This window comes from Rattus norvegicus, chromosome 17, assembly GCF_021556685.1.
Source record: "Rattus norvegicus strain SHRSP/BbbUtx chromosome 17, alternate assembly SHRSP_T2T, whole genome shotgun sequence".
Taxonomy (NCBI): domain Eukaryota; kingdom Metazoa; phylum Chordata; class Mammalia; order Rodentia; family Muridae; genus Rattus; species Rattus norvegicus.
This window is the reverse complement of record NC_141550.1, coordinates 162,262-234,350: the sequence shown is the minus strand read 5'-3', so window position 1 is coordinate 234,350 and position 72,089 is coordinate 162,262. Positions and strand designations below refer to the sequence as shown.

The following is a 72,089-nucleotide window of genomic DNA, read 5'->3' as shown; positions in this document are numbered from 1 at the left end:
AAAATTAGTATCTGCCTGTGGAATAGGAGAAGGTTGAACAATTTTTGTAATTGCACATTTATATGAGAAAAATCTTACAGCTTGTCAGTTGGATAACAACTTTCTATCCTTCCATAGTAATCTCCAAGTGAAATTTGAAAAGCTATAGAGTTCAATGATGTTCATAAAATTGATTGTTAGTTAATGGTAATATATAATATATAATATAGCAAGGATCAAATTCATATAATTGTTGACTTTGGATCCTACATTGGTTTACTAATTGACCAAGAAGAATAAGGTAATTAAATAATTAGTATATTGTAGCCCTTATGGTGTGAATCAATCCATTCCAAAGCTTTATCCTCTTGTGCTACATAATACCTTTAGGAGATAGTTTAGTGGAGAAAATAAGTTTAAAATAGGTAAAGGATCCACATGATACTCAAATGCTTCTTTTAGTTTGGATTTAAACAGCTGTAGTGTTTCTCTTGCCTTTCAAGATACTATTTGAGGACTGTCTGGCCCCATGTCTCATTCTAGAGTTTTAAATAGATTCATTAGTGCATAATTAGGTATTCCTAAAGTAGCATATAGCCATTTATGTCTCCTAATAGTTTTTGAAAATTGTTAAGTGTTCTTAAATTGCCTTATCTAATGGATAATTTGGGGGTTTAGCAAATTGTTGTTCTAGTAACCAGCTGTCCAAAATATCACACAGTGTATGGTCTTTGTGAATTTTCAGGTGTAATAATAACCCTATTTCTATGTAGGATATCCTGAGTCATGTCATATATGGACTGTTGCTCTTCCTCTTTGGAGTTGACTAACAGGATATTATCCATATAGTGAGCCTGCTTCACAAACTCTAAAACCTTTCCTACATAGTATTAACACCTGAAATTAGTATTAGTATTAGTATAGTATTGTAGGAAGTTTTTCATGCCTTGGGGGATAGTACAGTCTATTGATACCAGAACTAAGGTTCTTTATGACTGAGGGAACAGAGAAGATGAAAGGTACCTTATCACCAGGATAAATATGTATAGTATAAAAGCAATCTTTTAAATTCAAAACTGTTAAAGGCCAATCTTTAGGAATAGATGTAGGCATAGGTAAACCAGCCTGTAAAGCTCTCACTGGCCACGTGGTAACATTAACATTCTACAAGTCAATCAACAATTTCCATTTACCATATTCTTTTTCATTGCAAAACCAGGAGAATTCTAGGGAGAAAAAAGAAGGTTCTAGGCCCACATTCTCCAACTGTTCTCTGACTAACTGGTGAAGAGCCTGTAAGTTTTCTTTAGAAGGAGCCATGGAAGTGTCTAAACAGGCCCATTAGATTTCCATGTAATTTTCATGGTATTTTAGGTGGTATTTTTTCAATGGCCTCATATGAAAAACCTAGTCCACGCTTATGATTCTGTCCTTGTGGGAATATAGATTTAATAATCCCTTACAACTCTTTTCCTAATCCTTTTCCCTTTTTAGTGTCTCATTCTTTTCATTACTCACTGAGCCTGTGGAGAATAGGTTGCATTAGAGGTGAGGATATAGATCTCTGTTTTAGTTTGTGGTAGGAAGTCTTTCCCTAAAGATTAATTAGATCATGAGTAACTTGAGACTGCGGCATGGCTATTAGGCTGTCTGGACCTAAACACTGTAACCTTGTAGCACTTTGTTTAATCTTATTAGGGTTATTGGTTCCTTAGGTTGAATTTACCTCCATAGCAGGGCATTTAGATGGTCACACTTCTACAGTTATAATAAAGACATCTACTTCAGAATTAATTAATCCTGTAAAAGTTTCCCCTTCATTTTCTTTTAATAAAGTGCTTACAAATGTCAAACCAGACCAATGACTTGTTCCAACGAACATTTGCAAGCAAAGCTATATGAGCAAAAGGGTGTATGTACAGTGTGACAGACCCCGACACACCACAGCTTCCACACTGACATTCTTTCTTTCTTCAGTTTCGTTTCTTTTCTTTTCTTTTTTGGGTAGGGACAAAGCACAAGGGTGGAGGACAGATATGAAGAGATGGGAATGTGAATGGGATAATGGTGAACAATGTGAAACTCACAAAGAATAAATATTTTAACTAGAAAAAGTGCTTAAAGGTACAGTTTTATCTGTACTACCAAATCCTTCCTTTGGAAGCACATTGTTTTTTCATGAAGGAATTACATAAGACAATAATAGTGGTGCAAGGGTTGGGGATTTAGCTCAGTGGTAGAGTGCTTGACTAGCAAGTGCAAGGCCCTGGGTTTGGTCCTCAGCTCCGGAAAAAAAAATAATAGTGGTGCAAGTTTTTCTCCTGCTTCAAATTGTCTATCTATAGATGCTATTATGATCATGACTGCAATTCCCCCTACATAATCATTATCAATGAATTCTGTATGGACTATGATTCCTTTCGTGGATAACCTACTGAATAAAAGTTCAACTGTTTTAGGTAGTATAGGTCCACAACATTCTGTGTGTAATTTAAAAAGACACTGAAGAGGAGAAATAGCAATGTCTTTAGGGCAAAGAATATCAGTAACAGCACTTCCTTGAGTAGCTGCTAAAAAAGAATAGAAAACAAGGAAAAGGGAGAAAATACAAGAGTTATTATTAAAACAGCTGGCTTTTGAATCAGAGAAAGAGCTGGAAGAGCTTGAAGGGGCTCGAGACCCCAAAAGTACAACAATGCCAAGCAACCAGAGCTTCCAGGGACTAAGCCACTACCTAAAGACTATACATGGACTGACCCTGGACTCTGACCCCATAGGTAGCAATGAATATCCTAGTAAGAGCACCAGTGGAAGGGGAAGCCCTGGGTCCTGCTAAGACTGAACCCCCAGTGAACTAGTCTATGGGGGGAGGGCGGCAATGGGGGGAGGGTTGGGAGGGGAACACCCATAAGGAAGGGGAGGGGGGAGGGGGATGTTTGCCCGGAAACCGGGAAAGGGAATAACACTCGAAATGTATATAAGAAATACTCAAGTTAATAAAAAAATATATATATATATTAAAAACAAAAAAAAAAAAAAAAGATTCAGAGCTGAAACAGGCCCGGGTAGGTCCAGGCATGCCTAGGCCCTGTAGGGCCTGCCCCGCCGTTAAAACTGACAGACCACAAAGATAAGGAAGAAGGAATGCAGAACCAGCCCGAAGTATCAGAACTGACTAATGGGCCATCTGGCAGGAAGGGATAAGTCCCTAGCCCCTGACATTCCGGATGCCCCAGCCTGCACATACTCTTTTGCTGTGTTTTAACTTCATTTGAATATATTTGAAATAGCCAATTGTGTAACCATACCTCTGTGCCTCATTTGAATATGTTTGAAATAGCCAATTGGGTGTAACCATGCATCCGTGCCTCATTTGAATTCACCAATCAAGTCCCTGTAACCATGCATCTGCTTCTGTATGCCTGCTTCTGCTCCCCAGAACGCTATAAAAACCCGTCCCTGGTTCTGCTGGGCGCGCCAGTCCTTCTGAGCTGACTGAGACGCCCGCAGGTACCTGTGTATCTGGACAATAAACCCTCTTGCTGATTGCAAAAAAAAAAAAAAAAAAAAAAAAACAGCTGGCTTTTGATAATGCCAGTGAAGATTGCCAAGGAATAACTAGACCTCAGAGAGAGACACGAAATGCTATGAACTTTCTGAAGCTATGTAAACGTAGAGCAAAATTTGCTGCTTTAGAAACGTATGCTATTCAAAGACAGATGTTGGCAACGTGTTTGAATTGCTGCTGACCTGGTCACTTAAAGAAACAATGATTATAATCTGAAGTTGGCACACATGATTGTTTTGGGATTTAAATCTTCTAATTTTGTGGGTCCTGAGGGGGAGCCCTTAATCCATTTCCATGTTGTTAACTGGAATTGTTATTGTTACTAGGCAATGTATTGCCATCCTTATTAACTTTAGATTGGCATTCCTTTAGGGTATAACCTAAGAGCTTCATGATTCTGAGCATCCATTTGTTGTCTGGACAGTTTCTTTAAGTGGCCAGGTCAGCTGCAATTCAAAATTTTCCCACAACACTAACTTTGCTACTTTGTAAAAGAATCTATTAATTGAATTTCCTTTTTATTAACATATATTAATCATGCAAATAACAGGTTTCATTGTGGCATTCTTTCTCTATCTCTCTCTCATTTCCTCACTCTTCCCCCCCCCCATGTTTGTGTGTGTGTGTGTGTCTGTGTGTCTGTGTGTCTGTGTGTCTGTGTGTCTGTGTGGTGTGTGTATGTGTGTGTGTGTGTGTGGTGTGTGTGTGTGTGTGTGTGTGTGTATCATGCTGTAGGGGTGAGATGGGGGTGTCTCCCTGCATAGCACACATATGGTAGTCAAAGGACAACTTTTGTTATTGAAGTTCAGGTGCTTTCCACTGGTTTTTGTTTGTTTGAGACAGGGTTGCTCATTGCCTGAAAGTTTACCAAGTGGGTTAGGCTAATTGACCTATGAGCTTCTGGGGATCTACCTGTTTCTACTATCCATCTCACCACTGATGAGATTTACAGGAATGTGCCACTGTACCTGGCTTTTATGGGGACTCTAACCGACATTCTCAAGTTTGTGAGGCAACTTTTTTTTTAACCATCTGAGCAATCTCATCTCCATTATGATTTTTTCAATTATATATACAATATTCTTCAGTCACATGACTTCAGTACCATTAGTAAATGGACTCTGTTGTTCTGGAGAGTATCTACAGATAGACAATGTGTACTGCGCATTGCATTGATACTAAAATAGCCTCATTTTATACTCCAAGAATCAAGAAATGAACCTTCGAATGTCATCATTATTATGATGTAGTAGAACTTGTACTTTTCTTTAAAGTCCTCCACTGCTTAGGCCTTTCCATCAGTTCTGTCGCTCTATTTGGCTCTCTTGGCTTTGTAGGTTCCCCAGCCTTTGTTCCCACCCATTATCTCTCATCCTTCTGAAACCCCTAAGGAATCATCTAGAATAATCATAATTATTCAAAGTATATACTTCATGCTGAACATTTGATGCTACTCAATATCTTTCCCAGGAAGAATCCTTTCTGTTGGATGGGCATTTTCTTTCTAAACAGAATTTCATATTGAAATGTAGCTATGCATGCGTAGTGTTATATTGTTTATGACAGTTCAATAATCTATTGATTTAAATGTTCTTAGAAAATAACCATGTATCAGACACATAAGTCTAAACTTGAAAGGTAAATAAGTCCAACTTGTGTTTTATCTTTTAGGGATTTAAATATATGTCTTCTTTATGCCTGATTTAGAATAGCTACCACTGAATTCATGTAGGAAGATCAATAAGAAATAAAAAATTATCAGATCAAAACACAGAAAATGAAGTAGAAACTTAAAAATGACAACTTTATTCTCTTCTTGTCTTTCTTTTTTCAAAGGCTCACTTTGCAATGCTGTTTGATCTGGAACTCACTGCCCCAGACTCAGAAAGACCTGCCTAATTCTGCCTCTTAGTGCTAGGAGTAAAGGCATGTACCACGATGTCCAGCCCATTTTTAGTTTTTTTAAACAGACTTTCTGTACTCTCATTGGTCACAGTTTATTTTACTTTTCTACCAACAGTGAATAAAGGTTTCCATTTTCTATTCATTTGATAACACCCCTCACCCTCCTACTTCTTCACCCTCAGGAGATAGATATAGATGATAGATTAGATAGATAGATAGATAGATAGATAGATAGATAGATAGATAGATAGATAGATAGAAAGATGATAGAGCTAGATAATAGGTAATAGCAGCATAGTTAAAAACCTTGATTTGAGACCTATAATATAAATTTAAAAATTTAATGAAATTTGATATCTTATCGATGTAAGCACACATTCAGGAAAAGAAAAGATATAGATTATTGTAAAAGCTAAAGATGGCTAAGCATGATAGCATATAACGAGAGTCAGCCTGGGCTACAGACTGAGTAAATGAATGAATAAAAACTTTAACTTAATAAAGGAAATTTAAGAGAGAAATCTTATGGCAAACTACCAACAGACATAATGTTCTAGTTCTTAACATCTTTACAACAACAGAGCTTATATAGGCCCTGTTTGGTCAGGTTTTACAGTTGCTTTGTCTCAGTAAGGTAGTGACACCGTGGCTTCACACAGCTTGCAGAGGACCCATTATACAAATCTTTACTTTCTTTGCTCAGTTCCTGTGGTGGTTGCATAGGAATGGCCCCCATAGGTTTATGTGTTTGAATGCTTGACCCCTACTAAGTGACACTATTAGAAGGTATAGCCTTGTTGGGGGAAGCATGGCCTTGCTGCCTCTCCCTGAGTCAAGCACATTCAAACCACCACACCTAATAAGACAATTTCCATGCGTCTTGTAAAGACTGCTGCAGGGTAAGATTAGTAAGGATTTCCTCTTAAAAGCCCAAAAATTGACATGGTACCTGAAAATAATAGTTTTTGAAAATAAAAATTAATGCAATTAAATTCATTATGAGCAAAATACCAAAATATAAATGTAATAGAATCTGTCCTCACACCTAGACAATGTGCTTTTCTTACCTCACCCTGATCACTGCTCTACTACTTTTCCTCTCAATTAGCATCCAGCAGGACAAAAATATCTTACATGTTAATAAAGATTCAATATATACCTTGAAGAAATATTTGCTGAATAAAAATATTTGATCAAGGAAGAGATTTTAGTAAGTTTAATTCTTTAAGCATCTTGACTTCAACACAATGGATGACCTTTATGAATGAGTTTTAGTCATCACTTTCCAGTTATTATTGTATAACTTCTTACACTCTACTATAAAGTTTCACTATAAATGCTGATTGTCAGTCTTGTCATAATGAGGGTAGCTTCATACTTCTTACCCAAACTTGGACATTCTTTCCTTGTAAGATACACTATCAAACTATGCTAGGACTGCAAATGCTACCAGTGATGGACTAGGACAAATCAGTTTTATTTTTAGCACTCAATTTTATGTTTTGAGATACCTGTATCATAGATGCTTTAATTATCAAGAGAGAAGTCACTTAGAAATAAAAAGTGTTGTATTCATGTTGTAGCAAATGTTCTGTTTTCACATCCCCTTTAACTTTAAAACTCGAATGATATAGACAGCCATCTTCTGTTTCTTCTTCATCATTGTTCAAGTTTCTCCTTTTTGCAGAGAAAGTTTGAATTACGTCTTAACCTAACAGTCTCACGTATAAATATCCTATCTCCAAATGAGTTCGGAGATACCCAACATTTGGGAACTCAACACAAGAATCTGGAGAGACACCCCACAATTCAAATTCACAGTGCATGGTGGAAGAATACAATCTGAGCCGAACGCAGGCTGTGGATATCACATTCGAACATTACCAGGGAACTTTTTTGAAATCCACACTTTTGGGCTTGAGGGGGAGCTCATTTGGCAGAGTGCTTGCCAAGCATGCACAAGGCCCTGTGTTTTATCCCAAGGAAAGCACAAACCAAGTCTGATGATAAACACCTGTAATTTCAGCACTCAGAAGGTGGAGGCAAGAGGAGCAGGAGTTCAAGGTCATTCTGTATATATGACATTTTTTGGCCAGCCTGGGTTACATAAAACCTTGCCTCATGAAGAAAGATAAGGAAAAAAGAGGAACAGGTAGAAAGGAAAATGTCAAAGAAAAACTTTTGGTTCTATTTTAGATGATAAAATCAGAGCCACTGATAGGCCATAACTTTCACCCTAATGTGTTCTATTTCCAGTGCTCTATTTCTCCAATATCTATGACTTGTTTTTTTTTTTTAAAGAAACCTCTAATGTGTTAAGTAGAATTGGGAGAACCCCTAAAGTTCCCATGGTTTCCTAACTTTTGGTTTTATTGTCTTGATCGTATTTCCTTTTGCTAAGAAAACTTACCCCTAACATTATATCTAGAGCTCATCTTTTTTCTTTATAATATTAAGCACCTTAATATCTAAATATCCAAAGATTGCTATTAATTTCAACCACTTAAATAGTTAATTGGAGACAGGCTCTTATTTTGTATCCTATGTCGAGTTTGAACTTGTGGTTCTGCCTAGGATTTTCAGTAAATTTCAATGCAGAAAATGTGCCTTCAATTACGAAGCATTACTCTATATACCTTACAATGTGACCAGAGATACCTAATAGTCAAAATGACCTTATATTATTTGTATAACCAGAGGCTCCTCCAAGCTCCACAACCAGTGCCAGAGGTGGCTAATAACCTAAATAACATTTAGCTATCTGTATGACCGAGACCAGGTCATATCCTCCCTTAGGCCCTTAGGCTAATACAGGTGGCTTATCTCTAGAACCCATCTTCTTGAGGGAAAAAATGGCATGTACTTTGAATTAAGTTTTGATATAATTATCCTTTCATATGCATTGTAAATTCTGGTACACCAGGAAAGATTTTTCCAAATTATACTCTGTTTAAATACTATGACAATAAACTGCCTGAGGTTGATGGATCCTGAAGTCAAGTTGAATCGAATTTTTATTCTCACCTCTTTGCCGTTTGTGTCTTTGTCTGCCATGACACCTACAGAGACCGCCTCAATGTCATATTCAATATATGTATATTTTACTTTATTTTCACATAAGTCATTTTTTAGCTAGGCAGCCCCAAAGAAGTGCAAACTAGTTTGTGCTAATTTAATTAATAAGTAGGTCAATGATGGAAGCAAACTGATGACAAATCCATCCTTGTGATCACCAGAAATAGCTTCCTTGCTGAAAGCCAGCTTCTTTACTGTTTATAATATTTCCCCATAATTCTTTCAACAGCTGTATGTAGGATAGTGATGTCACTTCTCAAATAGAGTGATATATTTCTTTCTCCCTTCCCTCTCTAGCAAAATAATCAGCTGAATCATTTTATTATCTCAGTAACTCAACACTTAGTTTCATTTCTTTTTCTCCATTTTTCTCTGCTTTACCCGTTTTATAAATGCTTCCCTGCTCTTCTGGATTCAGCAGCCTTCCTTCCTTGTTTCTAAGGCATAAACATACATTATCAAGTGGTGATCTTGTTTTTTTTTTCCAGAGACTTGCTCTTTAGCACATTCCTCTCATAACTTTGTAGCTATCTTCCTCAATTTGTTTTTCAACTTTAGTTCGCAATACTTGACAGTGTTTTTGTTAGTTCTTCTTTTACCTACTTTTCAGAAGAAAATTTTTTTGTTGTTTCCTAATACCCGAGGAACCAATAAGAAATTTTTAATTAATACTTTTGAATCTTTTCAAATTAGTGGGCTAGTAAGTTGAACGTAGGCCTTCTTGTATTGTTTGCAAGCACTGTACTCCTGAGATATAATCCCCAGCCCTGGTCATATTTTTAATTAATTCTGCCACAGTCAGAGAACACATTTTTATTTAATTTTATTTTAATTTATTGAGATTTGACTCTGGCTTACAGTATGGTTCGCACCGAGAAATGTCAACTCTATTGAAACATATGTGTATGTTGGTATTCTTGGGTGTAATACTCTCAAAATGCCAATTCGGTCAAATGTGTTCATAAATATTGAATTCCCTATAACTTTGCTGGTTTTCTGGTTCTTTGTGCAATTGAAAGAAGTATTTAAATCTCTAACTTGTAGTTACAGATTTTCTTCTGTCTCCTGTAAATCAGGTAAAGAAGAGTGATCCTTCCGGTTTCCAATGTCCTCATTAGGCCTCCAGCAGAAGGTGTGGCCCAGATTAAAGGTATGGACCACCACACCTAGATATGGAATTTGCTTTGTCCCAGGCTGGCCTTGAACTCAGAGATCTGCTCTGCTCACTCTCCTGGGATTCAAGGCATGTACTACCTTGCCTGGGCCCAAGTTTTTCATGATTACTATACCTCAAGATCTCCATGTCAAGATCCGGATCAGAAGTCTGTGTCTTCCAGCCTCGAGATCTAGATCACAGGTGTGCCCTCCATTTCTGAATTGCAATTCATTCTAGATGTAGTCAAGTTGACAACCAGGAACAGCCATCACAGTCTAAAAGAACTTTTAAGGTAGAGCAGAAACATTTAAGAATGTGAATACCCTTTATTCAACTTTAAGCACTGGCAATGTCCTTTATTGTCAGAACATGGTTCAAAAATGGAGTCATGTGAGAATTTTGAGTGCCTGTGAGAAAACTCCAAGAAACCAAGACAAGAATTTTGTGTCTCCAGTTTCTTCAAAACCATGGAATTGTTCTTGGACTATGCTTTCATGCCCCTCCCAGGCATAGCAGATAGGAGTGAACTTATTTCACATTATTTATTATAACTGATTATTGTTGTTTGTTTGTATTCTTTTACAGAAAAGCATGTTTTGGCCACATGTAGCTTGTCTGCTACATGTGGCTTATCCTTATGATTGGACATTTTACTCAAGTGATGCTCTAAATGAAGTTGACTATTGCATGAGACTATTCTGCCTCACTTATTGGCTCTATCCTCCCAGGTCTCACTACCTCTAGAACGGTAAGCACTTTATTCTGAAACTTATCCAATGTTAATACATGCATACACTTAAACTTTCTTTTGTGGGCATTGCTATAATATATATTTTCTATGCTTTAACCTTATTCTTACAGTTCTATTAAATACTTTTTAAATAGTCAAAGTTGATTCTTGTCTTTTTTTGTATAATATAACAACCTCTGATTTTTAATTGGGATATTTAGAGAATATATATATATATATAATTACGATATAATTAGACTTAACTATACAATTTTTACATTTGTTTACTGTTTGTCTACTCATTCTTGGCATATTTTCCTACACCCGTAGGTCTTCCTACACCCGCATCCCAAAATACTTTTAAGACTTTGACTGATGCAGAATTTTCTTTCTATATGCACTTTCTCTGCACTATGACCTAGGCAGTGTCTCAGTCCTGTATACTGGTGCAATGATAGCACCTATCTCATTTATTTAACTTGTGCTGTGATTATCCTTTATATCTTGAAATTTGGTACTTTGAAAACTCTCATCTCTTCAGGTTCATTTTTTAAAATTATTTCTTGTTTCTCTCTTTTTTTTATTTAAATTGGGGGTGTGTGGTCTCTTATCTAGAAGCATATGGTATTTAGTAATTTATCTGTTAATATTTAAAATAAAACCATCTGTAAACTGAAACTAGTTTTTTAATTTCTGTACTCAAACTCACTGCAAGCATGTTCATGTGAGAGCTTCTTTCTACTAAAGCTGTGCTCTGATCACTTAACCTAGTTTCCAGAGTACTTCATCATCTCTGTGAACTAATTTGTTGGATTTATACTGAATTTACATATGATTGTGCTGTGCTAGTAATAACTCAGCATTTATCTCAAGTCACTAATTTTTATTTCGACTTTAGATTTCCACTTTACTGCTACTTTGTTTTTAAAAAGATTTCCCATGTTCTTTCAAGTAATATAAAATATGGTAATTGTAAGTTCCTCTCTTTAAAAATGATTACAAAATCTGAAATGAATTAATTTATATTAATGTTCTGTGGTTTGAATTTGCAGATCAGGTTAATGTGTGCTTTTTCCAGATAATAACTTTGCTATAAAAAATTAAATGAGAGCCTCCATTTCCATATGTTAGGAAGAGTTAGGGGAAGGATTAAAGAAACTGAAGGGAATGGCAAACCCATAGGAAGACCAACAGTGTTAACTGACCTGGACCCCTGGGAGCTCCCAGAGACTAAGCCACCAATCAAAGAGCATATATGGGCTGGTCCAAGGTCCTGGACACATATGTAGCTGAGGGCTGCCTTGTTTGGCCTCATTGGGAGAGGATGTGCCTAATCCTGTAGACGCTTGATGCCCCATGGAAGGGGATACCCTTCCAGAGGCAAAAGGGAAGGGGCATGGGAGAAGAATTATGGGAGGAGGATCAGGGGGATGACATTTGGGATGTAAATAAATAAAATAATTACTTAATTTTTAAAAAGATTCTCTTGATCTTCCTGGTTGCTGCCGCCCCAGAGAGCTCGTGGGCAGCACCCCGCGAGCAAACTTGAGCCTCGGGACCACAGGTAAGACCAACTTTTCTGCTGCAAGAGACCTGCCTGGTGAACTCGGGACACACAGAGGCAGAATTTCTCTAGGCACTTCCTGTGTTTACCTGGAGTCCCACACTCGCGGATCCCAGCCCGCAGCAGCTCTCTGCTCCCAGACCCTGTGGGAGAGAGACCTCACCGCCTGGTCAGGTGGGCACTCCTGAGGCTGCAGAGCGGAAGAGACCACCAACACTGTCCACCTCTGCCCACATCCCTGGCCCAAGAGGAAACTGTATAAGGCCTCTGGGTTCCTGTGGGGGAGGGCCCAGGAGCTGCAGGACCCCTGTGCCTGAGACACCACCGGAACCTGAAGGAACAGACCAGATAAACAGTTCTCTGCACCCAAATCCCGTGGGAGGGAGAGCTAAACCTTCAGAGAGGCAGACACGCCTAGGAAACCAGAAGAGACTGCACTCTGCACACATCTCGGTCGCCAGAGGAAAACACCAAACGCCATCTGGAACCCTGGTGCACTGAAGCTCCCGGAAACGGCTGCGCAGATCTTCCTGGTTGCTGCCGCCACAGAGAGCTCGTGGGCAGCACCCCGCGAGCGAACTTGAGCCTCAGGACCATAGGTAAGACCAACTTTTCTGCTGCAAGTGACCTGCCTGGTGAACTCAAGACACAGGCCCACAGGAACAGCTGAAGACCTGTAGAGAGGAAAAACTACATGCCCGAAAGCAGAACACTCTATCCCCATAACTGGCTGAAAGAGAACAGGAAAACAGGTCTACAGCACTCCTGACACACAGGCTTATAGGACAGTCTAGCCACTGTCAGAAATAGCAGAACAAAGTAACACTAGAGATAATCTGATGGCGAGAGGCAAGCGCAGGAACCCAAGCAACAGAAACCAAGACTACATGGCATCATCGGAGCCCAATTCTCCCATCAAAACAAACATGGAATATCCAAACACACCAGAAAAGCAAGATCTAGTTTCAAAATCATATTTGATCATGATGCTGGAGGACTTCAAGAAAGACGTGAAGAACTCCCTTACAGAAACACAGGAAAACATTAATAAACAAGTAGAAGCCTACAGAGAGGAATAGCAAAAATGCCTGCAAGAATTCCAGGAAATCATAAATAAACAAGTAGAAGCCCATAGAGAGGAGACACAAAAATCCCTTCTATGAAGCCACAATTACTCTTATACCTAAACCACACAAAGACCCAACAAAGAAAGAGAACTTCAGACCAATTTCCCTTATGAATATCGACGCAAAAATACAATAAAATTCTGGCAAACCGAATCCAAGAGCACATCAAAACAATCATCCACCATGATCAAGTAGGCTCCTGTTGGCCTGCACTTCTTTGCTTCATCCATCTTGTCTAATTGGGTGGCTGTATATGTATTGGCCACATGTGGGGCAGGCTCTGAATGGGTGTTCCTTCAGTCTCTGTTTTAATCTTTGCCTCTCTATTTCCTGCCAAGGGTATTCTTGTTCCCCTTTTAAAGAATGAGTGAAGCATTCACATTTGGATCATCTGTCTTGAGTAGGCTCACACTGTTTTACCAGTTCTCTCAGTCTCAAAGCTGAAATGCACTGTTTCCGAGAAACCCCACTTCTACTCAGTAGCTGCTTTATTTATGGTGCCCTGTTCCGTTGAAACACTTTGGTAATTAGTGAAAAAAGAGGACATGAGTTTGAAGATCAGGGAGGGGCATATAGTATGATTTGGAGGAAGAAAAGGGAAGGGGGAATTATAATTAAACTATAATCTCAAGCATTGAAAAAAAAGACAATACTTCCAGATGACTTCTAGATGGACAAGGTTGTTTTATATAGCAAATGGACTCCATGATTTAAAATTTAATAATGTTTCCAAAACTGGTAATTTTATATTAAACTAATTAGTCACTTATCCTATAAAATATAAATTTTTCCAAGTTAGTTATTATTTGAGCCACTTCATATAAAATTGAATGCATATGTAAGACCCACAATTTCCACCAGTGAGTCCATACAGCTTCACATTGTTACAAATCTTATATTTTGAAATTTCTATCTTCACTTTTATTCAATAATTTGATCCAGTGCTCAGTCATAACCAGTAAATAGCCTAATTATAGTGACATTCCTCCTAGGTACACAGAATTGTAGCTGAAAAATGGAGACAGATTTAAAAATTCTTGTAAAGTGCATTCTGCCCTTTTTTGTGTTGCCCTCTCTGAGCCTGAAGCACAAGATTGTTTCCTGTGACCTTTCCTTGAAATGGAAAAAAAATCCCTCTGGATTCCACACATTAACACAAGACTTCAGGCTATGGACAACACAATTAAAAAATGTTATACTGATTATTTCTTTAAAATATTATTTAGCCGAAGGTCAGGAATAGATGAGTTCAGTCTGAGCACCAAGCTCCCCGTTGAGCATAGCAAACCATGCTGCCTCAGAATGGTATCTGGAAACTCATAAAAGCAGACTTCCATTAAAAGTGATATTGTCCTCACCATTTGCCTTCTAGAATATCTGCAAGAATCAGCATAATCCAGGCTCTGTAATCAAACTCTACGTGCACATGTACCTCCATTTATGAAGAAAAAGGTCTATTTCTATAAAATGTCTCAGACAATTTACAGCTTGAAAGTCATTACTAGAGATTTGCTTTCAGTATTGTCAAATATAATTTTGTTTGGAAATTGAATTTTATACTCACCTGCATTTGTAAATTAACAGCTCTGTTATTTTCATGTTTTTTTTTTTATTAACTTGAGTATTTCTTATATACATTTCGAGTGTTATTCCTTTTCCCGGTTTCCGGGCAAACATCCCCCTCCCCCCTCCCCTTCCTTATGGGTGTTCCCCTCCCAACCCTCCCCCCATTGCCGCCCTCCCCCCATAGACTAGTTCACTGGGGGTTCAGTCTTAGCAGGACCCAGGGCTTCCCCTTCCACTGGTGCTCTTACTAGGATATTCATTGCTACCTATGGGGTCAGAGTCCAGGGTCAGTCCATGTATAGTCTTAAGGTAGTGGCTTAGTCTCTGGAAGCTCTGGTTGCTTGGCATTGTTGTACTTTTGGGGTCTCAAGCCCCTTCAAGCTCTTCCAGTTCTTTCTCTGATTCCTTCAATAGGGGACCTATTCTCAGTTCAGTGGTTTGCTGCTGGCATTCGCCTCTGTATTTGCTGTATTCTGGCTGTGTCTCTCAGGAGCGATCTACATCCGGCTCCTGTCGGTCTGCACTTCTTTGCTTCATCCATCTTGTCTAATTGGGTGGCTGTATATGTATGGGCCACATGTGGGGCAGGCTCTGAATGGGTGTTCCTTCAGTCTCTGTTTTAATCTTTGCCTCTCCCTTCCCTGCCAAGGGTATGCTTTTTCCTCATTTAAAGAAGGAGTGAAGCATTCACATTTTGATCATCCGTCTTGAGTTTCGTTTGTTCTAGGGATCTAGGGTAATTCAAGCATTTGGGCTAATAGCCACTTATCAATGAGTGCATACCATGTATGTCTTTCTGTGATTGGGTTAGCTCACTCAGGATGATATTTTCCAGTTCCAACCATTTGCCTACGAATTTCATAAACTCGTTGTTTTTGATAGCTGAGTAATATTCCATTGTGTAGATGTACCACATTTTCTGTATCCATTCCTCTGTTGAAGGGCATCTGGGTTCTTTCCATTTTCTGGCTATTATAAATAAGGCTGCGATGAACATAGTGGAGCACGTGTCTCTTTTATATGTTGAGGCATCTTTTGGGTATATGCCCAAGAGAGGTATAGCTGGATCCTCAGGCAGTTCAATGTCCAATTTTCTGAGGAACCTCCAGACTGATTTCCAGAATGGTTTTACCAGTCTGCAACCCCACCAACAATGGAGGAGTGTTCCTTTTTCTCCACATCCTCGCCAGCATCTGCTGTCACCTGAGTTTTTGATCTTAGCCAATCGCACTGGTGTGAGGTGAAATCTCAGGGTTGTTTTGATTTGCATTTCCCTTATGACTAAAGATGTTGAACATTTCTTTAGGTGTTTCTCAGCCATTCGGCATTCCTCAGCTGTGAATTCTTTGTTTAGCTCTGAACCCCATTTTTTAATAGGGTTATTTGTTTCCCTGCGGTCTAACTTCTTGAGTTCTTTGTATATTTTGGATATAAGGCCTCTATCTGTTGTAGGATTGGTAAAGATCTTTTCCCAATCTGTTGGTTGCCGTTTTGTCCTAACCACCGTGTCCTTTGCCTTACAGAAGCTTTGCAGTTTTATGAGATCCCATTTGTCGATTCTTGATCTTAGATCATAAGCCATTGGTGTTTTGTTCAGGAAATTTTTTCCAGTGCCCATGTGTTCCAGATGCTTCCCTAGTTTTTATTCTATTAGTTTGAGTGTGTCTGGTTTGATGTGGAGGTCCTTGATCCACTTGGACTTAAGCTTTGTACAGGGTGATAAGCATGGATCGATCTGCATTCTTCTACATGTTGCCCTCCAGTTGAACCAGCACCATTTGCTGAAAATGCTATCTTTTTTCCATTGGATGGTTTTGGCTCCTTTGTCAAAAATCAAGTGACCATAGGTGTGTGGGTTCATTTCTGGGTCTTCAATTCTATTCCATTGGTCTATCTGTCTGTCTCTGTACCAATACCATGCAGTTTTTATCACTATTGCTCTGTAATACTGCTTGAGTTCAGGGATAGTGATTCCCCCTGAAGTCCTTTTATTGTTGAGGATAGCTTTAGCTATCCTGGGTTTTTTGTTATTCCAGATGAATTTGCAAATTGTTCTGTCTAACTCTTGGAAGAATTGGATTGGTATTTTGATGGGGATTGCATTGAATCTGTAGATTGCTTTTGGTAAAATGGCCATTTTTACTATATTAATCCTGCCAATCCATGAGCATGGGAGATCTTTCCATCTTCTGAGGTCTTCTTCAATTTCTTTCCTCAGTGTCTTGAAGTTCTTATTGTACAGATCTTTTACTTGCTTGGTTAAAGTCACACCGAGGTACTTTATATTATTTGGGTCTATTATGAAGGGTGTCGTTTCCCTAATTTCTTTCTCGGCTTGTTTCTCTTTTGTATAGAGGAAGGCAACTGATTTATTTGAGTTAATTTTATACCCAGCCACTTTGCTGAAGTTGTTTATCAGCTTTAGTAGTTCTCTGGTGGAACTTTTGGGATCACTTAAATATACTATCATGTCATCTGCAAATAGTGATATTTTGACCTCTTCTTTTCCGATCTGTATCCCTTTGATCTCCTTTTGTTGTCTGATTGCTCTGGCTAGAACTTCAAGAACTATATTGAATAAGTAGGGAGAGAGTGGGCAGCCTTGTCTAGTCCCTGATTTTAGTGGGATTGCTTCAAGTTTCTCTCCATTTAGTTTAATGTTAGCAACTGGTTTGCTGTATATGGCTTTTATTATGTTTAGGTATGGGCCTTGAATTCCTATTCTTTCCAGGACTTTTATCATGAAGGGGTGTTGAATTTTGTCAAATGCTTTCTCAGCATCTAATGAAATGATCATGTGGTTCTGTTCTTTCAGTTTGTTTATATAATGGATCACGTTGATGGTTTTCCGTATATTAAACCATCCCTGCATGCCTGGGATGAAGCCTACTTGATCATGGTGTATGATTGTTTTGATGTGCTCTTGAATTCGGTTTGCCAGAATTTTATTGAGTATTTTTGCGTCGACATTCATAAGGGAAATTGGTCTGAAGTTCTCTTTCTTTGTTGTGTCTTTGTGTGGTTTAGGTATAAGAGTAATTGTGGCTTCGTAGAAGGAATTCGGTAGGGCTCCATCTGTTTCAATTTTGTGGAATAGTTTGGATAATATTGGTATGAGGTCTTCTATGAAGGTTTGATAGAATTCTGTACTAAACCCGTCTGGACCTGGGCTCTTTTTGGTTGGGAGACCTTTAATGACTGCTTCTATTTCCTTAGGAGTTATGGGGTTGTTTAACTGGTTTATCTGTTCCTGATTTAACTTCGATACCTGGTATCTGTCTAGGAAATTGTCCATTTCCTGAAGATTTTCAAATTTTGTTGAATATAGGTTTTTATAGTAAGATCTGATGATTTTTTGAATTTCCTCCGAATCTGTAGTTATGTCTCCCTTTTCATTTCTGATTTTGTTAATTTGGACGCACTCTCTGTGTCCTCTCGATAGTCTGGCTAAGGGTTTATCTATCTTGTTGATTTTCTCAAAGAACCAACTTTTGGTTCTGTTGATTCTTTCTATGGTCCTTTTTGTTTCTACTTGGTTGATTTCAGCTCTGAGTTTGATTATTTCCTGCCTTCTACTCCTCCTGGGTGTATTTGCTTCTTTTTGTTCTAGAGCTTTTAGGTGTGCTGTCAAGCTGCTGACATATGCTCTTTCCTGTTTCTTTCTGCAGGCACTCAGCGCTATGAGTTTTCCTCTTAGCACAGCTTTCATTGTGTCCCATAAGTTTGAGTATGTTGTATCTTCATTTTCATTAAATTCTAAAAAGTTTTTAATTTCTTTCTTTATTTCTTCCTTGACCAGGTTATCATTGAGTAGAGCATTGTTCAATTTCCACGTATATGTGGGCATTCTTCCCTTATTGTTATTGAAGACCAGTTTTAGGCCGTGGTGGTCCGATAGCACGCATGGGATTATTTCTATCTTTCTGTACCTGTTGAGGCCCGTTTTTTGACCAATTATATGGTCAATTTTGGAGAAAGTACCATGAGGAGCTGAGAAGAAGGTATATCCTTTTGCTTTAGGATAGAATGTTCTATAAATATCCGTTAAGTCCATTTGGCTCATGACTTCTCTTAGTCTGTCGACATCACTGTTTAATTTCTGTTTCCATGATCTGTCCATTGATGAGAGTGGGGTGTTGAAATCTCCCACTATTATTGTGTGAGGGGCAATGTGTGTTTTGAGCTTTAGTAAGGTTTCTTTTACGTATGTAGGTGCCCTTGTATTTGGGGCATAGATATTTAGGATTGAGAGTTCATCTTGGTTGATTTTTCCTTTGATGAATATGAAGTGTCCTTCCTTATCTTTTTTGATGACTTTTAATTGAAAATTGATTTTATTTGATATTAGAATGGCTACTCCAGCTTGCTTCTTCTGACCATTTGCTTGGAAAGTTGTTTTCCAGCCTTTCACTCTGAGGTAGTGTCTGTCTTTGTCTCTGAGGTGTGTTTCCTGTAGGCAGCAGAATGCAGGGTCCTTGTTGCATATCCAGTTTGTTAATCTATGTCTTTTTATTGGGGAGTTGAGGCCATTGATGTTGAGAGATATTAAGGAATAGTGATTATTGCTTCCCGTTATATTCATATTTGGATGTGAGGTTGTTTGTGTGCTTTCATTCTCTTTGTTTTGTTGCCAAGACGATTAGTTTCTTGCTTCTTCTAGGGTATAGCTTGCCTCCTTATGTTGGGCTTTACCATTTATTATCCTTTGTAGTGCTGGATTTGTAGAAACATATTGTGTAAATTTGGTTTTGTCATGGAATATCTTGGTTTCTCCATCAATGTTAATTGAGAGTTTTGCAGGATACAGTAACCTGGGCTGGCATTTGTGTTCTCTTAGGGTCTGTATGACATCAGTCCAGGATCTTCTGGCCTTCATAGTTTCTGGCGAGAAGTCTGGTGTGATTCTGATAGGTCTCCCTTTATATGTTACTTGACCTTTTTCCCTTACTGCTTTTAATATTCTTTCTTTATTTTGTGCGTTTGATGTTTTGACAATTATGTGACGGGAGGTGTTTCTTTTCTGGTCCAATCTATATGGAGTTCTGTAGGCTTCTTGTATGTCTATGGGTATCTCTTTTTTTAGGTTAGGGAAGTTTTCTTCTATGATTTTGTTGAAGATATTTACTGGTCCTTTGAGCTGGGAGTCTTCACTCTCTTCTATACCTATTATCCTTAGGTTTGATCTTCTCATTGAGTCCTGGATTTCCTGTATGTTTTGGACCAGTAGCTTTTTCCGCTTTACATTATCTTTGACAGTTGAGTCAATGATTTCTATGGAATCTTCTGCTCCTGAGATTCTCTCTTCCATCTCTTGTATTCTGTTGGTGAAGCTTGTATCTACAGCTCCTTGTCTCTTCTTTTGGTTTTCTATATCCAGGGTTGTTTCCATGTGTTCTTTCTTGATTGCTTCTATTTCCATTTTTAATTCCTTCAACTGTTTGATTGTATTTTCCTGGAAATCTTTCAGGGATTTTTGCGATTCCTCTCTGTAGGCTTCTACTTGTTTATTAATGTTTTCCTGTGTTTCCCTAAGTGTGTTCATGTCTTTCTTGAAGTCCTCCAGCATCATGATCAAATATGATTTTGAAACTAGATCTTGCTTTTCTGGTGTGTTTGGATATTCCATGTTTGTTTTGGTGGGAGAATTGGGCTCCGATGATGCCATGTAGTCTTGGTTTCTGTTGCTTGGGTTCCTGCGCTTGCCTCTCGCCATCAGATTATCTCTAGTGTTACTTTGTTCTGCTATTTCTGACAGTGGCTAGACTGTCCTATAAGCCTGTGTGTCAGGAGTGCTGTAGACCTGTTTTCCTCTCTTTCAGCCAGTTATGGGGACAGAGTGTTCTGCTTTCGGGTGTGTAGTTTTTCCTCTCTACAGGTCTTCAGCTGTTCCTGTGGGCCTGTGTCTTGAGTTCACCAGGCAGCTTTCTTGCAGCAGAAAATTTGGTCTTACCTGTGGTCCCGAGGCTCAGGTTCGCTCGTGGGGTGCTGCCCAGGGGCTCTCTGCAGCGGCAGCAACCAGGAAGACCTGTGCCGCCCCTTCCGGGAGCTTCAGTGCACCAGGGTTCCAGATGGTCTTTGGCTTTTTCCTCTGGCGTCCGAGATGTGTGTGCAGGGAGCAGTCTCTTCTGGTTTCCCAGGCTTGTCTGCCTCTCTGAAGGTTTAGCTCTCCCTCCCACGGGATTTGGGTGCAGAGAACTGTTTATCCGGTCTTTTTCCTTCAGGGTCCGGCGGTGTCTCTGGCAGGGGTCCTGCCGCTCCTGGGCCCTCCCCCACAGGAGCCCAGAGGCCTTATACAGTTTCCTCTTGGGCCAGGGATGTGGGCAGGGGTGAGCAGTGTTGGTGGTCTCTTCTGCTCTGCAGCCTCAGGAGTGCCCACCTGACCAGGCGGTTGGGTCTCTCTCTCACCGGGTCTGGGAGCAGAGAGCTGCTGCGGGCCGGGATCCGCGGGTCTATTTTCATGTTTTACATCACAAAACTGCAATAAAAAATCTTTGAAACCCTTTATATATATATATATATATATATATATATATATATATATATATATATATATATATATATCAATTATAGTGCAATTCTGCAAGGACAACCATTGCATCCATTACAATCTTTCAAGTAGATAAATTCAGATATGTCAGTAAAAAATGTAAAATATTAAATTGTCATTTTAGATGCTGTTAGTGTATTTGGCTCATTTTTTCTGATTTTACATCTTAAAGAGACTAATTGATAGAAATATGCTGCCTTTATTGGATGTTGTAACCTTAATTATTCGGGACAGACAACCCTCAAAAACGGTTTACATTACAGGTAACTGATGAACCATGGACATAGTTGTTACTGGGTGTTTACCTAACGTGATCAGAGTACTGGGTTTGATCCCTGTACCACAAGACTATTGGATTGTGCAGATTTTATTTTCTTCAATGTATTATCCCATTGATTAGTTCATAGCTTAAAAGACTGGTGGGGCCAAATTAGACAGTCACAGGTTGGGGGTGGCATGATGTGACTTTGAGGGTTATATTTTGTCCCTGGTCCTTGGTCTTGTTTCTCTGCTTCTGAGTTGCTGTGAAATAAGTCACTTTCCTGAACCATGCCCCAGGCTTCATTGCACTTTGCCTCATTGCAGGCCTAAAAGCAATAGAGTGAGCTGTCCATGAACTAAGTCCTTTAAAGCTGAGTCCAAAAATATCCACTTTTCAATTTGTTTATCGTTTTAATTTTTTTAATTTAAAAGATGTGTGAGCAAGTAGGGCTTACCAAAGAATATGTGTGAAAGTTAGAGGACAGCTTTCTCTCTTCAACTATGGGACCTGGGGTCAAACTTAGGTCATCAGACTTTATGACAACAGTTTTACCCACTGAGGAATCTTGCCAGCTCAATTTGTTTTCTTATTTTTTCCATTATTTTTTATTGGATATTGTCTTTATTTACATTTCAAATGTTATCCCCCTTCTAGGTTTTACTTCCAGAAGCTCCTATCACATACCCTGTCCCCTGCCTCCATGAAAGGGCTTCCCCACCCATCAACCAATCCCTCCCATCTTCCTGCCTTGGCCTTCCCCTACAATGGGGCATGGAGACTTCACAGGACCAAGGGCCTCTCCTTCCACTGATGACTGATAAGGGCCATCTTCTGTTTCATATGTGGCTGGAGCCATCCGTTGCTCCATGCGCACTCTTTTGTTGGTGGGTTAGTCCCTGGGAGCTCTGGGGTGTGTAGTTGGTTGATATTGTTGTTCTTCCTTTGGGATTGCAAACCCCTTCAGTTCCTTCAGTCCTTTCTCTAATTCCTCCATTGGGGACCCTGTTCTCAGTCCAGTGGTTGGCTGCGAGCGTCCGCCTCTGTGTTTGTCATGCTCTGGCAGAGCCTCTCAGGTGACAGCTATATCAGACTCTTGTTAGCATGCACTTCTTGGCATCCACAATAGTATCTGGGTTTGGTGACTATATATGGGATGGATCCCCAGGTGGGACAGTCTCTGGATGGCCTTTCCTATAATAGCCAGAAGCTGGAAAGAACCCAGATGTCCTTCAACAGAGGAATGGATACAGAAAATGTGCATTTACACAATGGAGTACTACTCAACTATTAAAAACAATGACTTCATGAAATTCTTAAGCAAATGGATGGAACTAGAAAATATCATCCTGAGTGAGGTAACCCAACCACAAATAAAAAGTATACATGATATGCACTCACTGATAAGTGGATATTAGCCCAAAAGCTCAAAATACCCAAGATACAATTTACAGACCACATGAAGCTCAAGAAGGAAAGCTGAAGCATGGAATCTTCAGTCCTTAGAAGGGGAACAAAATACTCACAGGAGGAAATATGGAGGTGTGGAGTCCTTTGAATCTACTTATTTTTTGATTCGTGTTCTACAAAATCCCTGTTGAATCTGATAGAGGTGACTTCAACTCTTACTATGATCTGTATTTCTTTATTTAAGGCGAATATGCTGACTTTCTATATGCTAAGGCTGAGTTTTGAGATGGGAAGACACTTGAAGTTGTTTTGTTACGATGGCCCAATCTTCATATAGACTAATTCATATATTTATATAGCACCATCTCCAAAAATGCTTCCTGCCTGAAAGAGGTCTCTGTGGTAGTACAGCTGTTTTTAGTATATTTTGGCTCATTATTCTGAATCTCACATATGTCCATGTATATGTATCTGTGTTTATTGTAGTATTTGAAGTCCAGTTAGTATTTGAGATATGGCCATATTCAGGCCCAGTGATGCTATCCATAGTGGTATGGCAATGCTAAGTCCCGACTCACCAAAACATGTTATTGTCTTCACTGATAAGTTGCTATCAATGTTTATAGAACAATAAAAACCTCAGGATACTCATACATAAGTTATCTCAAACAAAGCTCTGGAAATTGAAGCTAGAGTCCAGCATCTTCCTCCACTGTGCTCTGTGCCCCTCATCCCTGGCCCTGTATTTTGAGACAAGATCTCTTGCTGAACCTTAAGCTTACCAAGTCTATTCCATTGGTTGTCCAATAAGCCCCCAGAATTCACCTGCCTTTACTTCCTCACCTCTGAGATGACAGGCCCACATCTCCATTCCAAGACTTTTACATTGGTGCTGGGGATCTGAACTAGTATCTTTATGCTTGTACAGCAAGCAGTTTTTCTGCCAGCATTCAGAATAAGCATTTGATAAGATTAGGCCCAGAACCTAACGCAGTTCCATTACACATTACTTGATTCACTGTGGTGAACATTATTAGATCTTCAGAATGCATTCATCTTACGACTGAAAACCCATTCCCTTTGAACCACTGCACCCCCATTTCCTCACCTCTTGACACCCAGTAATCATCATTGTTTTTATCAAATAGGGGTAAATATTTCTGTATTATATATGCTACCCATAATATTCCTCTCTGTGCCAGACTTCTTTCATTTATTCTAATACCTTCCAGATATGTCCATGCTGTCATTAACACCTAGGGATTAAACAACTATGGATTAAAGAGTTGACTCCAAACCTTGCAAAGTCTCCCATTACAATGTCCCATGGTAATACGTAGTTAAATAAACTGCAAGACCATCTAAGTAGACCTGCAAGCATAAAAGTCCATCACATGCCTCGGGCTTTATAAACAGACATGGGCTCCTATGAAGCTGCCCAGAAAGCCAGGTGGTAAACTCTCCATACGTACACACACACACACACACACACACACACACACACACACACATCCATTCATCCATCCTAAACAATAGAAAACTCACGCTGCTGGACCTGTTCATTTCTTAACTGTGGATATATATGTATATGTGTATTGTATATGCATATGTATGTGTATATGCATACACACATGTGAGTATAAACAAACCCGTAGAATCTGAATAAAACAAATGTATTCTACCAACATTGGTGTCTTCTTTGTACAACAATTTTATAAAAATGTTAACACTATTAGAAACTTCCAAAAACGTACAGGGGATCTCTAATATTTATTAAAGGCACATGCCACTTTACACAATTTCAAGAATTTTAACAAAATATTTTCAGAAAATAAATAAGAAATCCACTTGGTTGCGTGAAAACACTTTTGTATAGTCAATGAGACAAACAGGTCAAAGATAAAATATAGACAGGCTTCCTATTAAGTCAGCAACTTTTAAGGGGCTCGAGACCCCATATGAACAATAATACCAAGCAACCAGAGCTTCCAGGGACTAAGCCACTACCCAAAGACTATACATGGACTGACCCTGGACTCTGACCTCATAGGTAGCAATGAATAGCCTAGTAAGAGCACCAGTGGAAGGGGAAGCCCTGGGTCCTGCTAAGACTGAACCCCCAGTGAACTAGACTGTGGGGGGGAGGGTGGTAGTGGGGGGAGGGTTGGGAGGGGAACACCCATAAGGAAGGGGAGGGGGGAGGGGGATGTTGGCCCGGAAACCGGGAAGGGGAATAACACTCGAAATGTATATAAGAAATACTCAAGTTAATAAGGATAAAAAAAAAAGTCAGCAACTTTTGCCAACTGTAGCTTCTCTGGATAGGCAAGAGTATTGATGTAGTTGAGACACACAAGCCATCTAGGAAGGTTATAGCAAACAAGTGAGTTTTCTGGAGGTGACCCACTATTTGTGATGGGTGTGCTCTGTGATGTTATCCCAGGATTGCCTCTTGCTCTTGACATTGCCTTTCCTGCACTATTAGATGGCCTAATGATTGCTGATGCCCACCTATTGGCCAATATGAAGATGTACTTCCATGTAATAATGCTGTGTAGATGTATGAGTGACTTCAAAATACCTGATTTGATTCAAATAATTCTTAAGAAGTTTAAGAAGATGGTTTTAGTTGTTTTGCCAGAGATATAAAGTTAGAATCAAGAATAGAAATTATTTCTCAAGAAAAATGCTTCAAGTACAGTTTTTGGAACACCCACTCCTTATAAAATAGTAAGTAAAGGCTGCATAATAAGGAATACAATTAGCTTTCATAAATTGCGCCAAGAAGAAAAATAGTCTTGGGACAGATCTGTAATCAAGGAAAAACATTCATTCTATGTCAGGTCCAAGGATAAGGCCACAGGTGTGCACTATGATAAAGCAAAACTATGTAAAACCATTGCTTTGAACTTTTAATAAATGTATAGAATGAAAAACTGATTTGAACTTACTATCATCATCCTTCTTGTACTCCCTTTTGTGTAATATTTTATCTGTGAGGTAATTTTATAAAGTTTGTACAAAAAGGCTGAGAGAAAAAATAAAGTGTTGTTGTTGGGGCTCTGTTCCATCTACCAAATGTGTATGTACATATATGTATACATGTATATAAACCTGTATGCATGTATGTACAATATGTCTGTCTGTATATATGTCTGTCTATATATGTGTGCATACATACATATGTAGGTATATGTGTATGTATATAAGTATGCATGTGCACTTGTGAAATTGATGAAACTGGTGGTTGGGCCTGACTGAGTGTGTGTGTGCAAGTGCTCTCACTATGACCTTTTTCTCTATACTTTTCTTTCTCGCAGCCTCTTAAGAGTGAGAAGAGTTCACAGTTTCTCACTGGGCATTCTTGCTGGCCCCAGATAACTAGGGTTTGCTCCTGTCAGCACTAGTAGTGCTGTAAATGGAGGTGGGAGTCTGTCGGCTGCTATCAGTACCCACTCTAATCTTCGAGGCCATAACTCTCTGCCTTCCTCAGTTACCTTTTCACAGTTGAAGGCGAAGACAGCCTCAGCATGAACCAGACAAGAGGTCCAGGTGGTAATGTGCCCAGCACAGAGGCTCTGTCTCACACAGGGGTAGGCAAACAAACAGTTTTTTTTTTCCCACAGAAAATCCTAGTCACCAGAAAATTTGACTCAGACCTGGTCTTCCATTTTGTCCTTCTGGGAGTATGAACCTGCCTTCTAGCCCTGTCTTAGTTACTTTCTATTGCTGTGATAAGGCAGCATTACCAAGGTGACTTCTAGAAGACTTTATGATGGCGGTCACAATTTCAGAAGACTAGAATCCATGATCATCATAGCAGGGAACATGGCAGCTGACAAACAGGCATGGCTGTGGAGAGGTTGGTCTGATGCTAAGGTCCTGTACCCCAATTGGTTCTTCATCGATCAGTAAAGATGCCAAGGGCCAATCTTTGGGTGGAAGGAAAGAGGCAGGATTTCTGGATCCCCACAGGCAGACTAAGAGATGCAGGAAAGGGAGGGAGAATTTTTTGTCATGCTTTGGAGGGAGGAAAGGACCAGACATGTGAGATCTCAGTAAGAGCAGCCATAGGCCCCAGGAGATTAGAAACACAACTAAGTAGAGAACAGCTCTGGGTTGCTGAACAAAAAGCTAACTGAGCAACTAAAGTTGAGGGCAGATTTTGTAAGATGCTGAGCTAATAGTATTGGGAAGGGCACACTAGCTGAGGAAGATTAGGAGCGTCCAGCAATTGAGCCAATAAGGCAGGTTGAAAATTGAGCAGTGTGTGCGTGTGTGCGTGTGTCTGTGTCTATGTTTGTGTTTTTCTTCTGCAGATCTGAGGGAACCAGGGGTTGGGGGGTAGTGTGCTCTGCCTGGGGCTAAAACAGGGTAGCAAAAAACTACATGCAACACATGGCCCTGAAGCAGTAACTGAAAGCTTGCATCTTGATCCACAAGCATGCAGTAATTTCTGAAACCTCAAAACCCACCCTCGGTGACACAAGTCTTCCAATAAGACCACACTTACTAATCCTTGCCAAATAGTTCTATCAACTGGGGACCAAGTAATGAAACATATGAGCCTATGGGGGTCTTCACCTCATCTTCAGGAGAGCACCAACTATTTGATGGACACTGACTCTGACTCTACTCTCTCTCCCTTCAAATTTCTAGGCCAGGGCTTAAGTCAGGGATGGAGGACTTCCCACAGGAAGACACTTCCACCAGAGACATTATCACTAGCCTACTTACATATCCTAGGGCAGGTTAACCAGATTGAGAACACAGTTCCCAAGTAGCCTATGCTCCAAGTTGATGATGTTTAACCTGGTGTCCATCTCTACAGTGATTACATCAGATTCCATCGGGTGTAAGTTGTGAGTCTTCTGCACTGGCTTTGGGAAGGCCTTTGTTCCTTTAGAGCTTTGGTTTCCCCATGAAATTAGTCTGGCAGAAGCTCTCCTCATATCTGTGATGAGCAAGAACAATCAGGCCTTGGTCCCACATCAGTTACTCACTGTGAGATGCCATGGTTGTTGGCGATGACTATGGAATCTAGGTTCTCAAGTGGCCAGGTTGGTGGACAACTTCCATGGTGTAAGCACGGGGAGGCAGGATAATATGTAACTAGTAGGCTGTGGGATTTCTGTGTTGAGCAACTTTCTGACATCATTTTCACTATGGGTAAATCCTGAGGCCAGACAGTATCCCCATAGACAGATGTATCCCCTTATCCTTCTGTCTGCCCTGAATACTATTAGTTTATCTTCTTGTGTCCATTGTTCTTCCTTTATCCCAGTCTTAGAGACCTAGGCCCACTATATGATGGTTTAGTGAATCAGAAAAGGAAGGTCACTTTTGCATAGAGACTGTTGGCTGGGAATATGAGTAGAGACTGAGGTAGCAATGAACACTTCAGCCTGATGACAGTTGTCATGGAGAAAGCAAACTGTGCCTCAGGTGCAAAGTCACTGCCCAGCCCAAGGTTGTTATTGATTCTCCTGCCTTTGCTTCCATTCCAGAATACTAGGATTAAATGCATGTGCCAACATACCTGGTCTAAGACTATCTTTTAGGAATGAAATGAGGTTGGGAAAAGAAATGCTACCATGAATTCTTCTGTGGACAGAAGGTTTGGAATGCAGGGATTTGCAGGCACATCCTTAGAAACAAGGCACCGAACATGCAGAAGTTCATTTCCTAATCCTGCTCTCATGGGATCCCTAACCTGGATTCAGGGTGAGTAGCTTCTCAGTACTTACAAAGCATAGATCCTAAGCTTTCAAGCCTAACTAACTAGCAGAGTTTTATACAGTTGGATTGAGTTTTATAGTTTTCCACTGCCACTTCAGGCTGGCTCAATAGTATCATAGGAAAGTGAAAATCTGGATCTTGTGCCACCTGCAGCCTCAACAATGCAGTCCGTGGACAATCTTTGGTGGCTACAACACCTCAGCCTCTGACTTTCATGTCTCTAATGGTCTCTCTTTTTTATTTGGATTCCCACCCCACCCATGCACTTGCTACTCAAGAAGTATACCAGTACCTTTGACTTGCCACCTACAAGAAGGGAAACAGTAATTAATAGGCCCATGAACTCAGCACACTCACCAGCCATCTGCCTGTATATTCCTCATGCTACATGAGGGGAAAGATACACCCACTAGCAGCTAGAGTGTCTCTGGACCTTTGTACATACTGCTGTAGCATAGCCCATAGATGTCCACCGCACAGCAGAGAAAATGAGTCTCAAATAAGCTGAATACTTTCCTCTTGGGGTCAGAGGAAATTTGATTTGGTCAGGGTAATCTGTAAATTCTGAGTCAGGCCTTTGGTTCCAGTCACAATGCCTATAGTGACAACAGTCTGAGTTCCTTCAAGTTCAGAGGTCAACTCCAGAGTTCTAGGTGGCCATTTTTCTATACTTGGCTCTTTGGATTATTTGGGACTACATGTTCTATGTAGAAACTTACTTTTGGAATGTTTTCACCCTGTGTTGGCGGAATGTGGGAAGGTAGGGTGCACATGTTCAGGCATTGTTATTGGGGAACTGCCTCTGGCTTACTTCCCTCAGGAACTCCTGCCAGAGCAGCAGAAAGATCAGTCAGGATGAGCATGCCCTGCAGATGGAAGCCTATAAGACTAAGTAATGCAATGCTGAAGGTTTTTGTCTATAGGGGGAAAAGCCCAAATAAACACACATAAGACTTAGAAAGACTTAGCATCTGAAGCACGTAAAAAGTGCATGGGTGCTACTTTTAAAGCAATGCTCCTAGAAGGAAGGAAACATGGGAATTTTATTTGGGGAGCCCATACATACTCATAAAGGTGTGGATTCATTCCTGAACATGCTTAATGGGAAAGTTAACTATACACCTGAGCATGCTCAGAAAAGGTGCACACTACAACCCAGGCCAGGTCCATAGTGCCACAATTGCTCAGGGGAAGGTGATAACATGGGAAAGGCAGTATGAGCAACCTTTGTCTGAGGCCCAGTGACTCAAGCCAGGTTATAAAATGAAGCACACAAACCCATCAAAACTGTGAGGAGGTATGTGTTCTAGGCACTTCCTTGCAGGAGAAGGCAGGATGAATCCACAATCTGTACCATCAAAAAGATAGAGAACCAGACTGCTGAAGGGCTCTCACACTGCTCACACACCAGGAGAACAGACACTGGAAGTTTTGGAATCAGCATCTGTGATTTTCATCCTTTCACCTTCAGTGCCTGGCTACACTGTCTTCAGTCAGAAATAACCCTTATCCAAGCATGGAGGACTTGTGATTTTTTAAGATGCTTTTGATGAGGGGTGTGAAAATACAAGAGGACTGGAACCATGCCTTGTAAGGGGAAGTGGAAGGGACAGTGTTAGAGATGATCTCTGCCCTACACAAATGTTAAATCCCTAGAATAGATTCTCCTGGGATCCTGCTGAGAAGCTTGGCTCTTTGATATCTTCATTGAGCACAGATTACTTAAGTAATGCCGTTCCTCTGGTGGCTAAATCTCCCCTAGAGCCCATTTCTAGAGGTTATAGGCGTCTAAAAGGATAACTGAAAACTGACAATTACAGGAGGAATTGAATCAAGGGGAAGAGGGAAAGTGAGCCACCACCACCACCCCACCACCACCACCACCCCCGAAATTGTTGGTCCCCTTGATCACATTAGCTAAGTAGAAGATATACATTCGAGCACTCAGAGCCACAGGAGTAGCCTGAGGTATTGAATGAAGTGAGATCAGATCTTTAAGTGCATCTGAGCTCCTTTTCCTCTAAACCCTTGTCTGTCTGTCAGACACATTCCAGTTTTAGAAGTGAGAAAGTCCCTGACTTCTCCCTCCTCTAAAAAACACGCGAACAGAAATCCAGATACCTAACCTAGAGGCTCATACATAGCTTGATGCACTGATAAGACCTGTATTACAGTGATGCAACCAAAACAGGCTGATGGTGTTCCCTACCTAGCCAAGAATACGTACCATGTAAAGCGAAGCAGCTCACCTGTAATTGGGTGCCAGATATAAATGTAACTTTTATCCACCTTATATAATTGTTGTCTGAGGCTCACTGCCTCAGTCTGCTCACCTAGGCCTAGTCTTGGAAACTTCTAGCCTCTGAGAAATCTAATCTAGGCCTAGAGTGTTTTCAGCTTCTGAGACTTGTTGCTTAATACATTCACCCTTTCCACTTCTTTCTGAGCTCTGGCTGGCTGGTCAACTCAGCTCTTCTGGCTCAAACTCCTTTCCAAGTTGGCTGATTCAGTCTGCTTCTCTTAGCCTCTGACCTTTTGCTCTGCTTGGCTTCAAACTAACTCTGGCAATCTAGTCTAATCTGGATCCTCATTTCCTGGCTCCTCTATGTCTTCACCTCTGTCTAGGTTGCTCTCTTTCTGCAACCTGTCTCAGTACCACTGTCCCAGTAAATCTGATTCCTTTCTCTTTCTTTTTTTTTCTGTACTTCTCTCTTAAGTAGCCTCTTTTTTCTCTCTCTTCTTATGAGACTTGGGCATATCCTATTCTGTTAAATCTTTCTCTGATTAGTCACTTTGTCTACAGGACTCAATTAGACATCCCTTTCAAACATGGGTGCTGCCTTCTACAAACTAACTTTACCATCACTGTTTGAGATTAAAGGTGTGTATTAGGGTGCATCTGTATTCCAGCCAGAAGAATTAACGGTGTTTGCCAAGGCTTAGCCACACCACAACTAAAATTACCTTTTTTTCAGTAAGCAACACAATCTCAGAATTCATTGTGATCAAACATCTTGCAACAATCACTTAGGAGACAGAATAGCATCTATTAATTGATGAATGCCTCCCATGGGGGCAAATGGCCTCACTGCCCTTTTCTAAGCATAAACTAACAAGCTTATGTTGTTACATGGGAAATGTGAGGAGTAATGAGCCCTTTGGCCAGACCAGATATGTCAGTTGTATGCTCACAGTGCGGGGGGACCTTAATGGTCAGATTTACAATATCCACATATATACTATATACAATATCTATATATATAGTATCCATATTTATATAAATCCATACATATATGGATTTTTATAAATAGCCATCTATTCTTAGTTTAGAACTAAAAAAAGACAGTGAATATATTCAATCAGGAGATCATCTTGGTCAGCGGTGAAGAGTAGGTCAGATTTTTCTCAAGGATGACATGTGTGGAGCACAAGTGTCTGCTCACAGAACTAGCCTGGTTTGTCCTTAAAATGTTATCCGCAACATGCTTAGCACCTCGAGATTCCCAGGATAGCAGGCTATATTTCCTCCCTACCAGAAAGCTTTCAAACAGTCAGCACCCACCGCCATGCTAACCAGTTCTCTGTATCCTATCTCACTGTCCCAACGAGGCACACAGAAAAGCTGAAGTGTCTGCAGCATGTTTTAAGTCAGTGTCTGGGGCTCACAGTCCACCACCATTCTGTAAGGCACTCAGGACTGGTGGACCTTTCAGATGTATTGTACATCTCATTTCCAAATTGGGGTCGGTAAAGTTCAACACAAGGTCACAAAGCAAGGAAAGAGTGACTTGGGTGGGAATTCGAGATTCCTGTTACTGGCAAGCCTCCCACATTTCTGAAATCTACCCTCATTTCTATCCCTAGTCAGTCATTAGATACTGCCCTCTGCTAAACACACACATAGGCCCATAACTCAGACCCAAAAGGACATGCATGGTATGTACTCATTAATAAGTGGATATTAGCCAAAAAAATGTACAGAATACCCAAGATACAGTCTACAGAACTCAAAAAGTCAACAAACTGAAGGGCTCAAGTAAGGATGCCTCAGTCCCACTTGGGAGGGAGAAGAAAGCAACCACAAGGGAAGGGGCAGGGGAGAGAAGGTGGATGGGAGTTGGGGGAGAGGGGAACATGATCTGGTATTGGATCAGGGAAAAGGACTGAAGCCCTGAGGGTCAGCAGAAAGAATGGAAACAGGTGACCTAGGGAGGAAGGAGGTTGGGAGGTCCTCTAGAATGTACCAGGGACCTGGGAAGTGAGAGGCCCTCAGGACTCAAAGGGGGTGGGGGGCTAGATGAAAGGTCCTACAGTCAGAAGAGGGAACTTACTGAATCCACCTCCAGCAGAAAGACAGGGCATCAAGTGAGGGATGGGGTTGCTATCCCACAGCCAAAGCTCTGACCCATAATTCTTCCTGTCTGAAAGAAACGCAGGGTTGGAAATGGAGAAGAGTCTGAGGAAAACAAAGTCCAGTAATAGGCCCAAAGTGGGATCCAGCTCAAGGGGAGGCCCCAAGACCTGACACCATTACTGAAGCTATGGGGCATTCACAAAATGGGACCTACCATGACTGCCCTAAAAAAGACCCAACAAGCAGCTGAAAGAGTCAGATGCAGATATGTGCACCCAACCAATGAACAGAAGATGCTGACCCCTCTGGTTGAATTAAAGAAAAGCTGGAGGAAGCTGAGGAGGAGGCAGACACTATAGGAGGACCAGCAGTCTCAATTAACCAGGATCCCCGAGATCTTCCAGACACCGGATCACCAACCAGGCAGCATATACCAGCTGAGATGAGGCCCCCAACACATATACATCAGAGGACTTCTGGGTACGGGTTCAGTCAGAGAAGATGCACCTAACCCTCAAGAAATTGGAGGCCCCAGGGAGTTTAGAGGTCTGGTGGGGTGGGGACATCCTTGTGGAGAGTGGGGGGTGATGGGGAGGAGGTATGGGATGTGGAACAGTGGGGGACAGGAGTTGGACCAGGAGGAGAATAATATCTGGTGTGTAAAAAAAAATTAAATAGGTAAGCAGCACCCCACGAGCAAACTTGAGCCTCGGGACCACAGGTAAGACCAACTTTTCTGCTGCAAGAGACCTGCCTGGTGAACTCAGGACACAGGCCCACAGGAACAGCTGAAGACCTGTAGATAGGAAAAACTACACGCCCGAAAGCAGAACACTCTGTCCCCATAACAGGCTGAAAGAAAACAGGAAAACAGGTCTACAGCACTCCTGACACACAGGCTTATAGAACAGTCTAGCCACTGTCAGAAATAGCAGAACAAAGTAACACTAGAGATAATCTGATGGCGGAGGCAAGCGCAGGAACCCAAGCAACAGTAACCAGGACTACATGGCATCATCGGAGCCCAATTCTCCCAACAAAGCAAACACAGAATATCCAAACACACCAGAAAAGCAAGATCTAGTTTCAAAATCATATTTGATCATGATGCTGGAGGACTTCAAGAAAGATGTGAAGAACTCCCTTAGAGAACAAGTAGAAGCCTACAGAGAGGGATCGCAAAAAATCCCTGAAAGAATTCCAGGAAATCATAAATAAACAAGTAGAAGCCCATAGAGAGGAGTCACAAAAATCCCTGAAAGAATTCCAGGAAAACACAATCAAACATTTGAAGGAATTAAAAATGGAAATAAAAGCAATCAAGAAAGAACACATGGAAACAACCCTGGATATAGAAAACCAAAAGAAGAGACAAGGAGCTGTAGATACGAGCTTCACCAACAGAATACAAGAGATGGAAGAGAGAATCTCAGGAGCAGAAGATTCCATAGAAATCATTGACTCAACTGTCAAAGATAATGTAAAGCAGAAAAAGCTACTGGTCCAAAACATACAGGAAATCCAGGACTCAATGAGAAGATCAAACCTAAGGATAACAGGTACAGAAGAGAGTGAAGACTCCCAGCTCAAAGGACCAGTAAATATCTTCAACAAAATCATAGAAGAAAGCTTCCCTAACCTAAAAAAAGAGATACCCATAGGCATACAAGAAGCCTACAGAACTCCATATAGATTGGACCAGGAAAGAAACACCTCCCGTCACATAATAGTCAAAACACCAAATGCACAAAATAAAGAATATTAAAAGCAGTAAGGGAAAATTCAAGTAACATATAAAGGCAGACCTATCAGAATTACACAGATTTTTCGCCAGAAACTATGAAAGCCAGAAGATCCTGGACAGATGTCATACAGACCCTAAGAGAACACAAATGCCAGCCCAGGTTACTGTATCCTGCAAAACTCTCAATTAACATAGACGGAGAAACCAAGATATTCCATGACAAAACCAAATTTACACAATATCTTTCTACAAATCCAGCACTACAAAGGATGATAAATGGTAAAGCCCAACATAAGGAGGCAAGCTATACCCTAGAAGAAGCAAGAAACTAATCGTCTTGGCAACAAAACAAAGAAAAGAAAAGTACACAAACATAACCTCACATCCAAATATGAATATAACAGGAAGCAATAATCACTATTCCTTAATAGCTCTCAACATCAATGGACTCAACTCCCCAATAAAAAGACATAGATTAACAAACTGGATACGCAACGAGGACCCTGCATTCTGCTGCCTACAGGAAACACACCTCAGAGACAAAGACAGACACTACCTCAGAGTGAGAGGCTGGAAAACAACTTTCCAAGCAAATGGTCAGAAGAAGCAAGCTGGAGTAGCCATTCTAATATCAAATAAAATCAATTTTCAACTAAAAGTCATCAAAAAAAGATAAGGAAGGACACTTCATATTCATCAAAGGAAAAATCCACCAAGATGAACTCTCAATCCTAAATATCTATGCCCCAAATACAAGGGCACCTACATATGTAAAAGAAACTTTACTAAAGCTCAAAACACACATTGCACCTCACACAATAATAGTAGGAGGCTTCAACACCCCACTCTCATCAATGGACAGATCATGGAAACAGAAATTAAACAGAGACGTAGACAGACTAAGAGAAGTCATGAGCCAAATGGACTTAACAGATATTTATAGAACATTCTACACTAAAGCAAAAGGATATACCTTCTTCTCAGCTCCTCATGGTACTTTCTCCAAAATTGACCATATAATTGGTCAAAAAACGGGCCTCAACAGGTACAGAAAGATAGAAATAATCCCATGCGTGCTATCGGACCACCACGGCCTAAAACTGGTCTTCAATAACAATAAGGGAAGAATGCCCACATATACGTGGAAATTGAACAATGCTCTACTCAATGATAACCTGGTCAAGGAAGAAATAAAGAAAGAAATTAAAGACTTTTTAGAATTTAATGAAAATGAAGGTACAACATACCCAAACTTATGGGACACAATGAAAGCTGTGCTAAGAGGAAAACTCATAGCGCTGAGTGCCTGCAGAAAGAAACAGGAAAGAGCATATGTCAGCAGCTTGACAGCACACCTAAAAGCTCTAGAACAAAAAGAAGCAAATACACCCAGGAGGAGTAGAAGGCAGGAAATAATCAAACTCAGAGCTGAAATCAACCAAGTAGAAACAAAAAGGACCATAGAAAGAATCAACAGAACCAAAAGTTGGTTCTTTGAGAAAATCAACAAGATAGATAAACCCTTAGGCAGACTAACGAGAGGACACAGAGAGTGTGTCCAAATTAACAAAATCAGAAATGAAAAGGGAGACATAACTACAGATTCAGAGGAAATTCAAAAAATCATCAGATCTTACTATAAAAGCCTATATTCAACAAAACTTGAAAATCTTCAGGAAATGGACAATTTCCTAGACAGATACCAGGTACCGAAGTTAAATCAGGAACAGATAAACCAGTTAAACAATCCCATAACTCCTAATGAAATAGAAGCAGTCATTAAAGGTCTCCCAACCAAAAAGAGCCCAGGTCCAGACGGGTTTAGTGCAGAATTCTATCAGACCTTCATAGAAGACCTCGTACCAATATTATCCAAACTATTCCACAAAATTGAAACAGATAGAGCACTACCGAATTCCTTCTATGAAGCTAAAATTACTCTTATACCTAAACCACACAAAGACCTAACAAAGAAAGAGAACTTCAGACCAATTTCCCTTATGAATATCGACGCAAAAATACTCAATAAAATTCTGGCAAACCGAATCCAAGAGCACATCAAAACAATCATCCACCATGATCAAGTAGGCTTCATCCCAGGCATGCAGGGATGGTTTAATATACGGAAAACCATCAACGTGATCCATTACATAAACAAACGGAAAGAACAGAACCACATGATCATTTCATTAGATGCTGAGAAAGCATTTGACAAAATTCAACACCCCTTTATGACAAAAGTCCTGGAAAGAATAGGAATTCAAGGCCCATACCTAAACATAGTAAAAGCCATATACAGCAAACCAGTTGCTAACATTAAACTAAATGGAGAGAAACTTGAAGCAATCCCTCTAAAATCAGGGACTAGACAAGGCTGCCCACTCTCTCCCTACTAGTTCAATATAGTTCTTGAAGTTTTAGCCAGAGCAATCGAACAACAAAAGGAGGTCAAGGGGATACAGATCGGAAAAGAAGAAGTCAAAATATCACTATTTGCAGATGATATGATAGTATATTTAAGTGATCACAAAAGTTCCACCAGAGAACTACTAAAGCTGATAAACAACTTCAGCAAAGTGGCTGGGTATAAAATTAACTCAAATAAATCAGTAGCATTCCTCTACACAAAAGAGAAGCAAGCCGAGAAAGAAATTAGGGAAACGACACCCTTCATAATAGACCCAAATAATATAAAGTACCTTGGTGTGACTGTAACCAAGCAAGTAAAAGATCTGTACAAGAAGAACTTAAAGACTCTGAAGAAAGAAATTGAAGAAGACCTCAGAAGATGGAAAGATCTCTCATGCTCATGGATTGGCAGGATTAATATAGTAAAAATGGCCATTCTACCAAAAGCGATCTACAGATTCAATGCAATCCCCATCAAAATACCAATCCAATTCTTCAAAGAGTTAGACAGAACAATTTGCAAATTCATCTGGAATAACAAAAAACCCAGGATAGCTAAAACTATCCTCAACAATAAAAGGACTTCAGGGGGAATCACTATCCCTGAACTCAAGCAGTATTACAGAGCAATAGTGATAAAAACTGCATGGTATTGGTACAGAGACAGACAGATAGACCAATGGAACAGAATTGAAGACCCAGAAATGTACCTGTGGGCACTTGATTTTTGACAAAGGAGCCAAAACCATCCAATGGAAAAAAGATAGCATTTTCAGCAAATGGTGCTGGTTCAACTGGAGGTCAACATGTAGAAGAATGCAGATCGATCCATGCTTATCACCCTGTACAAAGCTTAAGTCCAAGTGGATCAAGGACCTCCACATCAAACCAGATACACTCAAAGTAATAGAAGAAAAACTAGGGAAGCATCTGGAACACATGGGCACTGGAAAAAATTTCCTGAACAAAACACCAATGGCTTATGCTCTAAGATCAAGAATCGACAAATGGGATCTCATAAAACTGCAAAGCTTCTGTAAGGCAAAGGACACTGTGGTTAGGACAAAACGGCAACCAACAGATTGGGAAAAGATCTTTACCAATCCTACAACAGATAGAGGCCTTATATCCAAAATATACAAAGAACTCAAGAAGTTAGACTGCAGGGAGACAAATAACCCTATTAAAAAATGGGGTTCACTAGATGCCTAGAACAAATGAAACTTGAGACGGATGATCAAAATGTGAATGCTTCACTCCTTCTTTAAAAGGGGAACAAGAATACCCTTGGCAGGGAAGAGAGAGGCAAAGATTAAAACAGAGACTGAAGGAACACCCATTCAGAGCCTGCCCCACATGTGGCCCATACATATACAGCCACCCAATTAGACAAGATGGATGAAGCAAAGAAGTGCAGACGGACAGGAGCCGGATGTAGATCGCTCCTGAGAGACACAGCCAGAATACAGCAAATACAGAGGCGAATGCCAGCAGCAAACCACTGAACTGAGAACAGGACCCCCGTTGAAGGAATCAGAGAAAGAACTGGAAGAGCTTGAAGGGGCTCGAGACCCCATATGTACAACAATGCCAAGCAACCAGAGCTTCCAGGGACTAAGCCACTACCTAAAGACTATACATGGACTGACCCTGGACTCTGACCCCATAGGTAGCAATGAATATCCTAGTAAGAGCACCAGTGGAAGGGGAAGCCATGGGTCCTGCTAAGACTGAACCCCCAGTGAACTAGTCTATGGGGGGAGGGCGGCAATGGGGGGAGGGTTGGGAAAGGAACACCCATAAGGAAGGGAAGGGGGAGGGGGATGTTTGCCCGGAAACCGGGAAAGGGAATAACACTCGAAATGTATATAAGAAATACTCAAGTTAATAAAAAATAAATAAATAAACAATAATAATGTTTCAAAAAAAAAAGAGAAAGAGAGGGCCAGATGTAAAGGTTGACAAGAAAGTGTTAAGGCACAGATAGTTTTCTGTGTAGTTTAACTGTCTAACCGCAGGTGCAGCTGTAAAGTTTTCAGGCCTACATATTGAAAGATAAAAGCCTTCATCTAATGACCATGTCATGCTACTGCTTTTGCTTAATGTAAAATCCTTTAAGATGAAGTGCTGAGAACACAGCTGAGCGCTAACAACAGCTTTAAAAAAATGGGGTTCAGAGCTAAACAAAGAATTCACAGCTGAGGAATGCCGAATGGCTGAGAAACACCTAAAGAAATGTTCAACATCTTTAGTCATAAGGGAAATGCAAATCAAAACAACCCTGAGATTTCACCTCAGGCCAGTGAGAATGGCTAAGATCAAAAACTCAGGTGACAGCAGATGCTGGCGAGGATGCGGAGAAAGAGGAACACTCCTCCACTGTTGGTGGGATTGCAGACTGGTACAACCATTCTGGAAGTCAGTCTGGAGGTTCCTCAGAAAATTGGACATTGAACTGCCTGAGGATCCAGCTATACCTCTCTTGGGCATATACCCAAAAGATACCCCAAAATATAAATAAGACACGTGCTCCACTATGTTCATCGCAGCCTTATTTATAATAGCCAGAAGCTGGAAAGAACCCAGATGCCCTTCAACATAGGAATGGATACAGAAAATGTGGTACATCTACACAATGGAATATTACTCAGCTATCAAAAACAATGACTTTATGAAATTCGTAGGGAAATGGTCGGAACTGGAAAATATCATCCTGAGTGAGGTAACCCAATCACAGAAAAACACACATGGTATGCACTCATTGATAAGTGGCTATTAGCCCAAATGCTTGAATTACCCTAGATCCCTAGAACAAATGAAACTCAAGACGGATGATCAAAATGTGAATGCTTCACTCCTTCTTTAAAAGGGGAACAAGAATACCCTTGGCAGGGAAGAGAGAGGCAAAGATTAAAACAGAGACTGAAGGAACACCCATTCAGAGCCTGCCCCACATGTGGCCCATGCATATACAGACACCCAATTAGACAAGATGGATGAAGCAAAGAAGTGCAGACTGACAGGAGCCGGATGTAGATCGCTCCTGAGAGATACAGCCAGAATACAGCAAATACAGAGGCGAATGCCAGCAGCAAACCACTGAACTGAGAACAGGACCCCCGTTGAAGGAATCAGAGAAAGAACTGGAAGAGCTTGAAGGGGCTCGAGACCCCATATGTACAACAATGCCAAGCAACCAGAGCTTCCAGGGACTAAGCCACTACCTAAAGTCTATACATGGACTGACCTTGGACTCTGACCTCATAGGTAGCAATGAATATCCTAGTAAGAGCACCAGTGGAAGGGGAAGCCCTGGGTCCTGCTAAGACTGAACCCCCAGTGAACTAGACTGTTGGGGGGGAGGGCGGCAATGGGGGGAGGGTGGGGAAGGGAACACCCATAAGGAAGGGGAGGGGGGAGGGGGATGTTAGCCCGGAAACCGAGAAAGGGAATAACACTCGAAATGTATATAAGAAATACTCAAGTTAATAAAAAAAAATATTGTGTGGAGAAAAAAAAAGAAATACTCAAGTTATTAAAAAAATAAATAAATTAAATTAGATAAAAAGAAGAATTTTTTTTTTAAAAAAAGAAATAACAAAGTCAGATCTAATAGAATAATTATGCATACCAAGGCCAACTGAAAATCAGTCACGAATAAATGAAATTTATACAGCCGTTGTTCATGGCTAAGGTTAGGAGAAATGGGAACAACTTTTTTTTTTTTTTTACAAATGAGCTTCTCACGGGCTTCTGAAATGTCACCATCCAGGCCTGCTGTGGGTGGTTCCTTATTTCTGAGGGGTCCCCTGGAGGGATGTGTCTCCTGCTTCTCAGGGTCCCAGGCAGCATCTATGTCATGGTATGCTGTCCCCAGCACCTCCCTATGCCCTAAATAAAGTGTTTCATTAAAAAAAAACAAAACAAAAAAACAAAGATTCTCTCTCACCCTCAAATAAAACCCCAGGAAGCTGGAATCCAAGTCAGAAGAATTTGGGCCAGCTTCCTCAGCACATCAGTGCTCAGAACTTACAGGAGAAAGTTCTTGTAATAGGTGAGCTAGCCCATGCCCAATATTAATTGTGAAAGGCACTTTCCTGTTCCATTGTTGATTATATCACGAGAAAAGTTAACTTCCTCTAATGCCTGCCTAAACCCTTTAGGAACCAAAGACAAATTTTTTTACTGCAAGTTCACTCCTACTGCCAGAATAGGATCTGAGAAATCCAGATGACTCTTGAGAATTCTACTTCCTTATTAAGTTGTAGTTTGAGTGTCCTTTCCTTTTCTTGTACCATTTGCCCCTTGGTTAGGGTGGGTCATAAATGCTTTCATTATATTTACAATTAATTCATCACACATGGCCAGATACAAAATACATAGTTCTTATATTATCAGTCATATTTGAAACCATGAAGTATATTCCCTAACTCTTCATTTTTCTCCAAAGTTTAGTACAAGAGCCATCTAGAATCAACCTTTCTACTTCCTGTGTCTATATGTTTCCAAGTCTACTAGAGTCTTCATCGTCCTCATTTCACTGAATGTCCTCTGGGCAAGATCATCTACTTAACCCTAAAGCACCATCTTGTTCTTGTAGATTGTACTGATAGGATACATCTGGCATTTTCTTTGATATCCTTATCATTTAGCTTTCAAAATGTGTCTTTCCCAATGCCATTGTCCATGGCCCTTACTCTGCTCACTCTTAAAATGTGACATTCCCTTGCCATGTTGAATCTTGGGTTTAAAGGGCAGGTTTCTCTGTGTGTGATAAATATTAGTAAAGACCTGGGAAATGAGGGAAGCAGAAGATTTAACATTCTACCTGTATCTACTCTTGTTTGAAGTATTTCCATCATGAAAAAGAAAGGGCCGGACAGCAAAAGCTAAGGATGTCTGAGAATCAAAACTAACATAGAACATTACCAGAGCCAGAAACCCGACCTTCATCCAGTTTAAGGAAGAAGGGTTGACATCTTCTATTAACATTAGAGCCCTGTGTCATAATCTCAGGAAATACACAGGTCTGGGAACCCTCTCAAGCTAACTCCATAGCACTTATAAAAAGGTCTCACCGAGGGCATAACCACTGGTAGTCAGGCACCTAGAGATCTTCCCCACATGGTAGGCTCCTTCAGAGCTTCCAGAACTTGAGGTTACTTAACTCTGGTCAAAGAAATGAGTGAAAGTGATGGTTGTCACTTCCACTAATACTCTTTTGAGTTGCTAAAAGTAGACTGGCTTAGAGTCCCACGTGTTGATATGGGCAATGTAGAGTCTGTGGTATGCCTGGGGAGAATGCAGTGTAGTGTGCAAGCATGAGAGTATCTTTGTCATTGGAGAAGCAATTTTCACCCCTGAGAATAACTGTTGTAAGCAAAAGATATGACTATGCTTCTCTACTTCTATTGGCTCTGCTGAAAGTATGTGTTACAGGATGACACAAAATATTAAGTGAATATTTTTACACATTTCCCATGAAAAGTGGCGTATAGAGTATGAGCTTTTTTACTGCTCTATAAGAACTTGGGTAACTTTTGGGCTCTTTTTCTTCCACACAGGTTTAGGGATTGTAGAATATAACATATACTATCTCAGGTTCTGCTTCAGCCCCAATCGGTAGGCTAGTTTAAGACCTCCACCCCCTCAACCGGCCCCCAAAAAACCCCAAAACAAGAAAATTGACTTATTCAAGAAAGAGAAATGAAACAGCAACAAAGAACAAGAGGTAGGCTTTAGTGGATGCAGGCACAATGCCAATAACTGGGTCTTATTAACTGGTTCTTATGTCGACTTGATTCTTGGCACAATATATACTCAAACCACTCAGAAAGAAGGTAAGCAGAATGAAATGGGGGCTGGCCTAATGCTTTGACTGGAGACAGCATATCCTTTGATGTGTTGTCTATGATTGAGAATCTCTTTCTCATTTCCATGCCAGTAGCTTGACAATTTCCCTACAGCAGATGTCTTTCACTGCATGGAACAATTTGCCTTGTATACAGTTTAGGAGGCTTGCTCCAGTGTGTTTATTTGAGATTGTACTTTGAATATTAATGGTTTTACTTCTATACTTCTGTCTATGTTACAGTTTCCCCAAGTTAACAAAGAAAATGCCAAGTTTCCAATTTTAAAACATTACAACTCTTGTCATTAAAGAACGTTAGTAACAGAAAAGAAACAGATATTTGGTTCCAACCAACACAAAAATACTGTAATGGGCGCTAGAGAGATCACTAAGTAGGTTAACTCATGAATACCTGAGTTCAAATCCCAGCATCCACATAAAAAGCTGGGTGTGGTTGCACACATACCTTCAACCCTAACACTGTAACTGATGGAGAAAGGAAGAATCACTGGGGCTAAGTGGCTGTCATCCTAGATCTAGGTTCAATGAGAAATCATAACTCAAAGGAATAAAATACACACACACACACACACACAGAGAGAGAGAGAGAGAGAGAGAGAGAGGTGGAGGGCAGTCATGGGTTCTCACTCCACCAAATATTGCCAAAGGATCTTTTTAAGTTGCTGTGGAAAACAAAGAATTTTAAATTTACCATTCAACTCAAAGTCCACAGTTAAATATTAAGTACATTCCCATTGTAGAACATTAAGCTTATCCAAAACCTTATCATCCTAAACTATGTTCCAGTAAACAGTCGGTCCCCATTTCTTCCCTCCCAACCTGTGGCAGCATGAACTGACTTTTCAATCTTTGAGTTTTACAGTATGTGTAGCTTTGAAACTGGTTTATCAAGGCTAATCAAGGTTAAAGCCTGAGTCAGAATATTCTTTGGAGGATGGGGCAGGGACTAGAAAGTCCTGAGGAGAAGGAAAAATAGTCATTATTCACCCAGGCCAAGGGCCAGTTCCAGAGCCAAGGTCACTGGAAAGGCCCTTTTCACACTGCCATGTCCTTAGCCAAATGTTCAATAGCAGGAAGTGTATCTGTCTCCAGATGAGGTACATCATTAAGTGCTGTGTCATCTCTGTAGCCAAAGCTTAATCATAATTCCCTTCCAGAGAAGCTAAGTAAATAACAAAGAGCTTTAAATCTCCACTAAAGATCTGTCTTGAATTCAGAAATTACCCCATGAAGGTTCTCACGGTACAAGACAGAGAGGCCAATGCAGGCATGAAACTGGAAGAAATTGTAAGGAACAAATTTCTTTCTTTCTTTCTTCCTTCCTTCCTTTCTTTCTTTCTTTCTTTTTTATTTATTAACTTGAGTATCTTTTTTTTTATTAACTTGAGTATTTCTTATATACATTTCGAGTGTTATTCCCTTTCCCGGTTTCCGGGCAAACATCCCCCTAATCCCTCCCCCTCCCCTTCTCTGTGGGTGTTCCCCTCCCCATCCTCCCCCCATTGCCGCCCTCCCCCCAACAATCACGTTCACTGGGGGTTCAGTCTTAGCAGGACCCAGGGCTTCCCCTTCCACTGGTGCTCTTACTAGGATATTCAATGCTACCTATGAGGTCAGAGTCCAGGGTCAGTCCATGTATAGTCTTTGGGTAGTGGCTTAGTCCCTGGAAGCTCTGGTTGCTTGGCATTGTTGTTCATATGGGGTCTCGAGCCCCTTCAAGCTCTTCCAGTTCTTTCTCTGATAAGGAACAAATTTCTGATCAGTAGCCTGAGACATAAAACCCTGCACAATTGTAGAATATGAATTTCGCACAATTGTTTCAAATTTTGGAAGATTCACAGACACCAGGAGCAGATGACCTGGTACTTGGAAATAAGATGATGGAGACAGCAAAACCAAGATAAAGAGGGGAAATATATATATTCTCATCTGGAAAAAATAAATTTGAGATGAAATTCAGTGGCCATTATCATGCTAAACAAAGATGCCAGAAGTGAGTAATATTCTTGAGTTCGAAGGCCACTGTGGCAATCTTGGTAGTACTGGCTGGTTCTGTGGACTATGGGAAAATTGGTGGCCAAAAGGTGTTTTCGGGAATAAATGAAGGCCATCCAGGGCCAAGTGCTCTGACGTGCCTTCTATCTCCAATACAGAAAACTCAACAATATGGCATCTAAATAGGACCATCTTGACAATCGGGAACTGATGACTGAGGGGTGCAGCACAGAGGAATTACGGATAGAGTGAAAAGAGAAGCACCATGAGTGTGTACGTCTTGTTTGATAGATCCAGTTCTGGAGAAAAATGTGCTTCCAGGTGACAACACCCTTTTCAGGTATATGGTGGACTCTGCTGTTGTTCCTTTCCTGACATGACCCTTCATCATGATCATGTTCTCCTTATCCACTGTGATATTTTGATCATGAAATCAACAATTGTATAGGATTGCCTTGTACCTACCTAGGAAATGGATGTCCATGGTCCAAGTTTAGATTTGTGCTATATTAGAACATTTTTGTTTTCAATTATATATACTGGTCAAGTTCTAAGGCTCTGTATTAGTTGGGAAAACTAAGTACAAAGCAAGACCTTGAGAACTTCCTTAGAACGACAACTGAGGGTAAGGCAGAGATGAGCAGATCAGGGTGGGCATTGGCTGTGAGCATGTTTAAATCACTTGAGAAATTAACAGGATGTTAGTGACAATTCTCACCTTCATAATCGTAAACTAATCCCTTTCTTTAGAAATGCCCTTTCTTTGTTGTTTGTTTCTAGCAAAATTAACCTGAAAATGAAATGTTTGGGGGCGTTTAATTAATCCTTTCTGAATCACCTAAAGAAAGAAAAACAGATAAACTTTTTCTATTACAATCTATGCTGAGCTGAAATATTTCAACAACAAAAGGAACAACATTGGAAAGATAGAAGCAGGATAAGAAATTGTCCTAAAAAACTGCCAAGAGAGGGTCTGGTGGCACAGCACACCTGTGATTTCAGCATTTAAAAAGTAGCAGGAGGATCAGGAGTTCAAGCTCATTCTCAGCTACAGAGTGGGTTTGGGGACATCCTCCATCACATGAGTCCCGGTTACCTATCAGCTAAACAACCAAAACCAAAGTAAAAGTCTGCTGAGAAACTGTATGGTAGTGTATATCTGTAACTCCTGCCCTTGAAAAGCTCAAACAAAAGAATTGCTTACAAGGTCGCGGATAGCCTGAGCTATATGATGAGATCCAGCTTAGCTTGGACTGTAAAGTGAGACTTGTGTTAAACAAAACATAAATGCCACTTGATGTGCACAAAGCTTAGGGTTACGGACAGGCATCATATACAGCTGTATACACACCACTATTTCCAGGTAGGAAAAGCTACCTGGAAAGTTAGTGGAAGACGGATGTTCAGAGTTCTGAGCATAGTTGGTGAGAGAATAAAAACTAGAAAAGAAGTGTAGTTGTCTGTGAAATTTTGGTTCACTTAAAGCTTCGATAGCTTCAGAAAAGTAAATGGATTAGCCCACTAACCCAGGAGGTTTGAAGTTGTAAGTTTATATACACGTTTTATTTATGTCAGTTTTGTGATTCAGCCTGTCCCTCTGACTAAAATCACGAAAAGGTGACTGAAGCAAAGTTTGCTATGGTATATTCACAAAAGTAAGTGTATGGGAAAATAATTTTGTTCTATAGCTGAGTTAGAAGGAAAGCCATTCTGTAGAGAAGAAATATTATATTTGAGCAGTGGTTCTCAACACAAGGCCACTGTGGCAATCTTGTTAGTAGTGGATAGTTCTGTGGACAGTGGAAAAACTGGTGGCCAAAAGGTGTTTTCTGTGACCCTTTAACATAGTTCTTCATATTGTGGTGACTCCCAACCATAAGATTATTTTGTTTCTACTTCATAATTCTAATTTTTATAGTTATGGATCATAACATTAAGTATCTGACATGCAGTTTATCTGATATGTGACCCCTGTGTAAGGGTCATTTGATATCACAACCTACAGCTTTGAGACTGGTGTGATAGAGGAAGGACATTTGTGTTGCTAAGACTAAATATCTGGCCCAAAGCAAAACTTCCGGGCATTGTTTTGGACGTTCTAGTCTGGAGAACTGAGTGAGTCCAATTCAAGAGGAATGGGTTGGCATCCAGGTTACAGAGGTAACAAGATAGTTCCCTGAGGTACATGAAGCGAGATAAGGAGGGAGGGGTGGAAATGGAGCAGCAGTCTCAAGCAGAGGTCAGTGATAGGGCTTGGAGGAGAGGGAGGGAGGAGCTGAGGGCTCACTCTTCTCTCTGTCCTCACAAACCCTCTATGACTCTCCCTTGCTCTGTGATGCAGACCTAGGCCTACAGTGAGGCCCATGCAACCTCAGAACTCAGATACTTCAGGCATCCATGTAACTCAGTCTATGGAGAACATCCTCTCTTTTCTGAATAGATATATTGAACCATGGTTAGGCTTTGGATCAACATTCTTGAATACTGGTTCCAATTACATCTTCCTGAGTGGAGTGGGGTCTATCCTTCTATACCTGTGGTATTTGATATTGAAACCATTCTTCCCACCACCTTGGAAAAGTCAGGACATCAAAAAGGTGAGGATGTATGATGAACCCCCAAGAGATGCTTTTTATTGGTATACTACAGAACTCAATGAGTACTGAATTAGTACTGAATGAGTTTGTCTATCAGAGACCTGACTGAAATGGGACACTTGGGAGAGAAAAGAACATTGCTGTCCTAGGGCATGAGTCCTGGCATGGGAGGAATACAGGGAGGACTAAAGTTTTCACTTAAATATTCAAAGGAGAATAGCTTCTCCTGATGAGCTCCTGAATGAGCATCCAGGCTTAATTCTCACCCTGACTGTACATTTACCCAACTACCCTCCAAGTTGGGCTGGTGAGGAAAGCAGTGCCAACTTCTTGGAGACTGAGAAGGACCTGAAACCCGAGCTTTGTCACACTGGACAATGGTGTCTCCAAAAGAACACAGATGTTGCTGCTGACCTCAAATTTCTAACTGATAATCCCACGTGTGGCTCTTAACAGACAAAATCCTTCTTTGATTTCCCAAAGAAGGGCAAAAAACATCAGGTCACCTCCAAAAGTTCATTTAAGAACAGACTAAATTGCATTAACTGAACAAATGTCATAATATTCTTGGTTTATAAAATTTGGGTTTCTTCAGAAGATAAACACCAGGAAAAAATTCTAATGCCTTGTTTATTTCTCTATGTCCACAGTGGCAGGGTACAGCTAACAAAGGAAGGAGGTCACTTAAAGGTAGGTATCTATCTGCTGGAACTCCTCTTCCCAGTTTCCCATCCTGTCATTTCCATAAGGTCCTAGGTCTATGATCTGAGGATGTAAAGTTGCCAGGTAGTCAACTGCCAAGAAATAGTCCTCAAAGAGCGACCCACAGGAAGGAAGCATGACAAACGTGCCAGAGTCAGTTCTCTGCACTCCTGTGGACATGAAGCTGCCACACACCCTCAGGACACTGGGTTCCATATATACAGTGAGCACTGGATATGTCCAGGGAGTACTATGTGTTTGGTTGGTTGGTTGGTTGCCATGCATTCCTGCCTTCTGATATGATCCCCATGTTTGACACATAGGTGCCCATACACCTTTGAGGAAACCAAGACTTGTGTGCTTTACATGGTGTTTTAAATATCATTTCATGGGACAATGTAGAGAAAGATACCTTATATAAAGTCATATAACATGTGAGCCATCTTAATGACAGTTTGACCATGTCTACTTCTTGTTGGTACTTTCAGACTTTGATAGCCTAAGTATTTTCTTTAAAATGACTCCTGTTTGATATTTCAACCTTTCTTCCCTACAACTAATACTTCTGCTTTCCCAGGTTGCAGAACTTCCCAGAAAAAAATACAGGAGCAGAGGAAGCTGCTGTCTGTTGTGCAAAGGTGATTATTCTCCTTTTTCCTGGACCTCATTTCCCTATGATCAAAGCATATCAGAGACTCAGCACAGCTTGCTCTTGTCAGGGGAAGGGTATACAAAGAGACAAGTACACAAATGAAGAGCATGGAGAGAGGTTAGAGCCTCGCTGGAGGCCATGGGTGTCATAAAATGAATGGATATATACAAGCTTGAGTATCTCCATCACAGCTAGGCGGGTAGGACCTTTTCAATGCTGGTCTTTACAACAGAATTGAAATTTTTATCTCCTGCAGCCCCATAGGTGAGCTGTACGATTCCTCCCGCTTTCGGCAGCTACTATGTCCAGATCCCTTCTGTGATGTGTGTAATGGAGCAACTGCTAAGATCAACCGTCTGCTTTTTCAGGCCACCCCACAAGATGGCACTGCCTCTATGTCCAGTATGGACTCCACAGTTTCTGTGACTGAGACTTTGTCCCTTCCTCTCCCAGAAAATACTGTAGGAGATCTAATTTCAGATCCCACATATGAGCCTTCTCTACAGTCTTCCTCCATTATTCCACCTCACCAGAGTGTGCACTTGGAAGACACACTTTCTGCCTCACCACTGGATGACTGTCTACTACCAGAGTCTCCTGTGAACGCTGAATGCCCACTGGACCACGATTCTCTCCATCCACTTGCCTCTTTTTCTCTTCCGCAACAACATGCCACTCAGGAAACAGAACTGCTTCTCCAGCCAGCAACTGTTCTCTCTCTGGTAGGCAGCCCGTGGGAGCTTTTCAATGATGTCCCAATAAATGAAGGCATTTGTAGTTCAGATCATGCAGTGTCAGAATTTATCCAGCAGCAGACTGATACAGGCAACTCTTCCCAGTTGGAGCCAGCACATTCGGATAACCAAGAGCTTCTTGACCTCCATTCACCTGAATCCTACTTATGGGGAAACACCACAACTTACCTCACCTTGTCTGGAAACCTTAACTTTTCCAGCCTTGGTACTATGGCACTATTTGAAACACAAGACGGGGGGATGACTGATTCACTTAAAACTTGGGGTAAAACCTCAGAGTTTGATCATCAGAACTTGGCAGTTTCCCATCCTTTGGGGAGCAGCAAAGAGAGACATCACATGCCCCAGAAGTTGCCTTATTCCAAGACCTCTGAAGATCAGTTAGAGGATAAACATACCCAGTTTTTCTGTGGACTCCCTTCTCTACACAGTGAGTCCATGAAGTCTATTGCCACTGTGTTGACTGATAGTTCCCTGACCTCTGGATGCTGCAACAGATTATTAGATTCCCCAGTGCTTACCCACCACACAACTCTGCCCTTGCCTAAAAGTCAACTAACTAACTTCTCCCAAAGTCTGTCCCAATCTCAGTACCAACCTATCCCTCAAGCGAACCCCCAGGCCCAGCTTCAATCCCCAATTCCAGTGCTGTCACCTTCTCTTTCCCAACATAAGATCTGTGGGGTATATTTCCACAGCCCCCAGGATGAAGCACAACCTCTTGATCCATCTGCAATCCACTGCCTGGAATATAACATCTTGAAAAAGGAACAGGAGAGAGTATGGGGTTTACCCACTGTGGTCAAAAACTCCCAGCAAGAATTTTGTCCCCCACCTCCCAAGCCCTCATTGGTCACTCAGCCCTCCAAGATCCATGTTCCAAGGTCCATCTCTCTTGAAAATTGCCTTATCACCATTGAGCTCCGGAAGAAATTTGAGCACCACCTTCGAAAGAGGCTTATCCTACAATGCTGGGGCCTACCCAAGAGGATCCGTGAGTCTCTGTCATGGATGAATCCTCAGGGCGAACTTCCAGAGTTATGCCCATCCAAAAGTAACTATGGACTTTCATGGATCTCTTTCTTTAAGCAACATGGCAGGAAAGACCTACACAATATTGTAGACCTACACAATATTGAACCAACCTGGAAGCTTCCCAGCAAAGCAGTTAGAGAAGAAACTGTTGAAAGCAAAGGGACACAGCCTAGAAACTGTTCAAAAACAGCAGACATGGAGTAACACTAAGGGCACTCTAGATAATGGCCTGCAATTTGACTGTGAGATAAACTTACAATGCCCCTCAGACAGTCCTTCATGCAAACCTTCAGGAACCTCAGAGGTGAGCCGATGTCAGAAAAAACTTGAAACTTCTCTGAAAGAACACTTGACCATACATCTCAATGAAACCAATGAGGGTCAGATCACTAGCACTATGTTCAGATCAAGGCATGGTCCTTTCCCTTTTACCTCGTGTGACCAAGCAAGAACACGAGGCCCAGATGCCTTCTGATAATAAGGGTGGGCTTGTAAAAAGCACATCTACAGTGAAAAAGTCTGTCTTACACACCAGGCCGGTAGAGTCAGAGGGCAATAGATACAACTCAGATGTGCCCAGAATGTTGGCTGAGGTTGGTTCGGTGCCATTGGGTAAGAGACTTAATTCTGGCAAAACAGTTCAGAGCTCTCAAGTAACAAAGATGATTGACCAAAAAAGCATTTGTATCCAATAAGGTTGGTAAGGGAGGGCAGCTCAGTAGTCTTCAACCATGATCTACCAAGATCTTGAATACCAGCCAGCGTAAGATGCTCAAGGGGCAGATGGGAATACAACAAAAGCACAAAACATACTGTTCTCTGGAAGGGCCTTGAAGGGATTATCAGTTCCCCAGGAATGTCAGGCATCTGAGTTTAATGGTTAGGTGTCCAGGGAACAGAAATTTAAATCAGAAAGCAGTCAGCCCTTTCAAGCTCTAGGACCCCCAAATGACAGATAAATTCACTTACAAACCATTATTCAATTGTGATCAGAACCTTTCCAGTGGACCCATGAATAATGCCCAAGTGCATCAAGTTCTCCTGTCCACAGCAGAGTTTAGAACAGAAACAGGAGCTGTGGATGCCTCCATATATCTTAGACAAATGCCAGAACAAGCAAAACAGGAGAGCCTGGAGCCAGTGATGCTTTTATTGGCCAAAAGAAATGGATAGGAGACAGTGGCAGACAGACCCATACGGTTCCAGAAATGTGTGGCTTTACAGACGATACTGTGTCAGAGGCAGTGCCCATCCATGTCCCACAGTAGCCAGAGGTTCACCAATATCTCATCTGTAGTTGTCATTTTGGCCAGGTACCTTCAGTTGCTATCCTGAGTTGTAGACTCTGTGTCAGGAAGCCATCTCAATTTTACAAAAGAAAATGCTTTTCCCATTTTTCTCCCAGAAGAAAATCCCACCTGAGTATTCCATCCTGTATTGACAATACTTATTGTCTCCAATAAATGCTCAGATAAAGTGTTTGTGTTTATGTTTGTGTGTGTGTGTGTGTTTGTGTGTCTGTGTGTCTGTGTGTCTGTGTGTGCTTTCTCCATGTGACATGGTTTTTGGGTAACAAGGGGCTTGTGCTCAGGAAAAAGCACAAGTCAGTTTTGCTCGCACTCATTTCTTCTCTGGGATATGACTTGATTTCCTGAGGCTCTTTTTGAAGATTGCGTCTGATAGGTCCCTAAAAGAATTTTCACTCTCTGGTGATTTGGGGAGGTGCTCTGCTTCATATCTCTTAGCTTTATTGCCAATATTTAGCAGTCTACATCTTCTTCCTCATTGACTTTCACATTCTTGAGGGCAAAGATCTTACTAGGTTGTGTATCTTACAAAGGACAAGTATGTTTGTGAGATTTTTAGGGTGTTTTTTTTATCATTTTTAGTGTTTAAAATGTAATACTTTGATCATTTTCACCCCCACTCCTCCCATATATCTTTTGCAGCTTTGAGGGGAAGAAACTGTAAGGCCATAACACAGCATAACTTCTTATTTCTGACCCAGAAGGATACAGCTAAAGAGGAGAGTAGGCTTATTTCTCCCGGCTTAAGACATGATCTTTTTAAAATTATCAGCATCTTAAAGGGCAGGCCTGTAAACAGCTTTTAGAATATCTGCCCTGTGAACCAACAAGAAGCCCAGTAATAAGTAATGAGTATTTTTGTCTATTGCCCTACTTAGGTTATTTTTGTAGCTTAAATCTTATAAGTTCTTTTGTTAAAAGCTTAAAACCACATTCAATGAAATCGTATAAAATATCATGAATGTTCATTTTTTTTCTTATTTTTCTATCTGATCTGTTTGCTTAATTCTTTTGACCCTGATCCATAGGGACATTACCTATATTTTTTAGGCTACAAATAACTTTGCTTATCTGGTTCATGGTTTATGCCATATTTAAATGCCTTAATGTTTACAAAACAAATATGAATTTCTTCAAGCTACAGTGTTAGATTGCTCCCATATAATACTAAGGCCTATCTTGAGCTTTACTTCAAGAATTCCATTTCTCTGACTAGAAAGGTAAAGCTTACAGTCAATTCTTCAGGAAACCGATGTCATCTGTCCCTGTGATGGTTTGTGTGTGCTTGGCCTAGGGAGTGGCACTATTAGGATTTGTGGCCTTGTTGGAGTAGGTTCACTGTGGGTGTGAGTCCTAGTCCCCTTGTTCTAGCTGCTTGAAAGTCAGTCTTCTGCTAGCTGCCTTTGGTACAAGAGGTGGAACTCTCAGCTTCTCCAGCCCCGCATCTGCCTGGATGCTGCCATGCTCCTGCCCTGATGGTAATAGACTGAACCTCTGAACCTGTAAGCCAGTCCCAATTAAATTGCATCCTTATAAGAGTTGCCTTGGTCATGGTTTCTGTTCATAGCAATAAAACTCAGACTAAGACAATCCCTGATCCCACAAATGTCGTATAAGTGACTAAACCAAGTAGACATTCTTGAGAGTAGGCTTATATGAATGTTGCTTCATAATCTTTTCTTTTCAGCTAAAATTTATGGTGCAAACTGAACATATTCAGAAGTATTTCTGTTTACCACTTTAATCATTTATGTTTTCTGAGACTTTGAACTAAATCTGCCCCCCCCCAATGAGTCTACAATAGCTTAATATGAGCATGCTTAAGAGTTGGCCTATCCACATTTGAGTACAAATAGCCTCCCATAGTAAAAGCCCTATGCTTCCTCTGTTTAGGAGTAAAACATTGTTTGGAAATCATTCCTGTTCTCTACTCACCTCACTTGCTGCAGACAATTCTGCTCTACTTTTTGAAATCATGGCTGTGCCTATTTTAGCTTTGTATTCACCCAAGTTTTGAATTTATCAACTCAACTGCATTTGGTTACATTCCCAGCACCATCTCTCACTGAAATCAGCTCATTTCTTTTCACTCCAAAGTATGACCAAGCTTTACTTTGACAATATTAATTGTTGCATTATCATGAAGGGCAGGGCTAATTGTAGATCATTCTAGTCTTCCTCTCTGGTGATACCCCCAGTATCTAGCAAGCCTAACCCCAGGTTCGCTGGCACTATAATATCTCCCAGAGTTGATATCTAACGCTCATTCCCAGGGTACATCAGATCAAGCCTTTACCAGAAATATGAGGCTCGGGCAGCAGGCCTATAGGCACATCCTGTGACAAGAGAAGATGTTCAAGCCTTCTTAAGAGATCTCTGAGGTTGATTCTTGTTCTAATACTTACTACTGATACTCTCTCTAGGTAGTTATTTGGTACTAATAGATCTCAACTTACCTTCACAAGAATATGAATAGTGAGTACTTCAGATGGTATAAACTAATAGATAAATCAGGCTAAGCTAGAACTGGGTTTTGTTATGTTCTTTATTGGACTACTTATAGGTTGACATCCACAGTTTAAACTGTAGAAACATTGTGGTAGTTTGAATAAGAATGGGTCTGTATTTATTTTAGACAGGGCAAGTTTAGAGACAAAAGTTTTGTGGGTGAGCTAGTGTCCTTATCCCTCCACTGGGGGTCCTGCCTGAGTACAGGAGGTAGCCTCTTTAGGTTCCATGTCCCCACTGTTAGGCATCTCGGCTAAAGTCACCCCAATGACTCCTAGGAGCCTCCCTGATATCAAGTCTCTACGAAATCCTAAAGATTTCCCCCAACCCTAGCAACTGCAGATTTATATTCATTCTCCTGGCCCTCTGGGTGTCTCTTCTGTCTCTCCCCACACCTGTCCCTAATTTCCCTCCCCCTTCCCTCTCCCAACCACTTCCCTCCCTCCCTCTGCCTCCTAAGATTATTTTGTTCCCCCTTCTAAGTATAATTCAAGCATCCTTGCTTGGGCCTTCCTTCTTGTTTAACTTCTTTGGGTCTGTAGGGTGTACCATGGCTATTCCACACTTTATGACTAATACCCACTTTTCAGTGAATCTATGGAGCAAAGACTGAAGAAATGGCCAACCAATAACTGGCCCAACTTGAAACCCATCCTAGGGACAAGGACAAATCTTTGACATTATTAACAACACTGTTATGCTTTCAGACAGGAACCTAGCACAGCTGCCCTCTGACTTTATTCAGAAACTGGATGAAACAGACACAGTTACCCACAACCAAACATAGAGGTCGGAGACTTTTATGGAAGTTTGGAGAAGGATTAAAGGCCACGACAGGAATCTGAACCCCACAGGAAGATCAACAGAGTAAACTAACCTGGGCCGGAGTTCTCAGATACTGAGCCACCAACCAAAGAAGATCCATGGACTGAAATGAGACCCCTTGTACATATGTAGCAGACATGAAGCTCAGACTTGACATTCTAGGGTTGGGGGATATACGGGGTGGGAAGCACCCTTTCAGAAGAGAAGGGAAAGGAGGATGGGGGAGGGTCTCTGTGAAGGGAGGATCCAGTGAAGGGTAGCATTTGGGCTAGTAAAAAAAATGGCCCTCATAGACTCATATATTAGAATGCTTAGTCACCTGGGAACAGAACTCTTTGAAAGGATTGGGAGGATTATGAGGTGTGGTCTTGTTGGATGAAGTATATTACTGGGGTTTGGCTTTAAGATTTGAAAAACCCATGCCAGGCCCAATGACACCCAGGTTTCTAGATTGTGAATAGTCTGAGGGACTGTGATGGTAACTGTAGGGTCAGTGAAGGAACTCATAAATCACATTGAGCCACCTGAGCGTCCTTGACTGAAGAATATGTATGGAGCATATCACTGTCAGACTAAGTCCTCCCCAGACTTTAGAGCCCTAAAAAAGGAGTAAAAACTAGTAACTGGCATTGCAAGTCATAATTGATTTTGCTCGAAGACCCAATAACCAGATTTGTCTCAAGGTGAATTGTTTGAGTTCTTAATTCCATAGATCTTAGAGCAGCAAGGTCTAATACTAATACAGATGTACAAGCTGCTGTAGATGCAGAGTTGAGTCCAAATGCAGGATCTGCCAATAAACCTCTAGCAAGAATGGACTAGACAACATGTGTGTGTGTATGTGTGTGTGTGTGTGTGTGTGTGTGTGTGTGTGTGTGTGTGTGTGTGTGTGTGTAGGGGGTAGGGGCCTGGGAAACTTGCTTTTATGCAACTCAGTCTCACTTGGAACTTACTAAGTAGCTAAAAATGGTCTTGAACTTCTGATTCTTCTAATGCTACCTCCAAAGTACAGGAATTACAGATGTTCATCATCATGCCTTGTTTATGCAGTGCTGGGGATTAAACTTGGGCTTTTTCATGCTAGACATGCACTTTATAGACCATCTCTTGGGGAATATACTTTCTTGAGTGTCCACAAGATCCTTCTGTGATGAAATCCTGTTGTACAAACATCAAAAGATTGCTGATAGTGAACACAAGTTCACCTGTACTAGCAATGAGAATCCAGGAATTTAGACAACACCAGGACTAGCAAGGATTTGTACTGAACCTCGTGAGTGCTGTCTGGTTCCTGTGGACCTGGGGTAAATGGGAGTTGTCCTCAATAAAGAGGCTTCTAAAGGCTGGGGTGGGAAGCATTTAGGAGGCTTCTTAACTCCTGCTGGCCACATACTCTACTCGGTACACTTGCAGAAATTATGGGCTCAGAACACCATTTTGTTGTTGTTGTTGTTTTAAATCTTCCTAGATTATGTAGTCATGGTCAACTAAACAGAGATTACATTAAGTTCTAGCCACTGAAGTGTGGATAGAGACAGGTGTTACCTGTGCTTCAGACATCAGAGGCCAGGCTCATGGGGAGAATTGGGCCCTAAGAGTAGGTGAGGGTGATGCTGAATATTTACCCAGAAGTAGAGATTTGAGCACAGTATGCTTAGTCTTCATCCAGTCACTAGAGCCACTTCTGTCTGGTTTTGACCAATGATCTATTTCCCCATATCATCACAGGTCATGTCTATCCCTGACTCTAAAACAAGGCAGGGACCATCTATAAGGCCAGTTAAACTTTACTCTCTTCCCAGGATACACCCTTACTCCCCAGTATCCCTGTTGTGCGCCTCCCCATTTTTCTGCCTTTTCCTCAAGGAGAGTTTTCTTGAGTTGCTCTCTTTTTCCTTTTGAGGTGTAATGGCTAATTCCATGGTAAGTGTGGTCATCGAGGGATATAGGAACCCTGCAAGGCCAGTACAATCAGAGCTGAAGAAAGATGAAGCTTTATTGGTAGTTTTTTTTTTCTAGGCTGTTTGGGATAGTAACAATGAATGGCCAGATATGCTGAGGAAAAGATGCAGATGGTAAACTAAGGAGTGGGGGCTGTATCTAGAAAGTAAACCCTGAGTGAAAAACGCCTAAAGGCCTGGTTGCTCACCCTGGGGCCCACTGTGGAGCTTCGGGGATAAATAACAGCAGGAACCAGATTTGTGCAGCCACAAGGATGCTGCAGGGTTGTGGGGAGCCAGCAGCCTTCAGAGGTCTGGGTAGAAGTTCTGTGTGAAGAGACACAGATTCAGGTACTGGAAGTGGAGTGAGTCTCTCAACTTGGCTGATCCAGTCAGTGAAGTAGGTGACCCTGGTGAAGACGCTGGGGTAAATAGAAGGCCGGCAGTCCAGGCCCCAGCTGGCCAGTCCTACCAGGACCCAAGCACTGATGTGGTAGCAGACGAGGGGGCCCCCAGAATCACCCTGAGGAGAGAGAGTAGTTAGTATGGGATATACTTTGGGCCAGAAATACCAATTGCATGTCAGGACACTACACGAGCCCAGTAGGCAAAATCTAGGTGAGGGACATTAGGGTTGAACAGAAAGAAGCTTCTAAGTCAGTTTACTAGGTAGACGAGGACATATATCAAGATATAAACGTATGGAAACCTCCCATACTCCCTTCGCCTGCCATCCTGACTATAGAAAGTAAAATTTAGGGACTTGAAAGCAAGCTGGTTCTGCAAACACCTATGTATAGATTCTAGCTCTGTAAACCTCAAGCTGTGACAACATATCCAGTTAACTCCTCTGCTTTTGGTCACCTTGGCCTGAAATATTTTCTCAACCTATGTACTGGGAGTCCTGAAAAAAATGTCTATCTCCTAGCTGGGCGAAGGCAGTTCATATCACCAAGCAATAGACAGGAGTTCAGAACACTGCCAGGAGTTATGAAATGCCTTTAGGAAAACCCCATATCCCTATATCAGTCTGTAATGAAGACTGTGTCATCTCAGGAGGCTGAAGCCTGCAGAGATGGGGATGGAATTGAAGTCCAAACATATGGGCCCTGGTAGTGCTACTTTACTTCAGACTAGCCATTTTCCCTCTCTCGGACAGTTTCCCAGGACAATCCTTCATGTCCAATAGTGAACTTTCATCTATACCATATAAAGAGCTGAGAAACTGACAACCCAACAACAAAATGAGAAACTTAAGATTTCATAGTGGAAAACATGTGACAATGTACAGACAAAATAAACTTAGTAGCAAAAAAGGGAGATGGGTACCAGGAACATGCTGAGTCAGTACTAGAAACTTTACCAAACCATTTACTTACAAATTACATATTTCTATATATGTTATGCCTCAATAAAAGGTATAAAGTATGTAACAAAAATTGATGGTAGGATTTTCTAAAGGAACAATTACCCTCAAGGAGACTATTGATGGCATGAATTCAAGAAAAACAAATAGAGATAATGAAGCAGAAAGGGTCTCCACAGAGACTAGAGGTCAATACAGCCACCCTTGGAGGAACTGAGATAAAACAGACATGGGGAGAACACACTACTGCCTTACTCACCCGGCAGATGGACTTTCCTGTGGAGAGCCCCCCTGCACACAGCATTTCCTCATGCACATAGTTCCTGCTTTGGCCTAGTCTTTGCCCATATAAGGCATTACAGAACTCATTCTCAATGATGCCCACCTCGCCCTCCTGGAGTGAGAATGGTGGTAACAGTTTTGCTGTGAAAAAAAAGGAGGAGGTCAGTGATGGATACTGTGGCTTATTTGGGAAAGTCCAGGCTACTCTGACTGATGCTCACTATAGAACAGCTGAGCATCAGATTGTTTCCATCTTCTATCTAGTCCTCATGAACTCCTCTCCTTTTTCTCAGAAACTCTCACTTACCACCTTCACCTCTCTCACAGTAACAGATCACATAACTAGTATATAAAAAGGCAAAACCCACTAACACACAATGTGCCCAATGGTGTTCATCAACCTTTCACTAGTAGTTTCACTTTTATGAATAGTACTATCCATTTTCTATGATCCATCTCTAACCTTTATTCTATGTCTTCATCCACCCATTAACCCACAGACCCACTCATTTTTCATTCCCTTCATCAGTCTATCCATTTACCAAATGTATCCTTCCACCCACCCATTCTTTCATTAGTATCTCCATCCATCCTTTATCTTACCTATTAACATTTCTATCCACAACATCCAGGTACCCATCTTCCTTCCTTTCCTCCTTCCTCTCCCCCAATCACTCGACTCCATCTCACTCATCCATCCACTGATTATGTCACCAGTCTATTCATCATTCATATTTATGATAGCTAAAATGATACAAAGGAACATTTTAAGAATGGAAAATCAAAGAAAATAAATTTGCCCATTGGTGTTAAAGAAATAATACAGGGAAAGGTAATTGAACTGGTTACTTTATCTCACAAAATTCAGATAGAAGACTGTGAAAAAAATTATATATTGTGACAAGACTAGGGGGGAGAGAAAATTACATAGAAAAAAGTAAAGCAAGTGCCCTGGATGTAAATGACTTCAACATATTCAAGGATTAGTAAGGAAGCTGGGTTTGGGTATATGAGGGAAGTAATGGAGGAAGCAGAGATGGACCTGGGTGCTCTCATCACATAAAGCCTTATACCATAACAGAGATTTTTACTTTTGATTATGAGTACAAGTGAGAAGGTAGGTGAGGGTCCTGAAAAGAGACATGGCATGATTATTTTTTTTTCGGAGCTGGGGACCGAACCCAGGGCCTTGTGCTTGCTAGGCAAGCGCTCTACCACTGAGCTAAATCCCCAACCCCATGATTATGTTTTAACATGATGTTGATAACCACAAGGAGACTCATATAGGAGCACACAAAAATAGAAGTAGGGGACTATTTTGGAGACTACAGTTGAGAGAGAGAGAGAGAGAGAGAGAGAGAGAGAGAATTAAGTATGCCAGGGTGAACAGCAGCAGAGTAGTGGAGTACTCATTAGGTACTAGACTGGTATTGTAAAACAAAATGTGGGCTCTGCCTTCAAGGATGTACATGTGTATGAGAAAGTGGAGAGAGAAAGAGAGATAGAGATTGATAGATAGATAGATGGATAGATAGATAGATAGATAGATAGATAGATAGATAGATAGATAGATTTACTGGAAAAGGACACGGATGCTAAGCAAAGCTCCTTAGAAAGCTGTGTTCTTCCCTGAAGACCCAAAGTATGTCTTTTGAGAAGAAATAGGCCAAATTATGATTCTGTAAACAGTGAAAAATCCATATATTTTTTCATTTACATTACTCCATAAGTATATTTCCCAAGTCAAAATCCTTTATTAAATACTTCTGGGTATGACTTTGCATAGTCTCCACTTTCAATATAAAATAATAAAAACAAGTGTTTTTAGTGTCTCACTGGTAGAGCCTTTTTTAAAGTATGTATGAAATACTGGGACCAATCCTCAATACCAGAAACAAACAAGCAAATAAAACCAAAAAAATTTCACCATTATGCAATTCACCCAAAAAGACTGTGAAACAGAATGAGAACCAGCTGAGATTAAATGGGATTAAATACTCTGGACCCACAATAGTTCTCAATCATGCATTCTCATGGTCACACACTACATGTCACTTTTCACTTTACCCAAATACTTGCCAAGATATTCAGTAATGTCATGCATTATACTTTGGATAAAGTATTGAGGCTTTGCCCTCACTCTGTGGCACTATTGGTCATAGAATATCCTATTGTTAAGAGGTAAATCATAGACCCAGGAGTGCAGACATTCTGAGCCCACAGGACAGACTGCCATCTCTGCACAGCTCAGCCCACATTCCTGGCCCATGGGGAAATTGCACAGTGCCTCTGGACAGAGGGGTATAGGATCAGACAGCTGCCAGTACCCGCGCTTCTGGTCTGCACCCAGGACCGAACTGAGCCAGCCAAACAGCTCCATACACCCAAATCCCATGGGGAGAGATCTGGAAACTCAGAAGTGTGGATACTCCTGACAAGTCAGAGGAGAATACCCTCTGCCCACAAGGGATTCCCCAAGAGGGAATCGCATAGTGCCAACTGTGCCCACTGGGTGCAAGGACCTACATGAGCAATTAGGGGCAGGACCCTTTGATTCCTGCCTGCGCCAGGAGCTGGAAGATAGTCTCCAGGATCACTGCCACAGCTGAGAGCAGAGCATCTGTTCTCAGGAAAGGCTGAAAGAAAACAGGAAAACAGTTCTAATACAGGAAAGCACAAGTAAACAAGTAGAAGCCCTTAGAGAGGAAACACAAAAATCACTGAAGGAATTACAGGAAAACGCAACCAAACAGGTGAAGGAATTGAAAATGGAAATAGAAACAATAAAGAAAGCACAAAGGAAGACAACCCTGGATATAGAAAACCAAAGGAAGAGACAAAGAGCCATAGACACAAGCATGACCAACAGAATACAAGAGATAGAAGAGAGAATATCAGGGGCAGAAGATACCATAGAAAAAATTTACACAACTGTCAAAGATAATGAAAAACGCAAAAAGCTTCTAGCCCAAAACATACAGGAAATCCAGGACACAATGAGAAGATCAAATCTAAGGATAATAGGTATAGAAGAAAGTGAAGACTCCCAAATTAAGGGGCCAGTAAATATATTCAACAAAATTATAGAAGAAAACTTTCCTAACCTAAAGAAAGAGATGCCCATAAACATACAAGAAGCCTACAGAACTCCAAATAGATTGGACCAGAAGAGAAATTCCTCCCGTCACATAATAGTTAAAACACCAAATGCATAAAACAAAGAAAGAATATTAAAAGCAGTAAGGGGAAAAGGTCAAGTGACATATAAAGGCAGACCTATCAGAATTACACAAGACTTCTCACCAGAGACTATGAAAGCCAGAAGATCCTGGACAGATGTCATACAGACCCTAAGAGAACACAAATGCCAGCCCAAGTTACTGTATCTAGCAAAACTTGCAATTAACGTAGATGGAGAAACCAAGATATTCCATGACAAAACAAAACTTACACAATATCTTCCTACAAAACCAGCCCTACAAAGGATAATAGATGGAAAACTCCAACACAAGGAGAGAAACTACACCGTATAGAAAGCAAGAATATAATTTCCTTGCAATGAAACCAAAAGAGAGACAAACAAACATAATTCCACCTCTAACAATGAAAATAACAGGAAGTGACAATCACTATTCCTTAATATCTCTCAACATCAACGGACTCAATTTCCCAATAAAAAGAGGTAGACTAACAGACTGGATACATAAAGAGGACCCAGCATTTTGCTGCATGCAGGAAACACTCCTCAGAAACAAAGACAGACACTATCTCAGAGTAAATGGCTGGAAAATAATTTTCCAAGCAAATGTCCTGAAGAAACAAGCTGGAGTTGCCATTCTAATATCAAATAAAATTGACTTTCAACCAAGAGTCATTAAAACAGATAAGGAAGGACACTTCATATTCATCAAAGGAAACATCCACAAAGATGAGCTCTCAATCATAAATGTCTATGATCCAAATGCAAGGGCACCTACATTCATAAAAGAAACCTTACTAAAGCTCAAAGCATACATTGCACCTCACACAATAATAGTAGGAGATTTCAATACCTTATTCTCATCACTGGACAGATCATGAAAACAAAAGTTAAACAGAGATGTAGAGAAACTAACAGAAGTTATGAACCAATTGAATTTAACAGATATTTATAGAACATTCCATCCTAAAACAAAAGGATATACCTTCTCAGCACCTCATGGAACCTTCTCCAAAATTGACCATATAATCAGTCACAAAACAGGCCTCAACAAATACAGGAAGATAGAAATAATCCCATGCATCCTATCAGATCACCACGTACTAAGACTGGTCTTCAATAACAACAATAATGACAGAAAGCCCACATATACATGGAAGTTGAACAATGATCTACTCAATGACAACTTGTTCAAGGAAGAAATAAAGAAAGAAATTAGAAATTTCTTAGAATTTAATGTAAATGAAGATACAACATTCCCAAACTTATGGGACACAATGAAGGTGGTAGTAAGAGGAAAACTCATAGCTCTGAGTGCCTGCAAAAAGAAACAGGAGAGAGCATATGTCAGCAGTTTGACAGCACACCTTAAAAGCCTAGAACAAAAAGAAATAAATACACCCAGGAGTAGTAGAAGGCAGGAAATAATCAAACTTCAGAGATGAAATTAACCAAGTAGAAACAAAAAGGACCAAACAAAAGCAGGATCTGGTTCTTTGAGAAAATCAACAAGATATATAAACCCTTAGCCAGACTAACCAGAGGTCACAGAGAGTGTATCCAAATTAAGAAAATCAGAAATGAAAAGGGAGACATAACAGAATCTGAAGAAATTTTAAAAAATCATCAGATCCTACTACAAAAGCCTATATTCAACAAAACTGGAAAATCTGGAGGAAATGGAAAATTTTCTAGACAGATACCAGGTACCAAAGTTAAATCAGGAACAAATAAATCATCTAAACAACTCCATAACTCCTAAAGAAATAGAAGCAGTTATTTAAAAGTCTCCAACCAAAAAGAGCCCAGGTCCAGATGGGTTCAGTGCAGAATTCTATCAGACCTTCATAGAAAACCTCATACCAATACTGTCCAAACTGTTCCACAAAGTTGAAACAGATGGAGCACTACCGAATACCTTCTATGAACCCACAATTACTCTTATACCAAAATTACACAAAGACCCAACAAAGAAAGAAAACTTCAGACCAATTTCCCTTATGAATATTGATGCAAAAATACTCAACAAAATTCTTGCAAACCAAATCCAAGAACACATCAAAACAATCATCCACCATGATCAAGTAGGCTTCATCCCAGAGATGCAGGAATGGTTTAATATATGAAAATCCATCAATGTAATCCACTACATAAACAAACTCAAAGATAAGAACCACATGGTCGGGCTAGAGAGATGCCTCAGCAGTTAAGAGCACTGACTGCTCTTCCAGAGGTCCAGAGTTCAATTCCCAGCAACCACATGGTGGCTCACAACCATCTGTATGTAATAGGATCTCATGTCCTCTTCTGGTGTGCCTGAAGCTACAGTGTACTCATATAAATAAAAATATAAAAATTAAAAAAAAAGAAAAAAAAAGAACCACATGGTCATTTCATTAGATGCTGAGAAAGCATTTGACAAAATTCAACACCCCTTCATGATAAAAGTCCTGGAAAGATCAGGAATTCAAGGCCCATATCTAAACATAGTAAAAGCAATAAACAGCAAACCAGTTGCTAACATTAAACTAAATGGAGAGAAACTTGAAGCAATCCCACTAAAATGAGGGACTAGACAAGGCTGCCAACTCTCTCCCTACTTATTCAATATAGTACTCAAAATCCTAGCCAGAGCAATTAGACAACAAAAGGAGATCAATGGGATACAAATTGGAAGGGAAGAAGTTAAAATATCACTATTTGCAGATGATATGATAGTGTACTTAAACAACCCCAAAAGTTCCACCAGAGAACTATTTAATCTGATAAACAACTTCAGCAAAGTGGCTGGGTATAGAATCAAGGCAAACAAATCAGTAGCCTTCCTCTACTCAAAAGATAAACAGGCTGGGAAAGAAAGTAAGGAAATGACACCCTTCACAATAGTCCCAAATAATATAAAATTATCTTGGTCTGACTTTAACCAAGCAAGTGAAAGATCTGTATGACAAGAACTTCAAATCTCTGAAGAAAGAAATTGAGGAAGATCTCAGAAGATGGTAAGATCTTCCATGCTCATGGATTGGCAGGATTAATATAGTAAAGATGGTCATTTTGCCAAAAGCAATCTACAGATTCAATGAAATCCTCATCAAAATTCCAACTCAATTCTTTATAGAGATAGAAAGAGCAATTTGGAAATTCATTTAGAATAACAAAAAAACCAAGATAGTGAAAACTATACTCAACAATAAAAGGACTTCTGGGGGGACCACCATCCCTTACTTCAAGCAGTATTACAGAGCAATAGTCATAAAAACTGTATGGTATTGGTACAGAGACAGGCAGGTAGATCAGTGGAATAGAATTGAAGACCCAGAAATGAACCCACACACCAATGGTCACTTGATCTTTGACAAAGGAGCTAAAACCATCCAATGGAAGAAAGATAGCATTTTCAACAAATGGTGCTGGTTCAACTGGAGGTCAGCATGTAGAAGAATGCAAATTGATCCATTTTTATCACCATGTACAAAGCATAAGTCCAAGTGGATCAAGGACCTCCACATCAAGCCAGATACACTCAAACTAATAGAAGAAAAAGTCGAGAAGAGTCTTGAACACTTGGGCACTTGGGAAAATTTCCTGAACAAAACACCAATGGCTTCTGCTCTAAGATCAAGAATCTACAAATGGGACCTCATGAAACTGCAAAACTTTTGTAAAGCAAAAGACACTGTCATTAGGACAAAATGACAATCAACAGATTGGGAAAAGATCTTTACCAATCCTACATCTGATAGAGGGCTAATATCCAAAATATACAAAGAACTCAAGAAGTTAGACCCCAGAGAGCCAAATCACCCTATTAAAAAATGGGGTCCCGAGCTAAACAAAGCATTCTCAGCTGAGGATTATTGAATGGCCAAAAAGCACCTAAAGAAATGTTCGAATCCTTAGTCATCAGGGAAATGCAAATCAAAACAACCCTGAGATTCCACCTCACACCAGTCAGAATGGCTAAGATCAAAAACTCCGGTGTCAGCAGATGCTGGCGAGGATGTGGAGAAAGAGGAATTGTTGGTGGGATTGCAGACTGGTACAACCACTCTGGAAATCAGTCTGGAGGTTCCTCAGAAAATTGGACATTGAACTACGTGAGGACCCAGCTATACCTCTCTTGGGCATATACACAAAAGATGCCCCAACATATAAAAGAGACACGTGCTCCACTATGTTCATCGCAGCCTTATTTATAATAGCCAGAAGCTGGAAAGAACCCAGATGCCCTTCAACAGAGGAATGGATACAGAAAATGAGGTACATCTACACAATGGAGTACTACACAGCCAATCAAAAACAATGACTTCATGAAATTCATAGGCAAATGGAATGAACTAGAAAATATCATCCTGAGTGAGGTTACTCAATCACAGAAAAACATACTTGGTATGTACTCATTGATAAGTGGATATTAGCCAAAAGCTCAAATTACCCAAGATGCAATCTACAGACCACAGGAAGCTCAAGAAGAAGGATGACCAAAATGCAGATGGTCCCACTCCTTTTTAAAAGGGGAAAATATTCATAGGAGGGGATATGGAAGCAAAGTTTAGGGAATGGGAGCTTATGGACAGGAAACCTGGAAGGGAAATAACCTTTGAAATGAAAGTAAAGAAATATTTAGTAAAAAAATTTTAAAAAGAGGTAGTTCATAGTGGAAGCAAGTTAGGTCATTGTGCATGTGTATCTGTTAAGATGGTCTGATTACATTGGCCTCTCCTCTTCCTCTTTTTGCTTCCTGACCACCATATGGTATGCATCATTGTTCTAACACACATTTCCTCACCACCATGTGCTGTCCACAGCTGGTATAAACCAACAGGGCCAAATGATCATGTGATCTGTGAAACTATGAGCTAAAATAAACCTTTTTTTTTAAACTGATTACCTCTGGTATTTTGTTAGTGCGGGGAAACCTGACTAACATGGAATGGGTTGGCTGCCACACATGACCTTTGAGTTTAATCAAGTCTCCTCAGATCCATGACTGATTAAAATCTTGGAATAAAAAGATCATTAATATTCAAAGAGCCCAGATTCTTGATGGCAAATGTCAACAGCTTCCCCACCTTCAGAACCTGAGTTTCAGGGGAGTTTGTGGCTGTGGACTCCCACACTTGCAGAGCTAGAAGGAGCCTGGGATTGCCTTTGAATGTCATAAGCCATAGAGGTGAGGTACAGAGGGCAATATCCAGTGACTTCAGAAACCAGCCTGGGTCTCTTGCCAGCTGAGTCACTCTTTCCTTCCCCCTCATTCACCTCTTATCTTCCTCCTCTCCCTACCCTTACTCCCTCTCCAACTTCTCTTTCCCTTACTGTCTTCAGAAAGCATTCCCCAACCAGTTATCCAACAGGATGTGTGATTGGAGAGCTGTGTGTCTTTGGATGGGAGACAGGCAGGTACAACATAGGATGTGAAGTTTACGGGCAAACGCAGCTGCAGCATTGCAATGTCACTCCCAAAAGAATGAAACTTCTCAAAGTCTGGATGATTGATGATATGGTTCACAGGGATCTTCTGAGTGTGCTTTGTTTTCTGGTACAATTGATTATTACCCAACAGTACCTCATAGTCCTCTGGGGCCTGGGATTTGCTGAAAGATAAAGAATTCCATAATCACCATTATCTTTGAGTGGAAGGATAACCCTGTCTTACTGAACCCTCATGTATCACTTGTCACTGTGCCCTGATTCCAATCGGCTTGGTCTCCCCCACTTCTGACAGTCAAGTAAGATGGTAGTTTAAATAAGAATGGACCCCCGTAGGTTCATATATTTGAATGTTTGTTCCTATTTGGTGGAACTGTTCGGGGAGGATTAGGAGATGTGGTCTTGATGGAGGAAGTGTGTCTCAGAGGTGGTGGTAAGCTTTGGGGTTTCAAAAGCCTAAGCCATTCCCAGTTGCCTGTCCCCTGCCACCTCTCTCCTTTGTGTCTGTGGATAAGGATGTAAGCTGTCAGCTACTGCTTCAGCTGCCATGCTCCCTGTTGAAATGGTAATGGACTCTATCCCTCTGAAACTGTGAGCCCCAATAAACATTTTATTTTATAAGTTTCTTTGGTCATAGTGTTTCATTATGACAATAGAAAAGTAACTATGATAGGAGCCTTCTTCCTGCAGGCTGATGAATATTCTGCTCAAACCTCATGACAGAGTATTCCCCACTACATCTTAGAATTGGAGGAACAAAGAATTCCAGCACTAGAAGGATCCTTGATAGTGACATCAAATTAAACCTTTTATTTAACTTAGGAAAAACTGTGGTGTAATCCTAGTTTTATAATTTTAATTTTAAATGTCTTCTAGGTCAATAACTACAGGCATACTCATCAGCCTGTGGTACTACCAAGAAAGGGTGGAACATTTAGGAAGTGAGACCTAATGAAAAGAAGCTATGTCATTAGAATGTCTTGAAGGCCTCCTTCTTTTCATTATCTTTATTTCCTGGCTACCATAAGGTCAGCAGGCCCTATCCACCATATGTTCTTGCTATGATGCACTGTGTTATCATAGATTCAAAAAAAAACCAGGCTAACTTTGGACTGAAACCATAAGCCAAAAGAATCCTTCTTCCTCTTGTTCATTTTCTAAGTTATTTGGTCACAGAGATGGAAATCTAGCATCTTTTCCTGACCCTCTGCCATGGATTACTTCTCAATTTGGCAATAAGCATTCATATAGGACTTGGTAAATGCACATGACAGCACGAAAAAGAAGCGTCCCTTATTTGTGGATAGCACTGTATAAACAGCCTATGTTTGCTGCTTTGTTCCCACAGCTCCCACAGTCCCACAGCTCCCACAGCAGGAAACTCTTCACCCACTCCACATACCCAGCCCCTCCTTTCGGTAGCCTCTACAATTCCCTTCCCTCCTCCCAGACTACAACATCTTTTAGCTGTTGCCTTCCTCACACACTTTGGCATGCCTCACTTGCATCATACCAATTGAAGCTTGTTCCTTCTAAAGAAAAAGAAATGTTGACCTGGGATCTACTGTATTCTCTTCCCTAAAGTGTTTCAGGTGAATTCAACACAGAATAGAATAGGTGTCGACAGAATTAAGCTAGAATCTCAAAAATCAATAAGCAAAGTTTCAGTTCCCTGGCCTGGAACACAGGTCCCTCTGGTTCCCTCCATATCTTATCAGAAGTTGGACCCTCAGTCAGGTTCCAGAGAGCCAAAGGAAGTAGACTCTTGACTGGTCATATCATTTGTTCAAGGCCTAAGGGCCTACATTTTCCATCCATACAGTCTGATAATGGCATAAGCAAAACCACATTTTTCTCAGGACTCAGTTTTATGAAATTGGTAAGGAATCACCTGGCTGATAGTCATATGTGGTCTTTGCTTAGAACCTGGCTCACAGGAGAGTAAGGGACAGTGAAATAAGCTGAGGTCTACCAGTAGAGGTCAAAGCATGGCCAATTCTCTTAGAAAACATCTGTGATAGCAGACACAGAAGGGGAGTATGAAGATCTCTGTAGGAATTGATATGAAAGATAATGAAAACCTGAGCAGATGAAGGAAATTCTTAGGGCATATGGGGATAATACAGATAGAGTGGATTGTGGGTCAAAGAAGGACCAATGCGTCTTTAGTAGAAGCAAACTGCCCCAGAGAATAGCATATTATCTCGAACCTTTCCTCCTCTCATCCTGCATCTTTCTTACCACCCATTCCCTCTCTGGGGGCTCCCGATAAAGCAAACTCACTTTCGAAAACAGTGGGCTGTGGAAACCAGCCAGTGGGAGTCGATGAGGACAGCTCCACAGAGGTGCAAGCCCCGGTACAGCAGGCTGGCCTGCCATGGCCACTGGCCCGCCAACGTGTCCTGGCCGCCGAACACTTTCCCAACCATCTTCGGCTTCCCACACACTGTGGAGACACCCCCCCCCCCAATGCAATCTATTAGAGACACAGTCCCTGAGGGGCAGAATAAATACCACGAGGAGGCTCCTCCTCCACTTCACAAGTTGGGAGACCATGGCAAAAGACAAGTGACTTGTGTAAGTGACTTCGGGCGACTCTGGTCTCTGCTTTCACTGGCTGCCACCTTGGACATAAAAAGTTCAGCTAATGGTTCTGTGGAAACAAGAGACCAGGAGTCTGGGAAGATGGGATGGAGTAAATGAAAGAGTGGTCACAACAGCCCATCTTTAAGTGGTCCTGGCGAGGGTAGATGGACAGAAGGAGGCCATAGGACTTCATTCCCTCAACAACCGAGCTCCGTACTTACTTTTCAGATCAAAGAACTAGAAGTCTCATGGGTTGCCGATGTTAGTTGCTCAGTGTCATGGCCCCGGATCTTGGCAGGTTATATTTACTTTCTCCCAGGAATGGGCACTTTATGTTTCAGGGAGCTTGGTTCTCTTTGTCCCTACTCTTAGGAATCCCATGTTCTCTACCATCACCACTGGGACAGCCCTGGACACCTCTTTGGTCCCATGGCACCACATAAGGCTCTAAGGTGCAGAGTCAGGCCCTGAGTGGGAACCTAAACTCCTTTGATTTTCTTTGGGACTACCTGGTTCTGAGGGGAAGGCAAAAGGCGAACCACTTCCGGTGCCTTACTTGGCCCTTATGGCCTCCACCCATTCATCGCCCGCCCACTGCCTTTCACACAGACCTGGTCTGGTCACAGGATCTTGGTTCCGGCTGGCCGACGGTTCCCATCCTTGCTGTGGCTGCGGTCTTCCTGGTGCTATCTCAGGAACCTTTGAGGGACTGGGGATGCTAGACTTTAGGACAGGACCAGCCTTAGGGCTCAGGGACAGCAGTAATAGCAGGGGCCAGAGTAGGGCACCGCCATGCCCACAGGGGATCCTCGCTGCCCTAGTGCCCATCCCAGATGCTAGGGCCTGCGGGGAAGTTGGTTGTGACCTAGGCCTGACCCCGCCCTGACCTGGGCCTGACCTCTGCTGGGACAATTCTGGAGACAGGTCTCCAAGCCCGATTTGGATTCAGCCTTCCTACCTGCTCTTATCCTGTTAGGACTCTCCCAAGACCATAATGACCTTGGTTCTAATTTCTGCCATTCTCAGCCGCTAAAACATGTTTAGTGTAGCCAGCAATAACGCAGTGGAAGGTTCCAACACACTGAAGAAAAAAGGCAGCGAGCCTAATCACAGAAAATAGGAGACGATATGAAAAGGTAATTCAGCCGGGGCAGTAGCTCAGAAGTAGTAGCCCGAAGTCATTTACACAAGGACTTCCCCCTGCACCCGTACATATAGAGAAGGTTAATTCATGGAAGAAGGGAGAATAAAAAGATCCTCACATAGGGAAAATGTAACTAACTGTTAGGTAAACAAAATACGAAAAGTATCATTTCTAGCAATCAAATGGCTAATGGAATGGGACTTAGGGTTTCCTAGCCATGCATTAATTTTTCTTCACAGTGGTGGCAAGCATCTGAATGAAGTTGACAACCAGGAATAGCCATTACCAGTACATTTTAGGAAAGATTCTTGCCATTAAGATGCTTTTCCTGTTATTATTAAATATTATGAAACAATCAGTAGGTATTAATCCACCCTTTTAAGCAGATTTCTGCAGATCAACGAAGATGTGCTGTCTTGTAGTGATGCTACATACAGACGGTTTCTTAATTCTATTTATTTATATATTTATTTTTACACTCCAAATTTTATTCCCCTCCTGCTCCACCCACGACTGTTCCACATCCCATACCACCTCCACGCCCCCCACCCCAGTCTCCACAAGGATGTCCTCACCCCACCCACCCCACCAGACCTCTAAACTTACTGGAGCCTCCAGTCTCTTGAGGGTTAGGTGCATCTTCTCTGACTGAACCCAGACCTGGGAGTTCCCTGCTGTATGTGTTGGGGGCCTCATCTCAGCTGGTGTATGCTGCCTGGTGATCCGGTGTCTGAGAGACCTCAGGGGTCCGGGTTAATT

The 72,089-nt window shown here is 41.0% G+C and overlaps 2 protein-coding genes across 4 annotated transcripts; one reads left to right on the top strand and one right to left on the bottom strand.

Moving 5' to 3' along the window:
• The first annotated feature begins 47,379 nt into the window (after positions 1–47,379).
• Positions 47,380–52,217, top strand: Spata31d1c (SPATA31 subfamily D member 1C). Its single transcript, NM_001402199.1, is given in 4 exon segments — positions 47,380–47,596; positions 48,247–48,286; positions 48,876–48,936; positions 49,207–52,217. Coding segments are annotated over 4 exon segments (2,025 nt in total). The 5' UTR covers positions 47,380–47,410; the 3' UTR covers positions 50,945–52,217.
• Positions 52,218–57,358: 5,141 nt separating this feature from the next.
• Prss47 (serine protease 47) lies at positions 57,359–71,057 on the bottom strand. Of its 3 annotated transcripts, none has more exons than XR_015641012.1 (5): positions 70,798–71,038; positions 69,884–70,046; positions 67,596–67,764; positions 58,946–59,109; positions 57,359–57,843 (listed from the first exon to the last, which is right to left on the bottom strand). XR_015641012.1 is itself a non-coding variant. In XM_087591635.1 (5 exons), exons 1-5 carry the CDS (start codon positions 71,012–71,014, stop codon positions 57,526–57,528), a joined length of 1,140 nt encoding a protein of 379 aa, XP_087447761.1. In that variant the 5' UTR covers positions 71,015–71,057; the 3' UTR covers positions 57,359–57,525. The 3 variants fall into 3 exon arrangements, 2 of the variants coding, with proteins under 2 accessions (XP_087447761.1, XP_087447762.1); XM_087591635.1 differs by having other exon boundaries at positions 67,487–67,764; positions 70,798–71,057; XM_087591636.1 differs by lacking the exon at positions 70,798–71,038 and adding an exon at positions 70,408–70,735 and having other exon boundaries at positions 67,487–67,764.
• Between the last annotated feature and the right edge of the window lie 1,032 nt (positions 71,058–72,089).

Excerpts from the sequence above, each read along its gene's own strand:
- Prss47 (XM_087591635.1), bottom strand. The coding sequence starts at position 71,014 with ATGGGCACTAGGGCAGCGAGGATCCCCTGTGGGCATGGCGGTGCCCTA. Across the intron at positions 70,047-70,797 it reads AGATCCTGTGACCAGACCAG|TGTGTGGGAAGCCGAAGATG; the intron begins GTCTGTGTGAAA and ends GTGTCTCCACAG. Across the intron at positions 67,765-69,883 it reads ACAGCCCACTGTTTTCGAAA|CAAATCCCAGGCCCCAGAGG; the intron begins GTGAGTTTGCTT and ends TTTATCTTTCAG.